Raw genomic sequence first — 72,089 nt, 5'->3', positions numbered from 1 at the left:
GCAGAGGGATTGAGTTTTGGAGCCATGAGGTCATGTTGCAGCTGTACAAAACTCTGGTGCGGCCGCATTTGGAGTATTGCATGCAGTTCTGGTCACCGCCTTAAAGGAAGGATTTGGCAGCATTGGAAAGGGTGCAGAGGAGATTTACCAGGATGTTGCCTGGTATGGAGGGACGATCTTATGAGGAAAGGCTGAGGGACCTGAGGCTGTTTTCATTAGAGAGAAGAAGGTTAAGAGGTGACTTAATAGAGGCATACAAGATGATCAGGGGATTAGATAGGGTGAATAGTGAGAGCCTTTTTCCTCGGATGGTGATGGCTAGCACGAGAGGACATAGCTTTAAATTGAGGGGAGATAGATATAGGACAGATGTCAGAGGTAGGTTCTTTACTCAGAGAGTAGTAGGGGCGTGGAATGCCCTGCCTGCAACAGGAGTGGACTCGCCAACATTAAGGGCATTTAAATGGTCTTGGATAAACATATGGATGATAATGGAATAGTGTAGATGGGCTTTAGATTGGTTTCACAGGTCGGCGCAACATCGAGGGCCAAAGGGCCTGTACTGCGCTGTAATGTTCTATGTCTATCTGGCCCTTTGACCCTGCTCCTCCATTCAATGAGATCATGGCTGATCTTTTTTGGACTCAGCTCCACTTTCCCGCCCGAACACCATAACCCTTAATCCCTTTATTCTTCAAAAAACTATCTATCTTTATCTTGAAAACATTTAATCAAGGAGCCTCAACTGCTTCACTGAGCAAGGAATCCCATAGATTCACAACTCTTTGGGTGAAGAAGTTCCTCCTAAACTCAGTCCTAAATCTACTTCCTCTTATTTTGAGGCTATGCCCCCTAGTTCTGCTCTCACCCGCCAGTGGAAACAACCTGCCCGCATCTATCCTATCTATTCCCTTCATAATCTTATCTGTTTCTATAAGATCCCTCGCATCCTTCTAAGTTTCAACGAGTACAGTCCCAGTCTACTCAATCTCGCCTCGTAATCCAACCCCCTCAACTCTGGGATTAACCTAGTGAATCTCCTTGCACACCCTCCAATACCAGTACATCCTTTCACAGGTAAGGAGGCCAAAACTGAACACGATACTCCAGGTGTGGCCTCACTAACACCTTATACAGTTGCAGCATAACCTCCCTAGTCTTAAACTCCATCCCTCTAGCAATGAAGGACAAAACTCCATTTGCCTTCTTAATCACCTGTTGCACCTGTAAACCAACTTTTTGCGACTCATGCACTAGGACATCCAGGTCCCTCTGCACAGCAGCATGTTTTAATATTTTATCATTTAAATAATAATCCCTTTTGCTGTTATTCCAACAAAATGGATAACCTCACATTTGTCAACATTGTATTTCATCTGCCAGACTCTAGCCCATTCACTTAAACTATCCAAATCCCTCTGCAGACTTCCAGTATCCTCTAGTCGCCACATTCCGGTGCCTGTTCGGGTGCACTGAGGGAGAATTCAGAATGTCCAATTCACCCAACAGCTCATCTTTCGAGACTTGTAGAACAGTTGGACAGCAATGGCAGGAGCTTTGGGGGGTTATTCGGGAGGCACAACAGAAATTCATCCCATGGAGGAGGAAACATGCTAAGGGGAGAGAGAGCCATCCATGGCTGGCGAGGGAAGTTAAGGACAGCATAAAAGCGAAAGAAAAAGCATACAATGTGGCAAGGATTAGTGGGAAGCCAGAAGATTGGGAAGCCTTTAAAAACAATCAGAGGACAACTAAAAAAGCAAGATAGGGGAGAAGATGAAATATGAGTCTAAGCTAGCCAGTTAAATAAAAGAAGATTGCAAGAGTTTTTTGATATATAAGGTAAGAGAGAGGAAAGAATAGACATTGGACCACTGGAAAATGAGGCTGTAGAAGTAGTAATAGGGAACGGCAGAAGAATGGCAGAAGAAATGGCAGAAGAACTGAACAGGTACTTTCATCAGTCTTCACAGTGGACGACACCAGTGTCATCCCAGGGGCGGGGTTCTCTGATCCTGAGACTAAGTGTTGACGCCAACACAGAATTCGTGGACTTTAACAACAGAAAAACTGCCGCCACACCTGGACCGATTCAGTGACTGTGGAGGGGCTAGCACCAGTGCCACGTGGAACACAATCAATTCCAATGAAAAACGGTGCGGGATTCGCCGGGTCCGTGATTGACACTCGGGAGGCTGACAAGCTGCAGCCGCATATAGATAGTACACTGCACTCCCCACACACACTTATCCCAGCCAACAAGGTGGGACTGGTTGTGCTGAACTGCGCCCATACAGCTGATGGGTTGGTTGGTGCCAGAGGGCACCTGGTGGGGGGTGCCCTGGGGGTGGGACCTATAAGACCCATGGCACGAAGTTAAAAGTGGGCTGTTAGCAGTGTGCACAGGTGCATGGCTGCTTTACCGGCTGTGGCAATGATGTTCCGTGCCCTTCCACCCCAACCCCACAGCCCACCTCTTGGCCAACCCCCGCTACTTCCCTAGGCCCTGGCAGAAGCCCAATAAGCAAGTGGCACAACTGTCAGCAACTATGGCGATGTTGGACACTTTCCCCCTCTCTCCCCCTCAGCAGCCGCCATACAGGTTTCACGATTTTAAAAAGCACAAGTGAATCGTGCCGTCGGGAACTCAGCCCATCGGACGCGGAAAATCGTGGAAGCCCCATAGAATACAGGGTCAGGCCCGCTAAGGATATGCAAACAGTGTATACTGTACCTGCGTTCCGGAACACATTGACGCTACTGTCAAGGTGCTGGAGCATTGCAATTTGGCGTCAAATCAGCACCTGCCATGATTTTGGCGTTGGAACCAATTCTCCACCCAATCGCCTTTCCCGATTTCGGAGTTGGCCAACGGAGAATCCAGACCTTTAAGAGAGTCAGAGGGCAGAAGTCAAAGTCATAGAGTAGAAGTTTGCAGCGTGGAAACAGGACCTTCGGCCCAACTTGTCCATGCCGCCCAGTTTTTACATCAAGCTAGTCCCATGTGCTGGCATTTGGCCCATATCCCTCTATACCCATTGTACCAAATAACTGTCTAAATGCTTTTTAAAAGACAAAATTGTACCCGCCTCTACGACTGCGTCTGGCAGCTCGTTCCAGAAACTCTCCAGCCTCTGTGTGAAAAGTTTGCCCCTCTGGATCCTTTTGTATCTATCCCCTCTCACCGTAAAACTATTTTTGTCTAGTTTTGACTCCCCTACCTTTGGGAAAAATCAGTAAGAAGTCTTAATACACCAGGTTAAAGTGCAACAGGTTTGTTTCAAATCAGATTTAATTCTTCGAGACAGAATCTACTCCCATTTGGAAGCAAATGGACGTATTAGCGAGAGGCAGCCCGGATTTGTGAAGGGGAGGTCATGTCTCACTAACTTGATAGTTTTTCGAAGAGGTCACAAAGATGATTGATGCAGGTAGGGCAGTGGATGTTGTCTATATGCACTTCAGTAAGGCCTTTGACAAGGTCCCTCATGGCAGACTGGTACAAAAGGTGAAGTCACACGGGATCAGGGGTGAGCTGGCAAGGTGGATACAGAACTGGCTGGGTCATAGAAGGCAGAGAGTAGCAATGGAAGGATGCTTTTCTCATTGGAGGGCTGTGACTAGTGGTGTTCCGCAGGGATCAGTGCTGGGACCTTTGCTGTTCGTAGTATATATAAATGATTTGGAGGAAAATGTAACTGGTCTGATTAGTAAGTTTGCAGACGACACAAAGGTTGGTGGAATTGTGGATAAGCGACGAGGACTGTCAGAGGATACAGCAGGATTTAGATTGTTTGGAGACTTGGGCGGAGAGATGGCAGATGGAGATTAGATTTGCGGCCTCAACCGGGACCTTGGATTCATGTTGCATTACATTCACCCATCACCATCTGGCCTGGGCTTGCGAAACCCTACCAACTGTCCTGGCTTGAGACAATTCACACCTCTTTAACCTGGGGCTACCCCTCTGGATCTGTAAAGACTTAATTACCTGCAAATTCTCATATTCAAAGTATTGTCTTGCCTCTTTGACTTTGTCTATATAAATGGTTGTTGGTAAGGTTTTAGAGTATTATAAGGATGAGATTGCGGAGTACTTAAATGCTTGATAAAATAGGACTGAGTCAGCACGGATTCGTGAAGGGGAGGTCATGCCTCACAAATCTGTTAGAATTCTTTGAGGAGGTAATGAGAACGTTAGACAAAGGAGAACCAGTGGACATGATCTGTTTGGATTTCGAGAAGGCCTTTGACAAGGTGCCGTACAAAAGGCTGCTAAATAAAATAAGAGCCTATGGTGTTCGGGTAAGGTACTGGCATGGATAGAGGATTGGCTAACTGGCAAAAGGCAGCGAGTGGGGATAAAGGGGTCCTTTTCAGGATGGCAGCCAGTGACTAGTGGTGTTTCATAGGGGTCAGTGGCCTGACCACAGCTATTCATGATATATATTAATGACCTGGAAGAAGGAACTGAGGACATTGTTGCTAAATTTGCAGATTATACAAAGATACGTAGAGGGACATGTTGTGTTGAGGAAGCAGAAGGACCTGGACAGGCTAGGAGAGTGGGTAAAGAAGTGACAGGTGGAATACAATGTAGAAAAGTGTGAGGTTGTGCACTTTGGTAGGAAGAATAGAGACCACGGGTGGGATTCCCCCCTACCCGGCGGGGCGGGCCGCACCGGCGCCGAGGAGTGGCATGAGCCATTCCGGCGTCGGGACGCCCTGAAGGTGCGGAGAATGGCCGACGTTGGCGGGGTTGGCGCCGCACCAGCTGGCGCGGAAGGGCTTGGCGCCGTGGGAACCGGTGCCGAAGGGCCTCCACCGGCCGGGGCGAGTTGGCGCATGCGCGGGACGCCAGTGTGTACTGGCGTCATCCCAGTGCATGCGCAGGGGGGGTTCTTCTCCGCGCCGACCATGGTGGACCGTCACACCGACCAGCGCGGAGAGAAAGAGTGCCCCCACGGCACAGGCCCGCCCGTGGATCGGTGGGCCCCAGTCGCAGGCCAGCATCCGTGGCGTTGCCCCCCAGGGCCAGATCCCCCCACGCCGCCCCCTAGGACACTGCAGGCCGCCCGTAGAGCCAGGTCCCACCAGTACGGACTTGGTTTGATTTATGGCGGCGGGACCAACCAAAAACGGGCAGCCGCTCAGGCCATCGCGGTCCGGAGAATCACCAGGGGGGCCACTGCCAGCGGCCGCTGACCGGCGCAGCGTGATTCCCGCCCCCGCCAAAACCGCGGTGCCGAGAGAATTCGGCAGCCAGCGTCGGGGCGGTGGGGCGGGCTTCACGCCGCCCCCCCGGCGATTCTCCAACGCGGCGGGGGCTCGGAGAATCCCACCCATAGACTATTTTCTAAATGGGAAAAGGCTTTGGATATCCTTAGGAGTCCAAGTTCAGAATTCTCTTAAGGTTAACATGTAGTTTGCAGTTAGGAAAGCAAATGCAATGTTAGCATTCATGTCGAGAGCACTACAATACAAGACCAGGGATGTACTGTTGAGGCTGTATAAGGCTCTGGTCAGACCCCATTTGGTGTATTGCGAGCAGTTTTGGGCCCCGTATCTAAGGAAAGTTGTACGGGCCTTGGAAAGGATCCAGAGCAGGATCATCAGAATGATCCCCAGAATTAAGGACTTGTCATATTAGGAGCGGTTGAGGACTCTAGGTCTGAATTCGATGGAATTTAGAAGGATGAGGGAGGGATCTCATTGAAACTTGCAGGATACTGAGAGGCCTGGATAGAGTGAACGGGAGAGGATGTTTCCACTAGTACCAGAAACTAGAACCCCAGGGCACTTCAGACTGAAGGGACGATCCATTAAAACTGAGATGAGGAGGAATTTCTTCAGCCAGAAGGTGGTGAATTTGCGGAACTCATTGCCGCAGAAGGCTGTGGAGGCCAAGTCACTGAGTGTCTTTAAAACAGAGATAGATAGGTTCTTGATTAATGAGGGGATCAGGGGTTATGGGGAGAAGGCCGATGCTGTGACCGATGAGGGGCTAGCAGTGCGCCACATAAAACGGCTGTCCTCCACAAAATAAATGGCCGGAGAATTGCCGGGTCCTTGGCCACGCATGCGCATGGTGCCGGACGTGTGCGGACCCGACCTACCAGATAGTGTCCCGGCCAGCCCCCACCAGTATCTCCGGCCCTCGCCGAAGACCCCCCCCCCTCCCGGCCCGGTCAGCCGCATGACTCCCGCCCAACTATGGCGGCGGTGGGCACAGTTGGCAGCCGGCAAGCCGGGTTCCTGCAGTCTGGGACCGCATGTTCCCCGTGGGGGCGGAGCATCGGGGGAGGGCCTTCAGGTGATGTCCTGAGGCTGTCCCGATGGCGAGCGCTGCGCGCCGCGTTGATGCCGTTTCGGAGGGGGCGGAGTGTGTGAAAACAGGCGGCGCCACCAATTCCATAGTATAAAGGGATTGTTCACCTGATCGCCTATTACAAAATCGCCATCGGGAAACAGAGAATCTCGCGCCATATTCTTCATATGCTGCCTCTGTGCCAAACCTTCCAATTCCTCCAAATTCCATGTTTGAATTACCACTTTAAATATTATGGTTAAAATTGCATCATGAAGGTACACATCAAGTGCAATGCCATATGTTCAACACCAATTCACAAGTTAAATTATAATGAGCCACATTCATTAAAATGCGGCAGACAGATGTGATGAAATTACTTGTGGATTTTCACTGCTCCCAACATGCCTTGAAGTTAATAATGAGGCTCATGTGTCTACCGGCAATATTAATTACTTTTGGCTAATGTGTTGTTTTTGTGTTTTGTATAATTGTCTTGATGTGCCTGTCTGCATGTACATGTGTGATTTCTGTATTTCTGTGAATATATGTGTCGATATATATAAATATATATGTATGTCCATGTTTGGGTATGTGAGATTGTGTTTGCATTTTGTTATGACCAGGTGCAAAGGGGTAAACCTCCACGTTTGGTCACCTGGGGCATCATTCTCCGACCCCCCAGCGGGTCGGAGAATGGCCGTTGGCCGCCGTGAATCCCGCCCCCGCCGGTTGCCGAAGTCTCCGAAGGGAGAAAAGTCGGCGGGGCATTAATGGCGCCGCTGACGTTGGAGAATGGCACGGGTCTGCGCAAGGCAGCCGATTTTCGGCCTGCCGATATTCTCCCTTCTGGATGGGCCGAAGTCCTGTCGACGTGATGACCGTTCACGTCGACGTAAATCAAACCTCCTTTTCATCGGCGTGAACCTGTGCTCCAGGTTCACGCCGACCAGCGTGGAGGTGGGTGACGGCCTGGGGGGTTGGCCGCTGGGCAGGCGATGGCGTGGCCGCAGTCTGAATGCGTGAGGAGAGGTGTGTCTCGGGTTGTGTGTGTGTGTGTGCGGCGGGGGGGGGGGGGGGTGGTTAGAGTGGGCTGGGCTCCGGGGGAGTGCCGGGAGGGGGGTCCGTGCCGGGGAGGAGGATGGGGGTCCGTGCTGGGGAGGAGGATGGGGGTGGGGGGGGGTCCGTGCCGAGGAGGAGGATGGGGGGGGTCCGTGCCGGGGAGGGGGATGGGGGGGTGCGTGCCGGGGAGGAGGAAGGGGGGTCTGTGCCGGGGAGGAGGATGGGGGTTCCGTGCCGGGGAGGAGGACGGGGCGTGGGGGGGGGGGGGGTCCGTGCCGGGGAGGAGGATGGGGGGGGGGTCCGTGCCGGGGAGGAGGATGGGGGGGTCCATGCCGGGGAGGAGGATGGGGGGGTCCGTGCCGGGGAGGAGGATGGGGGGGTCCGTGCCGGGGAGGAGGATGGGGGGTCCGTGCCGGGGAGGACGATGGGGGGGTCCGTGCCGGGGAGGAGGATGGGGGGTCCGTGCTGGGGAGGAGGATGGGGGGGTCCGTGTCGGGGAGGAGGATGGGGGGGTCCATGACAGGGAGGAGGATGGGGGGCCGTGCCGGGGAGGAGGATGGGGGGGTCCGTGCCGGGGAGGAGGATGGGGGTGTCCGTGCCGGGGAGGAGGATGGGGGGGTCCGTGCCGGGGAGGAGGATGGGGGGTGGGGGTCCATGCCGGGGAGGAGGATGGGGGGTCCGTGCCGGGGAGGAGGATGGGGGGTCCGTGGCGGGGAGGAGGATGGGGGGGTCCGTGCCGGGGAGGAGGATGGGGGGGTCCTTGCCGGGGAGGAGGATGGGGGGGTCCGTGCCGGGGAGGAGGATGGGGGGGTCCGTGCCGGGGAGGAGGATGGGGGGGTCCGTGCCGGGGAGGGGGGGTGCGAGGGAAAGTGAGTTGGTCCACCTGGCCAGGTGCCAGCCTCCAACAGTTGGACCCATGCGGTCCATGCCACCTGGCTGGTGGGAAGGAGGGGATATGGGCAATGATGACATGTCGTCGTTTCTCCCCCCCCCCCCTCCCCAACCAGGCCGTCATGTTTTCCGATCATCCAACGATGTTGGCCGCCCTGGCGGCAGCCGCTAATGTCCATGTTGCCCTGGATGAGGAGGAGGAGGAGGAGGAGGAGGAGGAGCGTGCCAGAGAGGTGGCGCAGGCTGCCGCAGAGGGGCAGGCGGCAGCCGCCCAGGCTGGAGGAACACCTGACCGACAGGACGAGGAGGGGGAGGAGGACGTCGCGGCCCCACGGCAACGGAGGCACCCGAGGGCACCCCGTGTGTACCGGCCCTGGCAGTCATACCAGGTCCTCACGGACCGGGAATGAAGGAGCAGACTCCGGATGAGGCGGGAAACCTTGGCACACATCTGCCACCTGCTGGCACACCTGTCACCGCGTGGCACTGGCGGGGGACACCCTCTCCCCGTGTCCGTCAAGATTACGGTGGCCCTGAACTTTTATGCAACGGGGTCATTCCAGGCACCGAGTGGGGACCTGTCTGGCATATCGCAGACATCGGAGCATCGGTGCATCCGGGCAGTGACAGATGCCCTATTTGCCATGGCGCACCGCAACATCCGCTTCCCCGTGGACCGGGCCAGCCAAGATGCCCGGGCCGTGGGCTTCTCTGCCGTGGCCGGGTTCCCCATTGTCCAGGGCGCGATTGATGGGATGCACGTCGCCGTGCGGCCACCTGCAGATAACAGGGCCGTGTTCACCAATAGGAAGGGGACCTATTCGATGAACGTACAGGTGGTCTGCGACCACCGCATGATGATCCTGCACGTCTGCGCCCGTTACCCAGGCAGTGTACACGACTCATACATGTTGTCGCGGTCATCCATCCCCAGCATGTATGAGGGGCACCATCCCCGGCTGAGGGGCTGGTTGCTGGGCGACAGGGGCTACCCATTGCGATCGTGGCTGTTGGCGCCTATACGGAGGCCACGCAATGAGGCGGAGAACCGCTACAATGATGCCCATGTAGCGACAAGGGGAGTGATAGAGAGGTGCTTTGGCGTGCTGAAGATGCGTTTCAGGTGCCTGGACCTCTCTGGGGGCGCCCTCCAGTATCGGTCAGATAGGGTCGGCCGCATCATTGTGGTGTGCTGCGTCCTGCACAACATAGCCCAGCAGAGGGGCGATGTGCCGCAGGCAGAGGAGGGCGGAGTGGAGGAGCAGCAGGAAGAGGCGCAGTCCTCCCAGATGAGGGGGATGGGTAAATGGTCAGGGCAGACGGGGTAGACACAGGCGGGTGGCTGTCCACCGTTACCGGCTGGCCCAGCAGGCACGGGACAGACTGATAGCCGCCCGCTTCACTGACTAGATGGGCGTGGGAATCGGGTAGTATGGCCACAGACCGCACACCATGGCAACAGCCGACCACCCACACCCCCCACCCAGCACCCTCACCCCCCTCCCCAACCCCACCCACCCCACCCGCATGCACACCACCCGCCCCCATTGCCGATCCACCTGCGGCACAACGGGCCGGGCTCACACAGTTGCGGATGGACGCGTGTCTATTGCAGGCCATGGAGGATGATGACAACCCGCCCTGCGGTGAGCTCCTGGCTCCACATCGTTGGACTATGTCTGACCCATGGCCACAGTACCACCATCCACCCGGACCATCCCTGCATGCAGCTGTGACACTGCAGCGCACGGTCCCGTCCTCTGCCCGGGGGGGATGTTGATGGCGGCCCATGGGGAAGGGGGCAGACTCACCTGGGGCTGAGGTAAGACCACCCCTCACACACACACTTGCGCTCAACGTACATGACACCCCCCGCACGCTTTGGACAGAGCACAAAGGCAGCTTCTGTAGGTGTAACATTGACTTTAATAACCAAACGAGTTCATGCACGTGCCCTAGCCCCTAAAACGCATCTGTGCCCTGCACCCATGCCAACTTACTCAGTGTCTAATTGTTTGGCCTTACGGGCCCTTTGACTACGTCTACGTGGTTCCCCAGACGGTACAGCAGAACTGGAGGTGGACTCCTGTGATTCCTGCCCTCTGACACTGGATCCCTTTGGCGGCCGTTTTCTGGGGCGTCCTGGCCTAGATGGGCCAGGCTGCGGCTCGGGAGACTGGGATGGCGAGCTGCCAGCCTGTCCTGCCCGTTGCCCATCCGATGCACCTGGGACGGAAGGGGGGGAGTCCGAGGTGTCGCGGTGTTCCCGGACCTCCCCTACAGGGGGATCCGGGACGGACCACACCTCCTCCTCCTCCCTCAGGGTGCCCGATGGCCCCCAGGCCTCTACATGGGTGGGGGATGCAAACGGACTGGCCATCCGACGCCCCCCCGACATCTGGCGCTGCCAGTCCTGGAGGCCCGTGCTGGTATCGACAGGGGTCTGCAGGTTTGCAGCCATGGAGCCCAGGGGGTTGGCAAACCCTGTCTGTGACAGTGCGACGCCGGCTCGCACATGGCCACTGGCGCCGATGCCCTCAGCGATGGCCTGCTGAGACTGGGCCATGGCCTGCTGAGACTGGGCCATGGCCTGCAGAACCTGGGCTATGGCCTGCTGAGACTGGGCCATGGTGTTGAGCGCCTCTGCCATCTGGCGCTGGCACTGGCTCATGGCCTCCTGTGAGAGGGCAGCCATGTCCTGGGCCACAGACGCCGCCTGCACGGAAAGCCCCAGGCCTCGCAAACCGTTCCCCATGTCTGACACCGTCGCACCCATTGCCTCCACCGCGGACGCCACCCGTGCGGTGTCGGCCTGGGTGGCACGCATGACCGGCACCACTTCCAGCTCCTGGACGCGGGTGGACTCCTCCACCTGCGACTGCAGCCGCCGCAAGCCGGCCGTCACCCTCTTCGTTCGTCTCCGGGTCGGTGGTTGCATCGGATCTAAGTGTGGGTGTGGAAACTCCAGGAACCCGGGATCCATCTGGGCGGCAGATGTTCGCTTGCGCTGGGCTGCCCTCCGACCGCCCGGCCCCTCTGCTGCTCCTACCTCCACCTGCTGTACCGGGACGGCTGTGTTGTGCGCACCAGTGAGTGTACCAGACGCCTCATCACTAAAGTGCCCAACCGAGGTGAGTGTTTCTGCGATGGTGGAGGGTGTTGGTGACAGCAGTGGCGTTGTGTCGTGCTCTTCGTCCCACTCTGAGTCCATGGCACTTTGGGGTGGGGGTTCGTCTCCAACCATCCACTCTGAGTCACTGTCTGGTATTTCGTCTTCCTGGGTAGGGGTGTCCTGGGTAGTGCTGTCCCGGGTAGGGGTGTCCTGGGCAATGCTGTCCCGGGTAGTGGTGTCCTGGATAGTGGTGTCCTGGGTAGTGGTGTCCTGGGTAGTGGTGTCCTGGGTAGTGATGTCCTGGTTCGGATGTGACGGGGGCCTGTGGCTGCTCCCCTTGTCGCTGGGTGGTCGCTCTTGCACGTGACGGGGGTGTCGTCTCCCTGTTGCTCCAGGTCTCTCCGTCTCCCGTGGCCTCCGAGGGGCATCCTGCGGGTGTCGCATGCCGGAGGGTCCGGGTCTCTCTGTCTCCCGTGGTGTGCGAGGGGCATCCTGCGGGCGTCGCATGCCGGAGGGTCCGGGTCTCTCTGTCTCCCGTGGTGTGCGAGGGGCATCCTGCGGGCGTCGCATGCCGGAGGGACCGGGTCTCACCGTCTCCCGTGGCCTCCGAGGGGCATCCTGCAGGCGGTCTGCATCTGCGGGGATGGGTGCCTGGACGTTTGGTCCTGCGATACACAATGAAGCATGCATGGTTAGACACGCAGGCAGTGATCAAGTGATATGGGGGAGGGGGGATATGGGGATGGGCTGTCGGTGGCTCACTTGCTAGTACGCCCCCGACCTCTGCATCAGCAACCTCCCGGTCCTCAGGTCCGTCAGCCAGTTCCAGGGCTCTTTCCTCGTGTTCGGTCAGTGGCCTCTCATCAGCGGGGCCTCCTTCAGTCCTCACATGCTTCCTATTGTTGTGTGCGCGCTTCTCCTGTAGCAGGGGGGGGGGTGGTGGCAGGGGTAAAAGGCAACAGTGTTAGGCAGGTATATGAATGCACGCCATCGGTTGCGCGTGTACTGCAGAGGTTAAGGTTAGGGCTGGATTCACTTGGGGATATGGGGGAGGGGGGGATATGGGGGAGGGGGATATGGGGGAGGGGGGATATGGGGGAGGGGGGATATGGGGGAGGGGGGATATGGGGAGGAGGGATATGGGGGAGGGGGGATATGGGGAGGGGGGTATGGGGAGGGGGGATATGGGGGAGGGGGGATATGGGGAAGGGGGGATATGGGGAAGGGGGGATATGGGGGAGTGGGGATAAGGGGAGGGGGATATGGGGAGGGGGATATGGGGAAGGGGGGATATGGGGGATATGGGGGAGGGGGGATATGTGGGAGGGGGGATATGGGGGAGGGGGGATATGGGGGATATGGGGGAGGGGGGATATGGGGGAGGGGGATATGGGGGATATGGGGGAGGGGGGATATGGGGAGGGGGAATATGGGGGAGGTGGGGATATGGGGAGGGGGATATGTGGAGGGGGGATATGGGGGAGGGGGGGATATGGCAGAGGGGGGGATATGGGGGAGGCTCACCCTGCCTGCTCTGACGAGGTTGTTCACCTTCTTGTGGCACTGGGTGCCTGTCCGTGGTGTCAGGGCCACAGCGGTGACGACCTCTGCCACCTCCCTCCACAGACGCCGGCTGTGGCGTGGGGCAACTCTGCGGCCGTGCCCGGGATACAGGGCATCCCTCCTCTGCTCCACAGCGTCCAGGAGCGCCTCCACATCCCGTGACTGGAACCTCGGGCCTGAGCGGCGGCCAGCCATCCAGGCGGGTGTTCCGGTCGGGTGTTCCGGTCGGGTGGGGGGGAGCAGCGTGGCCTTATGAGCCGTCACGCCGTGCGGCGTGTATGACGCTGCACGGCGTGAACCACGTGCGCAAGCGCGGATCCCGTTACGTCGCTGCTAGCCCATTTCGGGCCGGAGACTTTTGACCCATTTTTCCGGCGTGACGCAAGTCGTTTTGCGCCGTTTTTTGCGCCGATCGGCGGACTTTGCGCCGATAACGGAGAATTTTGCCCCTGATCTTTTTCATGAAGATATGTCTTTATCAAATCAGAATGTATTTAACTGTTGATGCAGTGAGCAATAAGGAGCCAATCAAATCAAAGAAAGTGCAAGTTTATTAACCTGTAAACCTGAGGGGAAAATAATAAAAACACGTTACACACACCCATGCATCAGAAATGAGGAAAGTTAGAGTCCAATAAAAAAGGTTAAAGAATATACGGTTAAGTTTCCTTTGATTGTGCCAGCCTGAGGTGTAGAAATGAGGTGCATAGGCAGCACGGTAGCATAGTGGTTAGCACCATGGCTTCACAGTGCCAGGATCCCAGGTTCGATTCCAGGCTTGGGTCACTGTCTGTGTGGAGTCTGCACGTTCTCCCCGTGTCTGCGTGGGCTTCCTCCTGGTGCTCCCGTTTCCTCCCACAAGTCCCGAAAGACGTGCTATTAGGTAATTTGGACATTCCGAATTCTCCCTCTGTGTACCCGAACAGTAACTTCCTTGCAGTGTTAATGTAAGCCTACTTGTGACAATAAAGATTATTATTATTAAATTCAAATTTTGCGGCTGATTTAGTTTAGCTAGTTTTGTGGATGCGATATCATGGAGAAGACAGTGCAATTATTATAAGGAGCGGGATTCTCCGCAATTGGCGCGATGTCCGCCGACCGGCGCCAAAAACGGCGCGAATCAGTCCAGCATCGCGCCGCCCCAAAGGTGCGGAATCCTCCGCATCTTGAGGGGCCGAGCCCTCACCTTGAGGGGCTAGGCCCGCGCCGGACTGATTTCCACCCCGCCAGCTGGCGGGAAAGGCCTTTGGTGCCCCGCCAGCTGGCGCGAAACTGACTTTGCCGTGCGGCGCATGCGCGGGAGCGTCAGCGGCCGCTCACGGCATCTCCACGCATGCGCAGTGGAGGGGGTCTCTTCCACCTCCGCCATAGTGGAGACCACGGCGAAGGCGGAAGGAAAAGAGTGCCCCCACGGCATCGGCCCACCCACCGATCGGTGGGCCCCGATCACGGGCCAGGCCACCGTGGGAGCACCCCCCGGGAACAGATCGCCCCGTGCCCCCCCCAGGACCCCGGAGCCCGCCCGCGCCGCCTTGTCCCACCGGTAAGAGAGGTGGTTTGATTCTCGCCGGCGGGACAGGAATTCCAGCAGCGGGACTTTGGCCCATCGCGGGCTGGAGAATCGCCGGGGGGGGTCGCCAACCGGCGCGGCGCGATTCCCACCCCCGCCGAATATCCGGTGACGGAGAATTCGGCAACCGGCGGGGGCGGGATTCATGCCAGCCCCCGGCGATTCTCCGACCCGGCGGGGGGTCGGTGAATCCCGCCCAAGATCTCAGTTTGCTGGTAGATTTTTAGTAAAGTTAGCGTGCAAACTGGGTAATACACTTGCTCCAAAGGAGAGAGATGGAGAGAGCCCAGCTTTCAGCTTATTTTCTCTGCTGAAAACTATCTTGCAACCTCTCTATGTAGTGGTTGGCAGAGTTGCCCTGAAATACTTCATCCATTGTCTATTTCCAAGGGGTTTTGGGATGGTCTGTCTGTTTCAATTTTTTCAATATCCGCACTTTGCATTTTAATCTTCCTTCCTTTGACAGTGACAAGTTTTGATGAGTCTCTGAATTATAGGAAATGCCTCTCTCTTCACGCTCCTCATGAGGGTGATTTGTTTGTTTTTCACCTTCACCTTGGAAGATGGCCTTGCTTTTTTAATTAGTTTGCTCTGTCTCCTTTCAAATTTGAATGGTTCCTTTCAGTTAAAAGTTGAAAAGAATGGGGCATAGCCTTGTGCCAACGGGCCTGCCTGTGTCTGTATGTATGCGAGTCTGTGTGGCTCTGTATGTCTGGAAGTTTGTATGTGTCTGTGCATATGTCTGAGTGTATGTGAATCTCTGTATATATGTATTTATATATATGTGATCATGGATATGTGTATATCTGCCTCTGTGTTTGTGTGTGTACGTGTCTATGTGCATGCATGTCTCTGTTTTTTGTGTGTGGCTTTGTCTGTGTGCCTATATACTTATGCACTCATGCACTTGGGCTCCTTTTCTGTTTTTTTAATGGTAGTCAAATGGCAGTACATCAATTTTCCACTGCGATCTTGGCTATGTTTTGTTTTTACATCATGGTCTAGTGGCTGTGCGCATGTATAATTCCCTGATGATCCACTAATGGTTCAGTTCTCGAATGGTCTATTATCAGTCATATGTATAATTGCCCAGTGGTATTGTGAAAGGCATGTATTTGATTTCCTGACAGTGCAGTGGTTAGAATCTGCCAATCTAATGGCAATTTGATTTACTAATGATCTAATGGAATATTTGCCTGGTTCTCCAGAGGCTCTTGGTCAGTGTGTGTTTGACTCCATTGGGCTTTAATGATCTGTTTTTTTATGGTTTAATTGTCGCAACAATGTTCAACTAATTATCCTGCAGTCTCACAATTACCTTAGTCTGGCAATTATATGAACTAAATGATCATTTCCTCACATTATTGTTTACAATTTAGATTTAGATTTTATGAATGCTAAATATTCAGAAAATGAATTGTACTGAATGCATATTCCTTTATTTTTATTAATGTTGTGATCAAGGCTGACCCTTTTCCTCCTATATCAACTGAGGAACAAAACTAAGACAGACACAAAAAAGCCCACCATATGAAGATGAGGCATTGGACTGCAAAAGCAATGAACCATGGGTTTTTCATTAACGGAAGCTTCAGGTATATCCTTGTTCGATCACTTTTATTGTAAGCGGAAATTACGTAAAGGACACAAAAATGCAGTTGGATGGTGAATTTAGGATGTGGATGTGGAAGTGCACAGTCAATTCCAACCCCACTGGTCCCCGCTTCACAACACAAGTGAATTAACTAATAATTCTTATAAAGTTACCCGAAGTCTTTGATCCTTAGCTGCCCAATAATTACAGTCAGTAGGTGTGCAAGTTTAAACACAATTACTGTTTATTTATAACAAGAACTATAATGGAATATTCAGTAAAGACAATTGGTTAACTATTAACTAATTCCAAACTCCCACTTTAACTTACCCCCACCCTCTAAACACACACACAAACATGACAAACACAAAGGGGAAGAAAGGGGTAAAAATCATAAGTGAAAGGATAAAGAATCTTTGTTTCAGATTATCATTTTCCGGGTGGCATGGTAGCACAGTGGTTAGCACTGTTGCTTCACAGCGCCAGGGACCCGGGTTCAATTCCCAACTTGGTCACCGTCTATGCGGAGTCTGCATGTTCTCCCTGTGTCTGCGTGGGTTTCCTCCGGGTGCTCCGGTTTCCTCCCACAAGTCCCAAAAGACATGCTTGTTAGGTGAATTGGACATTCTGAATTCTCCCTCCGTGTACCCGAACAGGCGCCAGAATGTGGCGACTAGGGGATTTTTCACAGTAACTTCATTGCAGTGTTAACGTAAGCCTACTTGTGACACTAATTAAGATTATTATTATTTCAGCACACCTTCCTTCACAGTAAGCTTTTGGTCTTTGTTTTGCAGCCTGTAATGGTTTCTCTGCAAGTTCAAGAATACAGCGTTCACAGCAGCTTTCCGGGAGAGGCACCTTTTTCCTCTTTATACATTGCTTTCAGTTCATGGTTTGTATTCAGGTCTCTGTAATTCCAGTAATACACCACTCACAGCAGGCTTTCTTGAGAGCGAGATAGTCGGTTCTGCCTGTCTTTCTGGAGTGAGAGGTAGCACTTACAGCTAGGGAGAATTTGCAGGTTCTTACCCCCGGGCCGTCAGAATCAAAACTGAAACTCCTTGGTACATTCCACTGGGTATAATCCAATCACCACCTGTTACCAGGCAGAGAATGGCCTTTTGGGCCAATTCATTGACCACCAGCCATTCAATCAAACAGAGCCCCAATCCTTCTCTCTCATTGGTGCTGACATGTCTGTGGTCTTCTGCTTAGACCTATATCCTGTAATTTCTGGATTCTTCTGCTTGAATTAAAGATACAGGCTTCTTGCCTAAAAGAGACATGCCCCTTAATCACCAATGGATCAAAATAAGAATGGCAAAATAAAAGAAAGGGGAAATAAGGGAATAAAGAGGAAGGGCCCTTAGAGAAAGGAAACATAACTCATGAGGAGGAAGGACAGATAGAGAGAAAATATTCACGCTCATAAAAGGATCGAGAATGAACAGGCACAGATTTAAAGTGTTTTGCAAAAGAAGCAAATGTGATGTGAGGAAAACTTCTTCACATGAGTGGTTCATGTCTGGAATGCACTACCTAGTGATGGTCCATATCAAGTGTGGTGGGGACAGGTTCAAGCGAGGCATTCAAGAGGACATTAGATGATTATTTGAATGGAAACAATGTGCAGGGTTATGGGGAAAAGACAGGGGCATAGCACTAAGTCATGATGCTCATTGGGAGAGCTGATGCAGACATGATGGGCCAAAAGGCCTCTTTCTGCACCATAACAATTCACGATTCAGTGATTCTGTGTTGAAGGCACAAGATTTATTTTCTCAGTGGACCTAGGGCCTCGCCAGAAAATTTTGATTTTGTCACTTTTTTGGTTTAATTTCTGACATTTTGGAGCCCAACAACTCCTGTTTTTAAAGCCAAAAATAATTTATCCTGGAAAGACTGCAGATATTTTAAATATGAAAATAAACATAGTTGTCAAGTCTTCAAAACAACTTTTATAGGAACCAGTAAATCTGACCCTGGATAGTTCATGTTAATTTGTGAATTGAAATCTTTACAACATGTTTACAATTATTCCCTCCACCAGAGCAGCGCAGAGGCCGGCTTGTGATTACAGAAACCGAGGGGTGGTCTGATTTAGTCATTTTTACTTCTCAGTAACTTCGAGTAGATGTCAATGCAACAAAATCGAGTCAAGATCATTGAAATAAAATCATGTTCTGAGGAAATATCACGCCCAAACATGAAGCTTCCTTATCCTGCTGTGGATGCTGTTCAATCTGCTGTTCACTTCAAATATTTCCTCACATGCACATGAAGAGTACCGTTGGTAATAATACATCTGTACGATGTTGTTTGTTCGCTATTTTTAAACAGAGGGTTAATCTGTTTTAATCTGATTGAAGTCTTCCATTAAAACAAAAGGCTGAGGATATTCATGCAAATCGGCTGAGAATTTTCACAAACACTAACGTCTGGAATATATTGCTTCTTTGACTGTGGAAAAATGTTTATTTTCTTGTACTAGGATTAAAAATCATTGTGCATTGCAGTCATAGAACATAGAACAATGCAGCACAGTACAGGCCCTTCGGCCCACGATGTTGCACCGAAACAAAAAGCCATCTAACCTACAATATACCATTATCATCCATATGTTTATCCAATAAACTTTTAAATGCCCTCAATGTTGGCGAGTTCACTACTGTAGCAGGTAGGGCATTCCACGGCCTCACTACTCTTTGCGTAAAGAACCTACCTCTGACCTCTGTCCTATATCTATTACCCCTCAGTTTAAAGTTATGTCCCCTCGTGCCAGCCATTTCCATCCGCGGGAGAAGGCTCTCACTGTCCACCCTATCCAACCCCCTGATCATTTTGTATGCCTCTATTAAGTCTCCTCTTAACCTTCTTCTCTCCAACGAAAACAACCTCAAGTCCATCAGCCTTTCCTCATAAGATTTTCCCTTCATACCAGGCAACATCCTGGTAAATCTCCTCTGCACCCGCTCCAAAGCCTCCACGTCCTTCCTATAATGCGGTGACCAGAACTGTACGCAATACTCCAAATGCGGCCGTACCAGAGTTCTGTACAGCTGCAGAAGAAAACAACATTGAAGAAAACAACATTGATGCACTAAAACATGATGGTTTGTAGGTATTGGGAACTGTATTTTATGCGCTCAAATGGTTTTGACACTCAACCTCTGGTCTGAGGTATTCAATCGTTTATATCCTTGATTTTTCCTGTTATTCCTCAAATCTCTCTTTGGGAGGTTCCTGTGGTTATATGATGGTAAGGACTCTTTACCTGTTATGAACATCTCAGTGAAATTCCTTAAATTAAGTTAACTTGTCATCATTTCAAACGCACTCACTATTTTATTTCCAAACTCCCACAATTCTGCAAGTGCAGTGGCAGGAGCATGTTCAAATAAAACCAGTTTCTCCAAAAAGCTTCCACAGTTAATTTTGAAGAAAATAAACCACCAAATTACCCAGGGTATTTTTTGAAAGCCAGCTTTTCGCTTGCACTATTGTGATGATTGGAAGATTTTAGGAAATTAGTTTGTAAATGTAGTGGGATTTTAAAGATTAAAAGCCTGGGGTCAGTGTGGTTTGACAAAGAAAGTCCCTATAGAGTTAATGATTTGCAGGTTGCCTGCAAAGATTCTGGGCGAGATCTACCAGCCGCATTGCGCTTAAACGGGTGTGTGACATGGCCGGTAGCTGCTGGGCGAAGCCTCCCGCAGGCTTCCCAGCAGCCAGACACCTCACTAGATCTGGATCCCACCCTCAATAGGAGTGACCAAGCTGCGCTCGCTTAAGTAGGTCTTAAACCTACTAAGGCCGACTCACCCGAGATCTAGCAGGCCTCCGGCATCTAACAGCCTCTCTAGGGAGTCCCCAGCTGGGCGCCGTTCAGTACAGGTTCTCACAAACGTGAGCCAGGCAGAGTGGCAACCGGTTGGTCTCCCAGGACATCGGAGACCCCTGGGCGGTCAAGGAGAGGACAGGGTGGCTCCATGGCCTACCCCTGGAACGTGGCACTGGCAAACTGGCAGGAGTATTGCCAGGGTGCCAGGATAGTAGTGCAAGGGTGTCTGGGTGCCAGGGTGGCACTGCCAAGGGTCATGCCTGAGGGGTGCCATGCCCATGAAAGCAGAGTGGAGAGGGTGTAAGAAGAGTGGTGGGTAAAGGGCAGGTAAGAAGAGGCCTCTGGGAAATTGGGGGAGGGGTAATGGGTTGGGGTCTTGGAAGGTGGGCCGGCAAGGAGATGTGGTGGAGCCTGAAGACGTCTCCGGGGACCACATAGGGGGATAGAGGGGGTGCACTCACTTGGGGGGAGGGGGAGGGGGTAACACACATATGTGTGAGGGTGACATTGCCCATGGTTGGGGTGTATAGGGAACCCACAAGCTCTCTAAGAGATTGAGCACCCCTTCAAAATGGCAGCCCAATCTCTGAGGAGTTGGTTTGGCCAGCAGTTTCTGCTCCCCAGTGGTGAAATTAATTCTAAGGGTGCAATTTAATGGAAAAGTTTGTAAGTGTGGTAGCAAGCGGGAACTGCCCCGAACTTCCCAATGCTCGAACGGTGAGGCGTAACTGTCATAAAACATCAATTGGACCACTTAACGAGGTCCCACAGTAAATGATGGTCCTGCCAGCTGATTTGTCGGGATCGCGCTCTCCATTCCCCTGCTAACAAGGGAAAGCAGCACTTAAACCGCTCCTGTACAGCTAACCCCACACAGCTCACAGCCATGCCACTGAGGAGGCCAGCTCCACAATTCGGAGGTGCTGACCTGGTCAGACTGTTGGACGCGGCCAAAATCAGATGGAATTCTCTGTTCCCGAAGGGCTCAGAGGGTCAGCCACAGGGCAGCCAGTGCCGCCTGGGAGGAAGTAGCAGCGGCTTTCAGCTCGGGAGCGTCACCAGGAGGACTGGAACCCAGTGCCGTAAGAAGGTTAACGACCTCCACCACGGGTGGATTGGTTACGTTCCTCCCCCTCCACCTCCAGAACATTGCCCTTCTGCTGTCCCATGTTTTGGAAGGCACAGCAGACCACCACAAATCAGGCGACCCTCCGGGGGGTGTACTGCAGTGCACCACCAGAGCGGTAGAGGCATCGGAACCACATTTTAAGGAGTCCGATGCACAGCTCAGTGACAGCCACATGTATCGGATCTATGCATTGGCAGCAGCCTCCGTACTGGCGTCATTAGCCAGGACCTCAGCGAGTACCCCTTATCCCCTAAGAGCCAATCGGCAATCCTGGGCTGGTCCTCGAAGAGGCCAGGGATGTCTGACTGTGGCAGGATGTAACTCCCTGGGAAGCGTGCACACACGTGCATGATCTTCTTGTGGTGGTCGCACACGAGCTGGATGTTCCTGTTGACGTAGGGCACTCCCCGGCAGTCTGATGAAAGCAAGGCGACATGCGTGCTATCTATTACCCCCTGGACCTGGGACATCCCAGCAATAGCAGAGAATCTTGCTACCCGGACATCTTGTTGGGCCTGGTCCATATCAAAGCTTATCTAGTTCGCTGCCCAGGCAAACGGCATCCGTGATCTCACGGATGCACTTGTGGCTGTAGCTTGTGAGATGCCGCACAAGTCCCTGCCCAAGCCCTGGAGTGATCCCTAAGTGTAAAAGTTCATGACTGCAGTGGCCTTGACAGCCACTGGACGCGGGTATCCTCCTCTTCTACATGGTGACAAGTCCATGAGGACATGGCGCAGGTGCCACACTGACCCCTTGTTGAGCGGAGCCTTCTGCAGCACACGCTGTCCGTCATCTGTTTGAAAGACCAGCGATGCCTGTACACCTTGGGCCGTCGCCAGCCTCCCTCTCTGGGTCCCACCTTGGCCTGATGGGCAGCCAGATCCTCAGGATGTGGGGTGGGGCTCTGCACATGGGCTGCTGCCTCGAGCCTCTGTCGACGCTGCTGCCGCCACCTACTCCGGCGTCTGCACACAAGGGCAGCTTCCGCGGGGTCCAAGATATCGTCCATACCGATTAATATCTGTAAGGAATTGGAGAGGGTGTGAGGCTGACAACTGGTGAGTCTTCCACCCCAGGACCCACCATTCCCCCATTGCTCTCCACTGACACCCACAACCCATGCCAGCCGACACGTGCAGCCATGCACGCCTGGGCGCAGTGGGGCCCCTGCTGCACGGGCCCTACACCCTTTAGCCAAGACACCCACACCTGGATGGGTGCTGGTCCCTTCCCCAGTGCACACACCACCCTCTGGTCACCAAAATGCCCCCGGTGCTGGGGCCCAGCCCCTGGATACAGGCTGTTGCGTCTGTGGTGTTGCCTCCTGCAGTGTTCAGGCACAGTGTCCAGGCATCACAGTCTGATTGGGATTCTAGGCAATAATTCCCACATGCCACATGGCACGCCTACCCATGAGAATCCACTTGGGAGCTGTGAAGTGCTTACTTAACCATAAATACCAATTTTCTATTAGCAATAGCCTTCAACCATGCGGCCAGAGGCCTCCGCGGCCAGTGAAGTTATGGGTGGTTGATGGGGCAGACAGGCAGTGGCTGGGGTTGCCCCAGGAACACACGATCCAGGGGGTGGCATGGTGACCAGCTGGTGCTGAGACAGCCATCTCCACCACTCCCCCACCACACACCAATGGCGGGCCACTCCGACCGAAACCAGCACCCGGTGGCTCCCCACCAACCAACCCCACCCTCTCCGAGCACTGGGGCAGCAACCCCCGTGCCTCCGGGCTCGAAGATGGCTACTAACCTCCTCGGATCACCAAAGCGCCCTTCCGCCAGCTTCACGTTTTTAAAAAAGGTGTACTAATCAGCGCCTGCGTACACGTTTGCTGGGGAGGCGGTTAGATCACAGGAAGCCTTTAGATAGCAGGTCACTCCTATTAATTTTATGGGCTTAAGTGGTGATTATTAGTTTCTCGCCATGCTATGGTGGGTTCCTGATTTCGTCAACGGGAGCGGGCTGGTTAGATTGGAAATCGATTGTGACCGGTACTGTTCTCGTCTTTGGCCTCTCTCGTGATGTAACGGTCTTGTCGTGCTCTCACTTAAGCGCAATTCAGCCATTATATCGCGCTCTAAGTGTAAGCTAAACAGTGAGAAATTGCCCAGGTGCACAAAAGTGACTAAGTGTGATTAGATAGCGGTGGGGAACTCGCCGGCAGAGAAAGCAGGAAACTCCCAGCAAAACCCGCCACAGAAGCGTGCCCATTAGATAGCGCTTTCTGTATTTTTATCCTGAGGACATGAGGTAAGTGCTGGGGGGAGCTAAGAAAGGCACAGAGCCATTTAAAAAAGCAGTCAAAGGTTAGTATGCTGGTGGAAAACTGAAAAGGCCGTAGCTCTGACCTGGCAAGCCTTGTGTGATCACAAGAAAGGCAGGTTTCTATCCCAGTCCGATAGTTTTTAAAGTGATTGGATGCTTTCAAAAGGCCACACTGCACCTGAAAAGCAGCTCGCTGCGGCGCAGCATGGCTGGTCAGTGCCAGGAGACACCCCCCCTCCCAGAGCTACCCAGCTCGTGACGCCTCGAGAGGTCTAACGCAATCTCGTAAGACGTTACGATGTGAAACCCGGCCATTGTTTCACTTTAACACGCACATTCCCAAGTTACCCGAGGTGTGGGAACTATCTCCTTCACCTCAGAAACCATGGGTGAGTTCCCCACCGCTATCTGATCACATTTAGTCACTTTTTTGTGGACCCTGGGACCAGATGGCACTCGTGCGGGTCTCAGGGAATCGGAGGACCGCAGGTGCATGCCCTTTGAGCAGGGTGCCACTGTTTGTGCCACCCAGGCACCCTGGCAATGCCAGCCTGGTGCACTGGCAGTGCTACCTGGGTGCCAACTGAGCTCTGCTGAGGTGCCCAGGTGGCACTGGTAGGGTCCCTGTTAGGGTGCCATGTTGGCACTCCAAGGTGCCGAGGTTGCTCTGCGTGGGGCTAGACTGAGGAGCTCCTCAGTGTCTAAAAGTAGCAATTTGCAGCCTCAGATGCTTTCCCCGTTGAAGCCCCTAATCAAACACGAGTCGCGTTTTATAGTCTTGTGTTTCTCGGCACTGCGAACGCCCGGAAACACACGGCTAAATGCACTTACTTTGGGATATAATATTTAAAACACAGATGCAGCCTTGTTTCGAGACAAGGAAAAGACTGAAACAACTTAGTGAAGTAGCCATTTGTATTTTTTCAGCTAAAGTGTGAAGTGGTTCTCATAGGCCAGAATCTGCTTTGTAATGCAAGTATCAATTTCGGGCTTGCTCGTTAAGCTGGAATGAGAACTCTATTTGTATTTTCTTCTTGTTTAATGGGAAATTGAATAGTAGCATTAAGGTGTACAAGTAAGCGGTTCTTTTCGGGTTCGGAGTTAAAAAGTTTAATAGTGTAGTGCACGGTAGCACAGTGGGTAGCACTGTTGCTTCACAGCTCCAGGGTCCCAGGTTCGCTTCCCGGCTTGGGTCACTGTCTGTGCAGGGCCTGCACGTTCTCCCCGTGTCTGCGTTGGTTTCTACCGGGTGCTCCGGTTTCCACCCACAAGTCCTGAAAGACGTGCTGTTAGGTAATTTGGACATTCTGAATTCTCCCTCTGTGACCCGAACAGGCACCGGAATGTGGCAACGAGGGGATTTTCACAGTAACGTCATTGCAGTGTTAATGTAAGCCTACTTGTGACAATAATAAAGATTATTATTATAATAAAGTTTTGTTTTAAAATATCCAAGCCCTATTTCTTCATGCAATCGCTCCTGGAGCTTAAGAAATAAAATACTGGGGTTTCGATCCAGTAACCCAGCCACTGTTGGGGCCCAGTTTGGCATCGTAATAACTATAGCTTACGAAGACAAACCCCGTGTACTACTTACATGAGTTTTGTGTTGATATAAGCAAATAATACCCTTCTTTCATATGGCTACAATCTATTTGAAAGTCTATGTTCACATTCTCCTGGATTTAACATCCAGTTTTTCCTTTTATGTAACACAAAAAGGAATGTGAGGAAAAACATTTTCATCCAGAGGGTGGTGGGAATCTGGAACTCACTGCCTGAAAGGCTGGTGGCAGAAGAGACCCTCTGACCATTTAAGAAGTATTTAGATGTGCACTTGTGATGCCAAGGCATACAAGGCTATGGACCAAGTACTGGAAGAATGGAATATCAAACAATGGATGGTATAACCAGTAATTCATAGGGCTGAATTTTCCAGAAGAACCAGGAAAATAAGGGCAAGCCATCCCCCATCTCCAGGATCTTTTCCCACTCCACAACAGGAGGCCAATTAGGACAAAAAGGCCCCACTTAATTTTTGTGACAAACTGGTATTTACTCAGCATCGGAGTGGCCATCCCACCAAGGGCAGAGGTCATCAGCTCATTGGAGGAGGTTTCCTGGTAGCAGGCAGGGTTGTCATCGGAGGCACCAGACCCACCCCCCAGGGATGAAAGGCTGCAACTGTGTCTGAAAACAATCCTGTGGGACAGTTTCCTCTCTATCTCAACAGTACTATGGGCTTTGGGCCTTTCTATTTGAGGTCTTCATTTTGAGGGACCCTCATGCTCGCTTAGCTAACTCAGCAGCACCTCCCTCTCCCAGTGGGGCTGCTGTTCTGACATTGCTGCTGCCCAGTGATTGAACTCCCAGCTTTGGGGGCCGGCTGCCACCTGCCACATAGGAGCCTGTCTCTGAAAGATTGAGCAGATCATGAGTGCTGAAATCATGAGTGGGCTTGGGTTCCACATCTGGGCCTGATATAGGGTCCCTATGTCTGCCAGAAAATCTAACCCACAGTATCAGGATCAGATCCTCAATTCTGAATAATCGATGATAACCGTCTAATGGGGGTGAAACTGGCCTTGGCTAGAAGTGCAAATGGGTGATAGTGAATTGGCAGCTTGTTTCATGTCTTGTCAAATTTTCTTTCCTATTGATGTCAATGGAAATGAATGGCAGAGTGTTATAATAAGCAGCTAATTCTTAAGCACTCATTTTTCACCATTGCCAAGGCCAACTTTAACCCCAACATTTTTCTTCCATTGTAAATTTTGTGACATATTTCCAGTTGGCTGAAATAGTAAACAAATCTCTTTGCAATGGATTTACCTGGTCTCCAAAAGAAGACTAAATTAATTAGGCCTACCCTGGCGTAGCATTGTTATATTTCTTATCTTAACTATTTTCTGCCTGTACAAGACTCACGTAGAATGGGAAATTTAGGATTTTTAATGAACAATTCACTAAGGAAAGTTAAAGGTCAAATATTTGTCCAATAATTTGTGAGGGTGTGGTGGGTACAAGGAATTAAAATTATTTGACTTCTGGGTAAGGTATATGATTCACCTTGCCAGATTATCACACGGGAGGAATGGTAGCACAATGGTTAGCATTGTTGCTTCACAGCACCAGGGACCCGGGTTCGATTCCTGGCTTGGGTCACTGTCTGTGCGGAGTCTGCACGTTCTCGTCGTGTCTGCATGGGTTTCCTCCGGGAGCTGCGGTTTACTCCACCAGTCCAAAGATGTGCAGGTTAGGTGATTGGTAACGCTAAATTGCCCTGTAGTTCAAGAGTTAGGTGGGGTTGCTGGGTTACAGGTGATATGATGGGGGCATGGGCTTAGGTAGGGTGCTCTTTCAGGAGCCAGCGTAGACTCGATGGGCCTAATGGCCTCCTTCTGAACTGTAAAGCGTATGATTCTATCTCCATGATTGCAAGAGAACATCTGTGTACCACCACCTCAACAAAGATACAAATGAGATGAGATGAGTGACTGCCCTTCATATCAAGACAATATTTGATCAAACGTGGCATTTAGGAGCACTAGCAAATTGAAGTAAATGGGAATCAGGAGAAAATCTCCACTGGTTGGAGTCATACCAAGCACAAAGAAAGATGGTTATAGTTGTTTGAGGTCAATGATCTTAGTCCCATGACATCCTGCAGGAGTTCTACAATGTCCTAGGTACAACCACCTTCAGCTGATTCATCAATGATCTCCCATCCATCATATGATGTCAAAATGTTCAGCATGATTCACAACCCTTCGGATACTGAAATAGTCCATGCCTCTCTGCAGAAATGATGTGGAGATGCCGGCGTTGGACTGGGGTGAGCACAGTACAAAGTCTTACTCTCTGCAGGAAGACAGGGACAACATTCAAGCTTGGTCTGAAGTAACATTTACACCAGACAAATGCCAGGCAATGACCATCTCCACCTAGAGAGAATCTAACCACCAGTCCCTTGACACTCAATTACATCACCATTCCTGAATCCCTCAATCTTAACATCCTGGGGGTTACCATTGACCAAAAACTGAACTGGACTAGCCATATATATACTGTGCCTACAAGACTGGATCAGAGGCTGGGAATTTGTGGTGATTAACTCACCTCCTGACTCCCCAAAATCTATTCACCATCTACAAGGCAGAAGCTCAACACCATCCATGGCAAAGCAGCCTGCTTTTTGGCAGCTCGTCCACTACCTTAAACATTTACTCTCTTCACCAATGACATACAGCAGTGTGTACCATCTACAAGATGCACTGCAGCAACTCGCCAAGGATCCTTCCTAACTCACAATCTCTACCACCAGAAGGACAAAGGTAACAGATTCTTTTTTAAAAAAATCCATGTATGGGATGTTGGCGTCATTAATTAGGCCAGCCCCAGTTGCCCTTAAGAAGGGAGCAGTGAGCCACTTTCTTGTAACGCTGCAGTCCTTGAGGTGTACATATACCCACAATGCTGTTGGGGAAGGAATTCCAGGATTTTACCCCAGTGACAGTGAAGGAACGGCGATATATTTCCAAGTCAGGCTGGTGAGTGACTGGTCGTGGGTTTGGAAGGTGCTGTTGAAGGAACCTTGGTGAGTTACTGCAGTGCATCTTGTAGATGGTATACATGGCTGCCACTGTTCGTCGGTGGTGGAGGCATTGAATGTTTGTAGAAAGGGGAGCAATCAAGCAGGCTGCTTTGTCCTGGATGGTGTTGAGCTTATTGAGTGTTGTTGGAGCTGCACTCATCCAGGCATGTGGAGGGTATTCCATTACACTCCTGACTTGTACCTTGTAGATGGTAAACACACTTTGGGGGAGTCAGGAGGTGAGTTGCTCACCGTTGTATTCCTAGTCTTTGACCTGCCCTGGTAGCCACAGTATTAATGTGGCTAGTCAAGTTCAGTTTCTGATCAATAGTGACCCCCCCAGGGTGTTGATTGTGGGGGGTTCAGTGGTGGTAATGCCATTGAAAGTCAAGGGGTGATGGTTAGATCCTCCCTTGTAGGAGATGGTCATTGCCTGGCACTTGTAAAGTAACTTGCCACTTGTCAGTTCAAACCTACATTATCTGAGGAGTTGTGCATGGTGCTGAACATTGTGTAGTCACCTGCGAACTTCCCCATTTCTGACCTTATGATCGAAGTGAGGTCATTGATGAAGCAGTTGAAGATGGTTGGGCCTAAAACACTACCCTCGGGAACTCCTGCAGTGATGTCCTAGTGCTGAGATGGTTGACCTCCAACCACCACAACCATCTTCCCTTGTGTCAGGTATGACTCCAACCAATTGAGAGTTTTCCCCCTGATTTACATTGCGATGCATAGGAACACCATGACCTGAAGTTCCCCTCCAAGTCACACATCCTGATTTGGAAAATATTGACGTTCCTTCGCTATCACTGGGTCAAAGTCTTGGAGTTCCCTCCATAACAGCACTGTGGGTGTAGTTACATTAGATGGACTTCAGCGGCTCAAGAAGGCGGCTCACCGTCACCTTCTCAAGGACAATGTAAATGCTGACCCAGCCAATGACATTCACATACCATGAAAAAATAAAAAAGGCAAATGAAAATAGTGAATGACAAAATTCAATTATGACACACAAAACATCAATCTTGCGATTCTTTTATATATTGATTACTCACTCTGAGTGTTCATCATTTTCTTGTTTTAACTGAATTATAACTGATCGGGCGGCATGGTAGTACAGTGGTTAGTACTGCTGCATCACAGCGCCAGGGACCTGGGTTCGATTCCCGGTTTGGGTACTGTCTGTGTGGAGTCTGCACATTCTCCACTTGTCTGCGTGGGTTTCCTCCGAGTGTTCCTCCCACAAGTCCTGAAAAATGTGATTTTAGGTGAATTGGACATTCTGAATTCTCCCTCAGTACCCGAACAGGCGCTGGAGTAGGCAACTAAGGAATTTTCACAGTAACTTCATTGCAGTGTTAATGTAAGCCTACTTGTGACATTGATAAAGATTATTATTATAATTATTTAGAAATCGAATCTTTGTAACTAAATTTTAGAGATTAGTAAAAGTACTACTATTTATGATTTTAATTTGCTTCAGATGTTTCATGAAATTAATTCCTTGGATAAATAGCCTTTAACAGCTACAGTGACTTGAAAAAGTTTGAGCAATGCCTGCGCTAAACACTAAAATGTTAAATCTGAGAATCAGTTCATCACTTTCCCCAAGACAATTGAAAGAGTGCAGTTTCATGGAGCCAATTTAGAGAACATATGTGGGTTGAAAACTGTCCGTATAATTGATTAGCCAAAAGGGATTTAGGAGCAAAATGCACATTTCTCAGTATGGGGTTTGTTGTGCAAAATCCTTTTGTTTCAATCATACGAGATAAAACCGGTTGGGAATGATTTTTATGTCCTTACTTGCCCTTTTGCTCTAATAAATGGAACAGTTGTGGGACTTAAATTGTGACTGGAATTGAAATGCCATCTCACTGCTGGCTGTCTTCCTATTTCAATTCCTTGGTTGAACTCAATGTAAGTGACCAGAGCTCCTTCTATTTGTGTGAATATTGGTCTATGCTTATCTCTCTATATAATAGTCCTTGTGGCAATTCCACTCTGGCAAGAGTAAAAAGAGGATGAAGAGTAGTGGAAGGAGGAAGAAACAATTAAGAGCTGCAGAATGAAAATGGAATGCACGGTAGCATTGTGGATAGCACAATTGCTTCACAGCTCCTGGGTCCCAGGTTCGATTCCGGCTTGGGTCCCTGTCTGTGCGGAGTCTTCACATCCTCCCCGTGTGTGCATGGGTTTCCTCCGGGTACCCCGGTTTCCTCCCACAGTCCAAAGATGTGCAGGTTAGGTGGATTGCCATGATAAATTGCCCCTAGTGTCCAAAATTGCCCTTAGTGTTGGGTGGGGTTACTGGGTTATGGGGATCGGGTGGAGGTGTTGACCTTGGGTAGGGTGCTCTTTCCAAGAGCCGGTGCAGTCTCGATGGGTCGAATGGCCTCCTTCTGCACTGTAAATTCTATGTTAATCTATGTTAATCCTGCTGTTGCCTCATCTTCAATGCTGCAGCTCTCTCTCTCTCTGCTAATAGAGTGGCCTCTTTCTTTGGTGGGAGAGTTTTTATTACAAGATTTCCTCTTCAGCTCATACTCTCATGCCTCCAAGGGGTGCAATAGGTAAATATATGCCTTGATGAAGTACTTTCAAGATATAAGTGGTACCTTGTACTTCATAACAGGAAGATACAGAAAGTGTAGCCAAGAAAGTAAAGCAATTGTGAGAGCAATGGAAGAGTTTAGGGCATATGTGTAGACATGCAGACGTTGTAAACTGTCGGCTAGAGCATATCTGGGGCGTAATTCTCCCCAAAAGGCGCGATGTCCGCCGACTGGCGCCCAAAACGGCGCCAATCAGACGGGCATCGCGCTGCCCCAAAGGTGCGGAATGCTCCGCATCTTTGGGGGCCAAGCCCCAACATTGAGGGGTTAGGCCAACGCCGGAGGGATTTCCGCCCCGCCAGCTGGCGGAAACGGCCTTTGTTGCCCCGCCAGCTGGCGCGGAAATGACATGTCAGGGCGGCGCATGCGCGGGAGCGTCAGCAGCCGCTGACAGTTTCCCGCGCATGCGCAGTGGGGAGAGTCTCTTCCGCCTCCGCCATGGTGGAGACCGTGGCGGAGGCGGAAGGGAAAGAGTGCCCCCACGGCACAGGCCCGCCCGTGGATCGGTGGGCCCCGATCGCGGGCCAGGCCACCGTGGGGGCACCCCCCGGGGCCAGATCGCCCCGCGCCCCCCCCCCCCCCCCAGGACCCCGGAGCCCGCTCACGCCGCCTTGTCCCACCGGTAAATAGGTACTCTAATTTACCCCGGCAGGACAGGCAATTTATCGGCGGGACTTCGGCCCATCCGGGCCAGAGAATCCAGCGGGGGGGCCCACCAACCGGCGCGGCCCGATTCCCGCCCCCGCCGAATATCCGGTACCGGAGACTTCGGCAACCGGCAGGGGCGGGATTCACGGCGGCCAACGGCCATTCTCCGACCCGCTGGGGGGTCGGAGAATGATGCCCCTCACATCAGTTCAATAAAACCGTCATGTTAATAAAGATACTAAGAAGTACTGCTATCTCTGAACATGAAACATGGTGTCAGAAGTGGAGAAAAATAGATTTCTGATACTCTGAAAATGCTACAGAGAAGCCACGGCTCAGAAAGGCACACTGAAATGTTCAAGTCTGTTAAAAGCTGCTGGAGAAGTACAAAAGAAAGCAAACACAAACCAAAGGCTGCAAATAAATAATGGGTGAGTGAACATGGCTGTAAACTTTCTTCCCTCTACTTTAATAGAAATGATGTGGGTTAATAGAAATGAAAAGCAATGTGTGGTAGAACTGGCAGTTTTTCCATTTGCAATGGCAAAACTACTAACTTGCAATAGGTTTAATTAACAAACTGGAGCTGATACGAGCAGTCACATTTCTAACACTGCTGGGGAGGGACTGCTACAAAAAAATGTGTGCCACTCTAAATCAAACTAACAAAGAAAAGAGACAGCAGAGATTTTGATAGACTTGAACACACATTTTTAACTCCTAGTGAGTGTTACATATGAACGCTATCTATTCAACACTAGAGCTCAAGGTGAAAATGAATACATTGATCTGCATGTGACTGTAGTACACAGCTTACAGAATCATACAAATTTGAGCAACTAAAACATGATAAGATAAAAGCTGAAATTCTCTTAGGCATATGAGACCCCTCAGTGAGAGCAGGTCTACTGAAAGAGAAAGAACATACGCTCAAGAAAAAGATAGACGTATGTAGAAATGCAGAGGTTATAAAACGTCAGCTAGAGCATATGGCAGATATTTTACATCGGTTCCATAAAGACCCCACATTAAGAAAGACACTAGTAAGCACTGCTGTATTTGAACACAAAACAGTATAAATGCATCAGAAAGTGGTTCTGATTAAGTGTTGTGTGCTGAGTTAAAGAGTAATATGAGATGAGGGAGGAAGAACTGAGATGTCAAGGCCTAAGGCCTGTTCAAGGAGAGTGATATTGTCCGTTCGCGGCAACAGGATTCCCTGTCCACCTGGCATCGCACCCCTGCAGGTTTAACATGGCAACATGACCAGATTGTAAAACATTTCTTGCGCAACAGCCAAAGGTTCTGGACAATACTCGTGATATTTACATGCTCCACCAACTCTCCCGACACCAGTTGCCTAATTGTTCTCAGGACCATCACCAATCAGAGGAAAAAAGGAATTCCGCCATGCTGCTCACATACTGAGTACCTCTGTCTCTGCCTCTGAATATCTAGCAGCCCTGAATGAAGCCATGCTGTTTTTGCTCCAAAATATCACAATCAGCTGAGCACCAATGAAGAAAAGCACCTCCTTCTTAATGTGTGGCAGGCTGACTTTAAGTAGAGTGCCACCCCAACAGATTTCCTGCCCTCTCAATCAGTGAGCTATTCGAAGGGTGTGCAACTAGCAACTCACGGATTTAATCTAAATTAGGACAAGGTACAAAAACAGCACAGGCATCTTCGGTATTCCAACGGGTGGGGAAAATGCATGCCCTGTTCGATGCACTTAATGAATGCCATCTATAAAAATCATCCCCATTAACTCACCGTCTCTTGTATGCCTCTTTTAAAAGAAAAAACACCAAACCAGAGCTCATGAGTTCCGGTAGCTGCAGCTCTGTGGATCCCATAAAAACAAAGCATTTTTCCAATGGATATAAAGGAAAGGGAAATTAGGTTCTCTGTAAGAAGTGAATAGTATTTGTATGTTTCATGACTGCTAAGTAGAGTTGGATAGCGATGCTTTCCAAACATTGCTAAGAAACGGCTGTGAACGATTGGAATCAAGTGCCGCTTTCTCTTTCTCAAAACTCAAAACAACAGTCTCCTGTTCTTCAAGGCCCTGGGAGAATAATGGAATTGATTGAACATGCTGCAGTAGTCTCTAACAGAATAATGCAGATGCCAGCAGGAAAGCAGCAGGAGATACCATAGATGTCAGTGTATAAGTCGACCTTTGAAGCCTAGAAAAATACCTCTGAGATTCATGACTTTTACGCCATGTATATAAATGAACCACCAGCATGTGTGTGGGTGGTGACCATTTTTGACTTACGCCACAAGGGGTCTGTTCTCTGTGGGGTTTTCTTAAACCCCAATGGATCACAACCTGTAATAGCTGTTTGATCCCTTGCACCCAGTTATAAGGATATTAGTAAAATATCCATTTGTGGGGTGGAAAATTGAGGTTGACTACAAATACCAGTGTAGCCATCTGGGATGGCCATGTCCCGATTACAAAATGGACACTTGCAAAGAATGCAGGGAAAATTGGACAATACCAAAAAAGCAAGCAGGTGCAAAGTTTGTCTGTTGATTAGAGCTGTAGCTCTCAAACAGGACCGGTACTGCAGAACCATCTACATACTAATGAGCCATCCCCGGGAACAAAAGGCAACATTTAGGTAAACAATGCGAAGACTGACATCCCAGCGCCAGAGGAGACTAAAACAAAGCAGACCAACGGCCACCTAGGACACGCCCAGCAACCAGGGAACCCACTCCTTTATTGGAGGAAAATCGATAGGAACGATCGGGATATGGCCCAATTAATTGGGGCCAAGTTCAAGGCCCGCCCAAAAGCACGCGAAGCCCTTTTGAGTATAAAAAGGATTCCCCAAGAGAGAATCGCTCTCTTGGCCTTAGCTCTCAGCGAGGTGAGACCCGCAAAGCTGCTCCAGACCAAATAAGTTCCAAGTCAATGCACGCGATGAGATAGACGCTCCTAGTTGCTACCCTGTAAACAGCTCAACCCAGCAGCCTCAGAACCGAGCAACGGCCATTGTTCCTCTAACTGAGTGGGCACCCGAAGCTAAGTATAGGCTTTTAGTAATAGTGATAGTTGAGGTTGGAGAGTTTTATGCATGAGTAGATTTGACTGTGTGTAAATAAATGAGCATTGCTTTTGAACTTACTAACTGGTGTATCGAGTCTTTGATCAGTATTCGGTTTTGAACCGATCGAAAGATACCTGGCGACTCTTGAGCAAACGTAATTAAACAGAGCCAAATTAAGAAACAACATCAATGAGCAACATTTACTGGCGACATCTGATGGGACTCGACTTAGAAGTGGCCTAACCACTCTGAGAGAACCCAAATTTGAATTGAGAATCCAATTGGAAACAGAAAAACCACAAGCGTAAGAACAGTACGGATCAAGCCTCTGAGATTCGGAAGTGTGTTAATGCATGCGTACTAACAGGGATATAAAGTAAACCTGAGAGATTTTGTTGCGTATAACTGTTGGGAGTTTTGTAGGCCGGAAATTAGCGTATCCGTGTTTACATCACCACTTTATCACGCCTTGTTCCAAATTCAGTAGACAACATAAATAGAGAAAATGGCAATGGCATGCCTTATGAACCCCCAGGAGTTTGAGGTCGCAACAGCCAGTAGAGTAGGACAGTGTCCCGTTTGGGAAGATGAGATCAGGAAATATCTCAAAGGGAAAGGATGGCCCCTTTGGAGTGAATTCTGCGCCAATGACGAAACAGGTCCCGGGAGTATAGGACATACTTGGTGGGAGAACCTGTCAGAGATCCACAAGAAGAGCTTAAGGAAAGCTTGCAAGCATATGGCAATCATGTCCTGTTTGTCACAATTGCGAGGCACAGAAGAGGTCATTAGGACGCTCTGTAGAGAGATAGAGGAGAGAGACAGAAGTAGTGAGGTAGACGTGAGCGAAGTAGAGAAGGAGAATAGAGATTTGAGAGAGCAGTTAGCAGCTAGGGACAGAGAGGCGGATGATGCCAAGAGGGCACACCAGTCTTGTCTCGTGCATTTAAGTAGTTTCCAAACGCAATACGATAAGGCCTACCAGGACACGCAACGTGCGGTCTTGGTAAGACAAGAGACCGAGCAACAAGTTGAGAAATTGCAGAAACAGTGCAATGATTTGAAAGCAGCCCTACGAGCACTCCATACTTCCATGACGGAACAAAGGCAGAGCTTCGTAGACCACGCAAAGTGCCGGAAGCAAATTGCGGAATTGCAATCTCTGCTTTCCGTTTAAAATGGGTTTCAAAGCACATTCGGACCCCAGTTAGATCAGGAAAACGGCCCCGATTGGCAGGAATTGAACGAGACTGCCCATAGATATGTACATGGGACATGTACGCAAGATAAACCCCAGAAAAGGAGAACACCCCAACCCCCAACCAAACAGGCAGAACACACCCCCATGAACCCTGTAAGACACACCGCAGGGCCGCAGCAGAGGGAGATGCAGATTTCCTTTATACAGCCACGTTAACTGTGACCCAATTACGGGACGCGTGTGGAAAAATTACACCGTTCCTTCCCACATCAGACCCCCACAAATTTTCCGCGAAAGTCAAACAGCAGGCTACCATGTACGGCCTGGACAAAAAGGAGCAAGTGAAGCTCACAGTTTTAAGCCTCGACCCTTCAGTCGTGGCAGCCCTTCCCAACCCACAGAATGTAGGAGGAAGCACACTCCAAGAGATGCACACAGCGATCCTTGATGTGATTGGCTATAACAGAGGAGACCCCGTAGAAGGCCTAAACAAGTGTAGGCAAAAGAAAACAGAGCACCCCACAGCATTTGCTGGACGCTTGTGGATACATTTCACAGCAGTATTTGGAGAGTTATCCCACGCCCATTTGTCCACGGATAATATGGCCAAATGGACTCGAATCCTAGTCTCTCATGTGACAGATGCAGGACAGAGAGCTTGCGCAAATTACAACCCCTCAGACGAGGCCCACAACAAGAAATGGGTTTTGAAAAGATAGCACTTGGGAACAATCCGGCCAAGGCAAAACCAGATTTTCAAAACCAGAGGAAGAACAGGTAGACATGAATCCAGTCAGGACGCACCAGAACCCCGCATGGGTAAATGAGGGCGGGAACAGCCCACCGCAGCCTAAATCCCAGGAATGTTATAATTGCGGCCAATTCAGACATTACGCACGAGAATGCTGAGCCTCCCTGAAACAGCAACGGAATCAGCCCACCAGTGCCCCCCGAACCAGCGATGACACCAACAGCCCCAACCCCCCACCCAGGAAACCATACCCAAGGGAGCAATACCCCACAGACCGCAGCCCACAGATACGTGCGCACCCCTGAAGATTTTTGTGGATGGCTCCTCCACAGTGTTAATGGAAAGAGAATCACCGGTTGCGGTATTTACATAGAGGACGCGCAGGGACGCGCCCTAGATAAGATTGCATTAAAGTTGCCAGGACACTTAGGCTCGCAGACAGCAGAACTGGCAGCGATCGCTTATATTGTAGACCACCCCGACTCGTTCCCAACCCCAGCAAACATCTATTCGGGCAGCTTGTATGTCTGTAACAGTTTGACGGAATTCCGACCCCTGTGGGAAACGAGAGGATTTGTTTCCACAGACGGTAAACCCCAGCCCCATTACTCCGTCATATCTTAGAGACAGCGAAGGATAGAATATACGGAATAATTAATGTTCGCAGTCATCACCGTTCTTCCCCCCCGGTAACGTTAAAGCAGACGCCCTAGCGAAGGCAGGCTCCAGGCCTGGTTATTTTTTGAACCCCCCCCCCGAAAGCACCCCAGTACACGCAGTTCAGGTCTCACAGACCAATATTCAGGATCTAGCGAAAGCACAGAAAGAGGATGAGAAACTCAGGGAAGTTTTAAAGGGTACCTTCCCAGCCCCATATGATAAATACAAGAATGCAATAACCAGCCATGACGGTGTGATTCTAAAGGATGGCATTTATATAGTTCCCAGCCAGGACAGGAACCAGATCATTTGTCAGTTCCATGACAATCATGGACACCAAGGTATTGAACCCACCCTAGCCCACCTCAGACCACTCTGCTGGTGGCCTGATTTAAAAGCCGATGTTACCCACTACATAGAGATTTGCTTGATCTGTGCCCAGAACAATCCGGACAGATATGCGAAAAAGGCTCAACTTAATCATACCCGGCCCGTTAATGGACCCTGGAAAATCTACAGATAGACTACATAGGACCCCTACCCCCCTGCAGAAATGGTTATAAGTATGTGTTGGTGGTCATCGACACCTTCACAAAACGGATGGAAGCATTTCCATCGCAAACTAATACGGCCAAGGCGATGGCTAAAATATTAACACATCACATCTTTGCAAGATGGTGACTCCCCCACAGTACAGAATCTGATCAAAGCTCCCATTTCACAGGACGTGTAATGAAAAACGTCCTCACGATTTTCGGCATTCGACAAAAGTTTCACATAACATACCACCCCCAGTCAAGTGGTATTGTAGAGAGGATGAACAGGACATTAAAAGCCACCCTCAGGAAAATGGTTCAGCAGAATAACAGCGCCTGGGATGCAGTTCTCCCATTTGCTTTAATGTTTATAAGGAACACAGTATCCACGTCCACAGGATACACCCCCCACACTCTCATGATCGGACGCCCCATGAAAGGGACAGAGTAGTTATTAGGACTGGATTTGGCCAGCCCCACAGTCACAGCCCTCAGACATGAAAATGCGGTCCAACAATTGATACAGAACATAAAAGCGGCCCAACTCGCAGCAGCTGTGAGCCTTGGGACCAGGAGTAAACAGAGCAAGGCTTGTTTCGATAAAACAGTACATGCCATTGAGTTTGCAGTAGGGCAGCAAGTGATGCTTTCCTTATACATCCCCAGTTCATTCCTTTCCCCTAAATTCTTCGGACCGTACTCCATTTCGGACAAAGTCAGCCCCTCAGTATACAGAATTACATATCCCAATGGTAAGTCTGCGTGGTTTCACATAAACCAGCTCAAGGCTTACAGCTCGCAGCAAAGCCACACACACCACACCCTGCTCGCAGCAGCAGACGAGCACGTCCCGCCCACAGATGATTGTTTCCTACCCTCTCCCAACCAGGCCAGCCCGTCCTCAGACACGACTTCAACTTCACCCCCAGAGGCACGACTCCGCCTCTCCCTTCCTTCAACCAACAGCGACAGCGATCACAATGACGATAGCCACGCACATCACGCTATGATTATCCCCCTGTACCAGGCCCCACTCCCAGCAATTCCGAGCATGATTCCACTGACCCCTTCGAGATTACATATATCAAAGCCCCTGATCCAGACCCACTGCCCGACGATTACGGATTGAAACCTAGTAGCTCCAACCTCGACACACGATTCTGGAACCTGCACCATGTTTGTTGTATGTTTGTTCGTTAGTGTTAATGTTAAGTGTTGTTCGTAAACTGAAACTTTTTCACGCCCCCACGTCACCACTCCTTTGACGCCAATGCCTGTTAATGGAACAAGTTTGTCCCCAGACAACCGTTCAGACAGACACTACTCATAGCTAATCTCCTGATTCAATCACGAGAGGCAGCCCCCACAACGACCACATTCTTACCCATTCTTGCCGGTTGCTCAGGCAGTGGAGAAACGGCACTGGTCCCCGCCTTGCCTGAGGACCCCCCTCTGGTCAGCTATGCTTGGGTAGAGCACAAACGGCATTGATCACCGTCCTACCCAGGGATTCCACCCATTTCTTACCTGCCGCGGCCCATACGCACCATATTTTGGCACTTTCAGATTGAAATTCTTTTGTTTGGTTTTGGCAACCCTTAGGTTGCTTCCGTATGCTATTTACATCCTAAAACACTAGGATGGTAGATCGCACAGGCTGCGAGACAGCTCACACTATGTCAGTATTTTTCTCGGATGTCTTGTCCCAAATTTTTGTTTTTTTAAAAAATGAGGGAGTCACAGATGGTGACCAATTATGAAGGGAAATTGGCAACAAAGGGAAGACAGACAGGCGTACGAGGTCTTAAGCAAGATAATCACAGATATTATGCTTGCGTTCACAGAATTCCGGAACCTCAGGAACCCCAGAGGAAGACAAAGAAGAAGACAGAAAGACGAAAAGATGAAGACGACCTCCATCTTGTTCACCTGGATCATAGCGGGATCCCTTCAGTTGCACGCGGACGCTACCCCCTGACCCCTACCACACAAGCCGTGAATGATTCCCCCCCCCCCCCCCAATACACAGAACCCCAAGATAGCTAGCCCCGCAACAGCTAACAATATCCCGACCTGGTGTGATAAGTTTATCACCTGGTACTCACTATCGTATGTTGTAGAAGCCCTCTTAGTACTGGCGATACTTTGCAGTGTCGTGCAGACACTTAGAGTCAGGAAATGGCGAAAGAGTGCCTACCGCTCTCGCACCCCGATATACAGGATTAGTTCCCCTATTTTCGGATATCACCAAACCCCCGAACCCCTTGACATGAATTAAAGTGCATCCGTTTTTTTTCAATGTATTTGGTTAAATAAAGAAATGTAAACCTCTGTGCCTGACTGCCAGGCCAGAGAAATTTGTGTGCTGCTATTTTGTACAGTTTAAGGTGTTATAGATTATTTTTGGGATTGTTGAGTGAGGATAGTTTATTGAGGATAGTTAGAGGTTCCAGTTTTTTTATTTTTCTGTAATGCATGCATTAATGTCATAGCGCCCCGTAGAGTTTTATAATAATGTATGTATTTAAAATGATTTAGGTAAAATTGTGTTTCATAGGATAGGGCAGAGTAGAGCCTGATTATGGGTGCCCCATTTAGTCAGAGGACGAAGACGACGCAGTAATGTGATCCTTCACGCTTCGCATTGAGGATCACAAGGAGGCAGTGTAGCCATCTGGGATGGCCACGTCCCGATTACAAAATGGACACTTGCAAAGAATGCAGGGAAAATTGGACAATACCGAAAAAGCAAGCAGGTGCAAGGTCTGTCTGTTGATTAGAGCTGTAGCTCTCAGACAGGACCAGTACTGCAGAACCATTTACATACTAATGAGCCAACCCCGGGAACAAAAGGCAACGTTTAGGTAAACAATGCTAAGACAGACATCCCGGCACCAGAGGAGACTAAAACAAAGCAGACCAACGGCCACCTAGGACATGCCCATCAACCAGGGAATCCACCCCTCTATTGGAGGAAAATCGATAGGAACGATTGGGAAACGGTCCAATTAATTGGGGCCAGTTCAAGGCCCGCCCAAAAGCACGCGATATAAAAAGGATTCCCCAAGAGAGAATTGCTCTCCTGGCCTTGGCTCTCAGCGAGGAGAGACCCGCCAAAGCTGCTCCAGACCAAGTAAGTTCCAAGTCAACGCACGCTACGAGATAGACGCTCTTAGTTGCTACCCTGTAAACAGCTCAACCCAGCAGCCTCAGAACCGAGCAAAGGCCATTGTTCCTCTGACTGAGTGGGCACCCGAAGCTAAGTATAGGCGTTTAGTAATTGTGATAGTTTAGGTTGTAGAGTTTTATGCATGAGTAGATTTGACTGTGTGTAAATAAATGAGCATTGCTTTTGAACTTACTAACTGGTGTATCGAGTCTTTGATCAGTTTTCAGTTTTGAACCTTGTGGCGGTATCGAAAGATACCTGGCGACTCTTGAGGAAAGGTAATTAAACAGAGCCAAATTAAGAAACAACAGCAACGAACAACACCAGTATAGCATGTCAAGGCTATATGCCGAGTATATGCAAAAGCATAACTTTTGGGTCTGATAAAATGGGATGGTCTTATACACCGGGTGGTCTTATAAATCACAATTTACAATAGGTCCCAGAAAGGTAAAGGTGTTGCAGAAACTGTTGCAGAAAATGCTCAGCATTCCCTGCTTGACAGGGAGCTAGACAACCCCGGATTGAAACTGAGGTGGGAATGGTGAATACCATAATTATCATGTCTCCTAATCTATCTGGAGGATTCCAGATGGCTTCTGCTTACACCCAATATTGTAGATATTGAGGTAATGGGCGGATAAGACAGATGGGACGTTTACCTGTAGAATTCATGAATCTGAGGAAGTTCTAAGTTATAGGGGTGAATTGTAACAATTCGATGCATGACTGATAGAGCATGCAAATGTGTTGTCAGTTAGTGCCTACAGCTGGTCATGATCTAATTTGCGTACTAGACCTCTGCTTAAACTAGGTGGCGTGTGAATGACACAAACTCTGCACAATTATGTCCCAATATGGCAATTGGAATCTTTTGTTTATCATGGCACCCTAATTTGCACAGGAAATAGGGAATGTACTAGCTATATTAGGGGCTCTCTAGCTATTTAACAGTCAGTGGCATCAGCCAGCTCAGGTGCAGTAAGCTTCTCCCCATTATTTTAAGGGCTAATTCATTGTTTCCACCCAGTAGTACCAGTAAAAGTCTCCACGGAAGCTAGTACAGCTTGTCTACATTTGGAAAGCTTTAAAGTTCGATATAAAAAGTGAGTTATTTTGTTCAATTTCCCTTTAGAAGGGATTATGAATCAAATATGTAGTTCCAAACGTCAATGTTATGGTGATGTTAAAAAACTGAAGGACAATTGTTGCATCTTGAAAGACTGATGAGATGACCATCAAGTAGATTAACAAATAAATGGTTTATTAAGGCAAATAACTACAGAGAGTGAGATAAAGGTTACCATACTCCACGACTCCAAACTCCTAACCAACGATAAAACACATACTCAGCCCCAGGATTCACACGCTCCAACCCAATTGACCCTCCAAGAGTTTATCCCCTTAAAAGGGCACGCAACCACATCCCTCCCCCATTAAGTCCCTGATTAATAAATTACAACAACAATGGAACTATTTACAATATTATCTCAATACAGTCCCTTATAAGGTAAGTCGATCTGGTGACTTCCTGATCCTTTGGGGAGCATCACAATTCACTCGCACTTGGTCCCACAGTAGAGGTAACTTCGGTTTGAACCACAATAAGTGGAATTTCTTTTGAAGGTGCACCTATGCAGATAATTTCCCCAGTTCGCCCCTGGAACATTACGGGACTCTTCCTCAGGGTGGCTTGCTTCAGCATTACTTTCATCCGTTACAATATCACTAACAGGCATACTAGGGATGGGCTGCCCCACTGGTTTGGTGTGTGAAACTCTCCTTTTCAAAGGGGGAGGCAGTGACATAGTGGTACTGTTGCTGGACTAGTGATCCAGAGACCCAGGGTAATGTTCTGGAATCCTAGGTTTGAATCCCACCAGGGCAGATGGTGGAATTTGAATTTGCTAAAAAATCTGGAATTACAACTCTCAATTGTCATAAAGTCCCATCTGGTTCACTAATGTCCTTATCTGGTCTGGCCTACATGTGACCCACAGCTATATGGTTGACTCTTAAATGCCCTCAGGGATGGGAAATATATGCTGGCGCAGCCAGGGACGCACATATTCCATAAACAAATAAAAGAAAAACAATATTTCCAAGCGCTTCTTCACCTTTTTTCCTTACACATCTATCTCATAAAACTCTGAAGCTGTTCTGGCCTCAACCGTTGCAGGGGTTCAATTGGGACCTGCGCCAAAATTCATTCCCTATACCAAGTCGTCCACTTCATATGATCTCTCAGGTTTTCTGGAGTCGTGGTGTTTATTTTGTGCGTTCTGTTTTACGTCCATCCACCAAATTTGGAAGTAACAGATCAAATTGTGATTTGCGGTCAGTAACTACAATGAAATGTCATTCAAAGGCTAGTCCCTCTTTTTCGATTTGCGAGTAAGCTTGTTCAGTATCGGACAGAATCCTCAAGGTATAGGCGATAGGCCTTTCTGCACCATCTTCCATCTTCTGCACTAAAACTGCTCTGATTCTGGACAACTTGGAGTGAGCAAGAACATGGAGTGCATGAGTGGACCTGCAAACCTACGTCTAATCGCACCTACAGGTCACAGGTAAGAATTGTCTATTTTTGAGGGGTCAAAATGAACCAAGAGACTGGATGACTGCAAAGCTATTTTGATTGTTCAAAGGCTTCTTTCTGATGCTATCTCCGCTACCACCTCTGATGCTTCTTGAGCAGTGTGTGAAGGGGTGCCAGCATTAAAGAAAGATCAGGAACAAATTTGCCATAATAATTCACCATTCCTAAAACGGATTAAAATTCTGATGTATTTTGGGGGCTGGTGCTTCCATAATTTATTTTATCTTCTCCTCCATAGGATGCAGTCCTTAAGCTTCTACGATAAATCCTAAGAACGTCACTTCATGAGCTTGGAACGTACATTTATCTCGTCTTATTTTCTTAAAATTTAGAGTATACAAATATTTTTTTCCAAATAAGAAGCAATTTAGGGCGGCCAACCCACCTTCCCTGTACATCTTTTTGGGTTGTGGAGGTGGGACCTGTGGTGATATACATCACTGTAAGTACACAAAGGGTTAATGTACATACACTACACCTAGCTAGACACTAGAGGGAACACCAGAGACATGACACACAGGCAGTCAACCAATAGTTCAGTAAGGTAGGACACGACCAATGGGCAGTCACTATACACACAGAGGTGACACTACCACAGGAGGGCATTACACCAACCCATATAAAAGGACACATCACACATGCTCAGTCTCTTTCCAGTGGAGACACTCAGTGAGTGCACAGGGCTGATTGAAACACATCACTCCCACTGTAGCAGACTGGTTCGTCAGTCTGAGTAGCTATAGCAGGATTAACAGTAGCGTCAAATCCAAGTAGGAGAATTGTTAATAGTTTAATAAACGTGTTAAAGCTATCTCCAAGTCTGAACATTCCTTTGTCAGAGTGAACATCAAGGAAGCAGCTTATGCTAAGTCAAGAGCATAAAACAAGACCCAGGCAGACACAGAGAGAATGTGCAAACTCCACACAGACAGTGACCCGGGATCAAACACGCGCCGTGAGGCAGCAGTGCTAACCACTGCAACATTTTCTCTACTTAGCCTTCTTCAGTCTTCTCAAATCTTTTGAAACATCTGAGATTTTCTTGGTCCCCCTCTTCAGAAGCTCCTTTTATCAGTACATCGACTAAATACAAAACCACCTTGGGTAGGTCCTGTAGTAAGCTTTCCATTATGCATTAGAAAATTGCACATGCCAATAAGACCCTGAAGGGTAGCCTGGCAGGAGCTCCCTTGGCACCCAGGCACCTTGGCACTTCCAGCCTGACACCTTGACACCTTTGTATAAAAGGTCGGCTAGTAAGGCACCGACAAGAACAGAAGTTCGGTAGGGATCTATTGGGCAGTGTATATATCGTGTTGTAAATAAGACTATGTTTTTGTATTTTACTCGGTGTGAACTCCCCTTGTCCTTATTACATTTTCCTTGGAGCAGAGTAGATTGAGGCGGGGACATGATTGAAATGTATAAAATTATGAGGAGCACTAATAGAGTAGACAGGAAGAAACCTTTCTCCTTGGTGGAGGAATCAATGTCCAGATTTAAGTTAAGGGGCAGAAGGTTTAGAGAGGATGTGAGGAAAAACTTTTTCACTGAGAGGGTGGTGGGCTGGGCGTCTGGAGCTCGCTGCCTGAAAAGGTGGCGGAGGCAGAGACCCTCGTAACATTTAAGAAGTATTTAGATGTACACTTGTGATGCCAGGGCATCCAAGACAATGGGCCAAGTGCTGGAAAATGAAACTAGAATAGTTAGGTGGATGTTTTTGACTGGCCCATTCACAATGGGCCAAAGGGCCTTTTCTGTTCTATATTCCCCTATGACTCGATGACAACTGAGAATTTCTGCTGGTCACTGTCTAAAAAACTCAACAATGCAGATTTTAGTGATCAAACAAAAGAAATAATATGAAGCAGGATACGAACTCTGCAAATCCTTTGCCATCCAAAGAAAATCAAATTGCAAAATGGTCCAACTTCAGATACAGCTAAGTGGACTTGAACTAAAATTCAGGTGGTGTTCTAAATCTGGTTTGCCACTCTTCCATCGTTGATATCCCATTGCTCCCGATTGTACGCACTTCAGTTTATCCCTTACTTTTGAAATGAACACCTGAGAATAATGGTTACCATCAGTAATTTGTACTCTTGCCAAGTTATTGTTCTTGAGTTTGAATAATAATTCTGGATGCTATCATAGCATTTTTCTAAATCAAGGAATTACAGCATTATAATCATAGCATGTGAATAGATTTGTTTTCAACTCACTTCTTATTTCACAGCTGAATAGATAATCACTATAGCGCTCAGTAAACCTTATACTGTTATCAATCATGCGTTCACGTTGTAAACTGGTATGCTCAAATCATGGTTGATAACACTGCATTTTTGTTTTCTACTAGTGCTAATTGTCTCATTACTACTCAGTGAAATTATCGTTCCGTCTATCAAAATAAATTAATGGATTAAAAGTCAAATAAAGGGATAGAAGCAATATTACAATCTAATGTGGTGTTATTTCCTTTAGAGAACTTTGTTCATGATCCATTCTGCAGAAATAAAGTAAGTCAGCAGTGATATCTGCTTCCTCCACAAGTCCCTAAAGACGTGCTGTTAGGTAATTTGGACATTCTGAATTCTCCCTCTATGTACCCGAACAGGTGCCGGAATGTGGCGACTAGGGGCTTGTCAAAGTATCTTCATTGCAGTGTTAATGTAAGCCTACTTATGACAATAATAAAGATTATTATAAATGTGGAAACAAAACATTTTTATTTAATCTGTTAAGCATTTATTAATAAAATTAATGTCAGATTTATATGAAAAATTGAGCAAACATGAAAGATTCTGGCCTCTTGACCATCCCTTGCAGTGCAGGCAAAGCCTTTTGCCATATAATAATAATAATAATAATAATCGCTTAGTGTCACAAGTATGCTTCAATGAAGTTGCTGTGAAAAGCCCCTAGTCGCCACATTCCGGCGCCTGTTCGGGGAGGCTAGTACGGGAAGCCCTACTCTCACTAAACCCTTTGTTGTGAAATTCAGACTTAGCTGGTCAGAGAGCACAAGGCTGGGAACTCCCAAGACCTGACAGATCTCGGCGATTTTGTGCAGGCGCTGACTGGGAGCAGGCTGCACATGTGCCATTCAGCATTTTAAGTTGCTCGGGCCAAGGATGGGCCCAGCTTACCTGCGCAGAAAGGGGAATTAGCATGAAAATGCATGTCATGTGACCGAGGTTGGAATGCCATTGCAGTAAAACCACAGCATCACTTCTCCAGCTAATCCAATGATGCAGTTGAAAAGCAAGGTTTGAAAACAATTGTCAAGGATGATCTGCCAGGTCTATGGGGAGGAATCGACTAGAGGGCCAATTGAGGGAGTATCTTATTCATTTCTGCATTTACAAATGGCGAATGTGACACCTTAACTCATTTTGCACATTTTTGCTAGAGTATAAATCCAATTGGGGCCTTTGTAGAATTGGCTCCCTCTCGTGGGAAATCCTGAGTGTCAGAAGGAAACAACTGAAAAGGGGCAATGGGCCAAAATGATGCCTAATCACCTTAAGAACTCTAAATCCTGCAGCTGGCAGGCTCAGGATTTCAATGCCTTCCCACCTTCACATCCTGCAACACCCCCCTGCCCGCCACCTCCAACCTATTCTCATAACATGAGTGCAAGTTGGGGCTGCTGCTTAATCCAAAGGATACAGGCTGGCAATGCCCTGACTGAGGCTTCTCTCACCTGGCAGAACTCAGTCAGATCCATGTCCCTGTGTCAAAGATCTACCATGCCTTTTGCATTTGGAGGTGGGAGGGAGTTTGGGGGGGGGGGGGGCTGCCCTACCGTTGATCCAGAAGGCAGAACTAGTGCTTTAAGGGATGATTTGGGGATGTAATGTCTCGGATGAAAGCAATTCATGGGCTTCAGAATGACTCCCTAGTTCGCAACTGGAAGGTGATCATCATAGGTTTATGTTCATTTATGTTTCTGTCCAATGTTTCTGCCGAGATGCCTCATGGATGGAGCAGACAAAGTTCATCCTGGCAATCAAGCAACTGAGAAAAAGGGCCTGTCACCACCAAGCTGGGCAAAGGGAAGAGCCTCACCCTGATGAACAAGCCCGAAGCGGAGGCAGACAGACCCATTGAATGAAGGCGCCTGGCAAGAGTGAGCATATACAGAAACACCTCTCATACTGTCAGATGAGAGACAGTGCCATTGACGTCTTTTTATGTCTAGGTATGTGGTAGCTCACATCTGCCACATTCTCCAGGAGGTGCTGATGCCGCAGGGACTAGGAAGCCATCCATTGCCAGTGGCACTCAAAGTGACCTCCGCTCTGAGTTTCTTTGTGAGTAACTTTTTTCAGGCCTCCAATGGGGGTCTCTGTAGGTTTTCCCAAGCATCTGTTCACAAATGCATTGAAGAGGTTTTGGATTAGCAATTGACACAATTATACCGAGTTCTCCCTGGGTTGACAGAGCAGTGGGACTTGCAGCAAAAGCTAGATTCCCACAGGTGCAGCATGCCAGCAACCACATTCATGTGGCTTTAAGAGCTCCTTGAAGCAGCTGCTTCAATTCATCAGCACGTGGGGATTCCATTCTCTCAATGTGGAGCTGGTCTTCAACCACCAGAAGCAGGTTATGCAGGTATGTAAAAGATACTCAGGAAGCTCCCACTTGTACATTCAGTCACTCACATGTGCCACAGATCTTAGAGGGCCCTCAGCACATCCAGGGTTGGCTCAACAGTGACAAAGTCTACTCACAAAAGACATGGATGATGACACCCATTTGGTAGCGACAAAATGCCTCAGAGGAGAGTTAAAATGTTGCTCATTCTGCAACATGCTCATTGATTGAACAGGCAATTGGCATTCTGAAGATAGGTTTTCAATGTTTACATAGCACATACAGTGCAGAAGGAGGCCATTCGGCCCATCGAGTCTGCACCGACCCACTTTAGCCCTCACTTCCACCCTATCCCCCTAACCCAATAACTCTCCTAACTTTTTTGGACACTAAGGGCAATTTATCATGGCTAATCCACCTAACCTGCATGTCTTTGGACTGTGGGAGGAAACCGGAGCACCCGGAGGAAACCCACGCAGACACGGGGAGAACATGCAGACTCTGCACAGACAGTGACCCAGCAAGGAATCGAACCTGGGACCCTGGCGCTGTGAAGCCACAGTGCTAACCACTATGCGACCGTGCTACCCAATGTTTGGACAGGTCAGGTGGCACTCTCCAGCAGTCTTCCCAAAGGGTCTCCCACTTCATCATAGTTTGCTGTGCTCTACACAACCTGGTACTGCAAAGGGTTGATGTCTTGCCAGAACAAGAGTTGGAGGAGCTGCAAGTCTCCTCTGATGATGAGGATGTTGAGGGGACTGAGTTTGATGAGGGCATGGAAGTGGAGGCTCTAGTAGATGAGACAAGATGGACCAGATAGGGCAGGGGCATGCATATGACATGCTGATAACCATCATATTCCTGGAGGATGAGGACAACTAATTCATTCGAGCCTCTTCCACCAGTGCTCTCCTTGCTGGGTCCACCTTAACCCCTTCATTGCAAAGCTATTCATCTCAACAGACAATCTCTGAATGGGTTCTTACACTCTTGTGTCACAATGTCCTCATCGCTTGGAAGGCGCAGCAGCCTCGGGAGCATGTGACTTTCCCATTATGGGATAATAACTGCAACATGGAATTTTGTGCACAAAGTTATGATGCCTCTTCAAACACCTCACCAAAATTCCGCTGTCTAGAGCAGCCTTCAAGAGGCAGGAGCAGCACTGCAATTCTCAGTGCACTTGTGGTAGTATGCCTGCAGTCTGACCTGGTGCCTCAAAGAGGACAATCATCACCCATTGGTTCTCACCTTCATATATGAGGTCGATTTTGAATTTGCACTGTAGTGTCTCTGCACAGGCAATCGTTCAGGCAAGACAAGTGTTCAGGCCACATCATCATTCTCAGTGCCCAGGGTTAGAAGTATCGATAGGACAGTCAGCTGTCACTCTCAGTAATGGATGCGAGGCTGCACTTCAGCTCATAGATCAGTGGACCCTGGAAGCTTCAGGAGCAGCAAAGTCTGATATCTGTCAAATACCATGACCGTTTGGAGTCTCTAAGTTCCTGTGCAGCCCAGCCTTGGCATATGTGAGCCCGAAAATGCTGACAATCTATTTAGGCCTTAAGGACTCAAATCCTTGACAATAAAGAGCACACATTAGATGCATTAGAGATTTGCTCTGATTCCCTTTGTGGCCTCCATATTTTCATTCTTACAGTATGACATATGCATACAGAAACCAGTCACACCGATGCACATAACAGAACACAACCGGAAACCCTGGATAAACAGGGATATCCACTGCTTGCTGAAGCCTAGGTCTGAGGCGTTCAAGTCAGGCGACCCTGACCTGTACAAAAAAGCCAGAAATGATCTAAGGAAATCCATCAAAGATGCCAAAAGACAGTACCGGACCAAGCTCGAGTCCCAGGCTGGCCACACGGTCCCTCGGCGACTATGGCAAAGTCTGCAAGACATAACGGGCTACAAGATGAAGGTATGTAAAATCGCCGGCTCCAACCCCTCCCTGATGAGCTCAACGCGTTCTATGCCCGCTTTGAGCAAGAGGTCAGCGAGAGCATACCCTCCACCCCAGAAGCCTTGGATGAACTTGTATCTGAGATCACTATTGCAGATATGACATGCTGATAACCAGTTGCAGTGATCATAATATGGTAGAATTCAATCTCCAATTTGAAAGAAAAAAGGTAGAATCAGATGTAAAGGTGTTACAGTTAAATAAAGGTAACTACAGGGGCATGAGGGAGGAACTGACGAAAATCGACTGGGAGCAGAGCCTAGTGGGAAAGACAGTAGAACAGCAATGGCAGGAGTTTCTGGGAGTAATTGAGGACACAGTACAGAGGTTCATCCCAAAGAAAAGAAAGGTTATCAGAGGGGGGATTAGGCAGCCATGGCTGGCAAAGGAAGTTAGGGAATGCATCAAAGCAAAAGAGAAAGCCTATGATGTGGCAAAGAGTAGTGGGAAGTCAGAAGATTGGGAAGGCTACAAAAACAAACAGAGGATAACAAAAAGAGAAATAAGGAAAGAGAGGATCAATAATGAAGGTAGGCTAGCCAGTAACATTAGGAATGATAGTAAAAGTTTATTTAAATACATTAAAAACAAACGGGGGGCAAAAGGAGACATTGGGCCGCTCCAAAATGACGCTGGTAATCTAGTGATGGGAGACAAGGAAATAGCTGAGGAACTAAATAAGTACTTTGCGTCAGTCTTCACAGTAGAAGACATGAGTAATATCCCAACAATTCAGGAGAGTCAGGGGGCAGAGTTGAATATGGTAGCCATCACAAAGGAGAAAGTGTTAGAGAAACTAAGAGGTCTAAAAATTGATAAATCTCTGGGCCCAGATGGGCTACATCCTAGAGTTCTAAAGGAGATAGCTGAAGAAATAGTGGAGGCGTTAGATATGATCTTTCAAAAGTCATTGGAGTCAGGGAAAGTCCCAGAGGTTTGGAAAATCGCTGTTGTAACCCCCCTGTTCAAGAAGGGAACAAGGAAAAAGATGGAAAATTATAGGCCAATTAGCCTAACCTCGGTTGTTGGCAAGATTATAGAATCCATTGTTAAGGATGAGATTTCTAAATTCTTGGAAGTGCAGGGTGGGATTAGGACAAGTCAGCATGGATTTAGTAAGGGGAGGTCATGCCTGACAAACCTGTTAGAGTTCTTTGAAGAGATAACAAATAGGTTAGACCAAGGAGAGCCAATGGATGTTATCTATCTTGACTTCCAAAAGGCCTTTGATAAGGTGCCTCACGGGAGACTGCTGAGTAAAATAAGGGCCCATGGTATTCGAGGCAAGGTACTAACATGGATTGACGATTGGCTGTCAGGCAGAAGGCAGAGAGTTGGGATAAAAGGTTCTTTTTCGGAATGGCAACCAGTGACGAGTGGTGTCCCGCAGGGTTCAGTGTTGGGGCCACAGCTGTTCTCTTTATATATTAACGATCTAGATGACGGGACTGGGGGCATTCTGGCTAAGTTTGCCGATGATACAAAGATAGGTGGAGGGGCAGGTAGTATGGAGGAGGTGGGGAGGCTGCAGAAAGATTTAGACAGTTTAGGAGAGTGGTCCAAGAAATGGCTGATGAAATTCAACGTGGGCAAGTGCGAGGTCTTGCACTTTGGAAAAAAGAATAGAGGCATGGACTATTTTCTAAACGGTGACAAAATTCATAATGCTGAAGTGCAAAGGGACTTGGGAGTCCTAGTCCAGGATTCTCTAAAGGTAAACTTGCAGGTTGAGTCCGTAATTAAGAAAGCAAATGCAATGTTGTCATTTATCTCAAGAGGCTTGGAATATAAAAGCAGGGATGTACTCTGAAGCTTTATAAAGCATTAGTTAAGCCCCATTTAGAATACTGTGAGCAATTTTGGGCCCCACACCTCGGGAAGGACATACTGGCACTGGAGCGGGTCCAGCGGAGATTCACATGGATGATCCCAGGAATGGTAGGCCTAACATACGATGAACGTCTGAGGATCCTGGGATTATATTCATTGGAGTTTAGGAGGTTGAGGGGAGATCTAATAGAAACTTACAAGATAATGAACGGCTTAGATAGGGTGGACGTAGGGAAGTTGTTTCCATTAGCAGGGGAGACTAGGACCCGGGGGCACAGCCCTAGAATAAAAGGGAGTCACTTTAGAACAGAGATGAGGAGAAATGTCTTCAGCCAGAGCGTGGTGGGTCTGTGAAATTCATTGCCACAGAGGGCGGTGGAGGCCGGGACATTGAGTGTCTTTAAGACAGAAGTTGATAAATTCTTGATTTCTCGAGGAATTAAGGGCTATGGAGAGAGAGTGGGTAAATGGAGTTGAAATCAGCCATGATTGAATGGTGGAATGGACTCGATGGGCCGAATGGCCTTACTTCCGCTCCTATATCTTATGGTCTTATGTCAGAGCAGCCTTCTCGAAGGTCAACCCATGGAAAGCCACTGGCCCGGATGGGGTACCCGGACGAGCACAAAGGTCTTGCGCGGATCAGCTGGAGGGGGTATTCGCAGACATCTTCAACATCTCTTTACAACAATCTGAGGTCCCTATCTGCTTCAAGAAGACGACCATCATCCCTGTACCAAAATAAAGCCAAGCAGCGTGCCTCAATTACTATTGTCCAGTGGCTCTGACATCCATCATCATGAAGTGCATCGAAGGTTTAGTCATGGCACAAATCAACTCCAGCCTCCCGGATTGCCTTGATCCACTACAGTTCGCCTACCGCTGTAACAGGTCCACAGCAGACGCCATCTCCCAGGCCCTGCACTCAACACTGGAACACCTAGATAACAAAGACACCTATGTCAGGCTCCTGTTTATTGACTACAGCTCAGCCTTCAACATTATTATTCCTACGAAACTCATCTCCAAACTCCGTAGCTTGGGCCTGGGCTCCTCCCTCTGCGTCTGGATCCTGAACTTCCTAACTCACAGACTACAATCAGTAGGATAGGCAACAACACCTCCTCCACACCGGTGTCCCACAAGGCTGTGTCCTCAGCCCCCTACTTTACGCCTTATACACCTATGACTGTGTGGCTAAATTCCCCTCCAACTCGATTTTCAAATTTGCTGATGACACCACAGTAGTGGGTCGGATTTCAAACAATGACGAGACAGAGTACAGGAATGAGATAGAGAATCTGGTGAACTGGTGCAATGACAATAATCTCTCCCTCAATGTCAACAAAATGAAGGAGATTGTCATCGGCTTCAGGAAGTGTAGTGGAGAACATGCCCCTGTCTACATCAATGGGAACGAAGTAGAAAGGGTTGAGAGCTTCAAGTTTTTAGGTGTCCAGATCACCAACATCCTGTCCTGGTCCCCCCATGCCGACACTATAGTTAAGAAAGTCCACCAACGACTCTACTTTCTCAGAAGACTAAGGAAATTTGGCATGTCAGCTACGACTCTCACCAACTTTTACAGATGCACCATTGAAAGCATTCTTTCTGGTTGTATCACAGCTTGGTATGGTTCTTGCTCTGCCCAAGACCGCAGGAAACTACAAAAGGTCATGAATGTAGCCCAGTCCATTGCGCAAACCAGCCTCCCATCCATTGACTCTGTCTATAATTCCCGCTGCCTCGGAAAAGCAACCAGCATAATTAAGGACCCCACGCACCCCGGACATACTCTCTTCCACCTTCTTCCGTCAGGAAAAAGATACCAAAGTTTGAGGTCACATACCAACCGACTCAAGAACAGTTTCTTCCCTGCTGCCATCAAATCTTTGAATGGACCTACCTCGTAATAAGTTGATATTTTCTCTACTTATGACTGTAACATTACATTCTGTAGTCTCTCCTTCCTTCCCTATGTACGGTATGCATTGTATGTATAGCATGCAAGAAACAATACTTTTCACTGTATACTAATACATGTGACAATAATAAATCAAATCAAAATGTGCCTGACAATCTAAAAACTGGCAGAGGCTTTATGTCACCAAAGGCTAGCCAGGCATTTGATTCCAAAGCTGTATCCTCCTATGTGCAAGTCAGGAATCTGGGGCTTCTGCAGGCAGCTCCCATGACACACAGTTTTAACCACCTACCAGGAATTAAAAGGCTCAATATGTGTCAGCGAGTTCCATAGCTCTAAATGTTGGGATGATGTTTAGGTATACATGAGAACATGAGATAATGCAGCAGGCAGACAGGAGTGTGAAAGAGCTCTGAGTTTGGATACAGATGCAAGACACATTCAAGAGTTATAGGAAGTGCATGGAGGCCACGGAAAGATGCCCTGGCTCCACGTGCATCACTATTCAATCTTAAGATCCACACTGAGACCTCTACAATGCAGATCATCGGGGGACTAAAGCAGCCTCCAGGTTCAAAACATATGAGGCAACTCTATATGAACTTATATCGCAAGTCTCATAAATGTCTTGGCCAACCATCATGTTCTTAGATTCAGAGTCATTGACAACATGAGAAGTGGAATGAATCAAAATCTATTTACATCTGTGAAATCAATATACAGATTGTGGACATCTCTGCTCCATTTGTGCTCCTAGTATTTCACAATGTTTCTTACCCTACTGTTATGTCTAGGTTCATCCTCGGCATCCACAGCAGAGGTGGAGGCAGCCTGCTGACTACAATGCCCCATTGTCTGTGATGACCTTGACGGGTGTCATCTGGAAGGCCAAGGCCTGGCAGGCCCTGGCCTGATTTAGGTGCGCTGTTGTGGGGCAGGTGTGCCCTTCACAGACTGTGGAGCTGCAGCTGAGGTGGTCACAGGTAGAGGGATTGGACGCAGCTGGATGTTCTTAGTCACCTTGGTAAATGGCCCCAGAAAGTCCAGCTGACAGTCCTCCTCCCTATGGCTGCCTGAGGGTCATTCTCTGTCACCTTAAGATGAAGAGACACCTGGAGTAAAGTTGAGTGCTCCCAGCCGCCTCTTGCTTAGCTACTGGTGGATGCCATTTATGCCTAGAATGATGGATTGCAAATCCTGGCGAATATCGCTTGCAATGTCCTGGACAATGGTCCCCATGGAGGTCACTATCTTACCAGCATTGACCAGCATGTCGGCGCAATGACATCAGACTGAATGCAGATGGATTCCTCCATTGTCCATTGTAATCTGGTGACGGTATCTGACAACCCTGCCTGATGTTCCCGTGTCTCTTTTTGTAGATTCAACATCTGTGTTAGGGCTGAATCCACAGGCTCATCTTCTGCAAGAGCCTGACATCCCACAGTCCTTTGAGTGGCAGTATTCCAGGATGTCCTTGCCTCTGCTGCAGACCCAAATCTGTGCTATGCTTCACCAGATTGTAACCCCGAGCCTGCTTCACACTGGGATCCACTGATGTGTGTGTCTCTGTGCTGGTAGAGGATATGGGTGAGCACTATGATGGGTTTACATCTAGTGGGTCCTCACGATCCTCATCCGAGGTGGTGTGGGGGCTGGGGCTGGGGCTGATGGACTCGTTGCCACAGGGCCTCTTCCTTTTGCTGCTCATGTCTGTCAAGAGGAGATCATTTGTGATGGCTGCATCGTCAGCAACATTACAAAGCACTCAGCTTGGTTGGGTTAATTATGAGCTGGTGATGGGTCCTCACTGGCTTGGGAAATGCCAGTCTCAGCCTCGGTGCTGGCACAGGCCCTGTCCTCACTGGCCAGCTCTGCCACCTACTCTTCGTAGATGGTGAGCAGCCTGAACTCTGACATCTCACCTCTGGTTGGGATCTCACCTCTTTGCTGTGGGAAATCTTGTCCTACATAAAGATAGATGGATAGAATGAGAGCAAGATGGATGCCAGGGTGGATGATAAGGATGCCGGCCTTCTGTGTGTGCTGAATGGATTTGTGTAAGGGTTGAGAATATGAGCTGTATAGGGTGTGAACATAGGGGAAGATATCAAAGTGTGTATGAGAAAGCAGTGGGAGTCACCTCTTTATGGCAGTGTGTGTGAGATCCCTCTGGACTGTAACCCCTTGTGATGGCAATGTGTGAGATTCCTGAGGATTGTAACCACTTGTGATAGCAGTATGAGATCCCGGTGGACTGTAACCCTTTGCGATGGCAGGGTGTGAGATCGCTGTGGACTGTAACGCCATGTTATGGAAGTGTGCGAGATCCCTGTGGACTGTAACGTCATGTTATGGCAGTGTGTGAGACCCCTTTGGACTGTAACCCTTTGTGATGGCAGTGTGTGAGATTGCTGAGAACTGCAACCCCTCTGATTGCAGTGTGCGAGATCCCTGAGGACTGTAAACCCTTGTGATTGCAGTGTGTGAAATTCCTGTAGACTGTAACCCCTTGTCATGGCAGGGTGTGAGATCCTGTGCTCTGTAAATCCTTTGTAATGGCAATGATGAGATTTCTGTGGACTGTAACCCGTTGAATGCCTGAGAGGCTTGAGAAAGTGTGAGATGAGAGTGAGAAAATGGTTGACTTACCCTGCTGGAATGGAAGAGATCCTCTTCCTGCACAGGATGGCAGTCCTCTTCTGAGGAGCATTGGCGCTGACAACCTGCTCCCAAGCCTGTGTGGTGGGGTTGATGATCTCCTGCTGCCATCACGGGGTTAAAGTATTTCCTAGTATTCCTCAACAGAGTCAAGGTATGACCCCAGTGCGTTGTCACTGAATTTAGGGGCAGTATCCTTCTCCCAGCATGGGGCCATCACTCGCCACAACCAGTTCTGGGCTACAGACAGTGAATGATATGCGTGGGTGTGGTTTAAACAAGGCATCTGGAAAGATGACCCACTGAGGTTATAGCGATGTGAACGAATCCCAGCACACAGTGTCGCGAGACATGTTGTGCTTCATGTGCATGCATGAATAATGAACTGACCTGGTGTGGAAACCAGCCATACCAGCCGGTGGGAAAGGCGTCGCTTATCCTGCCTACCAAAGCAGTTAGTTTCAGGAGCTTAAAATTCCACTCAAAGTGACAGTTCCAACACAGTTAGAAGAATCAAAGTCTTGGCTGACTGTTTATATTCTATACTTTGCTCAGTACTTGTACAGCTGATTAGGATCATGGGTTTATGCAAGCATTTATAAAACATAACTGATACATTGTTAACTTCAAAATTTCTTATTAATAGAGTCATGAATGTTATTCTTTCTAGTCCTGTTGTCTGTCTCCCAACTTCAGCATTTGCCTTTGGGTAATGGCATACTTACAATATATTGTAAAGGATTTGACCTTTTCGGAAGTTCTTTTAAGCAAAACAACATTTTTATAGGAGTTAATCTGCAATGCTATAAGGTTCATCATGAGAGAAAAATGGCAGAATAAAAAAGCAAGATATAAAAATAAGCTTCAGGTAACAGATGTCCAAAGGTGCCCTTTGAACAGAAAAGCACTGAGAGTTTATAGTATCAACTAGTCATATCTCAAAAATGACTATTGGCTATTCTCAAAACGTAGAAATTGTATTGTGTACGATGTAAAGGGCAGAAGAGTTTTAAGTATCATGTTGCCTAAAGTATCAAGAATATCTGTCATAAAAGTGATTGGCAGTTCCATAATATTTATATTCCTGTCTTTCATCACATCTGACAGGGGGGGGGTCCAGCTTTAAAACTGATGGCGACCTTTCGAAAGAGAAACCTCCATTCCTCTCTTTAGAATAAAGCTTCTAATTCACATGAAAATTAGAAAACAATCTATAAACCTATCAAATCTCATTAAAAGGTAAATAGCAATTTAAGGTGTGACATTAAGCAAAAATGGCATCTCATTCCAAAGTAATTCAATCGTCATTTTAATATTGAAAAATTAGTTTAATTAACAACTTCTAAAACTGTTATCTAAAATATTGCTACAATATTTACAGGCCAATGTTCCAGCCAGTATTAATTAGAAAGGTTTAGCCAAAATGAAGCCTTTGGTTGCCAAGTTGTTGTTCATTATTTATTCTTCCCATGTTTGTACAGGGGAGATAAACTGCTAATGAAAAAAGTCACATTGTGATTTTCACTAGATAAAAATTGATGAAAATGATAGCAAGCGAAAATAAGGCTTCCATTTGCAGACATCCTTTATTGGGGATTTAAGATAGCATCTTATTTTCTGTACAGCCGAATTCTCTCCAGTGTTTACTTATTTTGAATATTCATGATGACACAACATATGACTTTCACTATCCAGTTTAAAAAAATATTTTTGTGCCTCCAAATGTACTTGTCAAACAATTAGATTTATTCAAAAGTGTCAAGATTAAGATCTTCCTGTCCCACAGGCAGATTTGGAGCAGTGTTATCCAGATTTTTGGGACCATGCTTCCAAAATATTTTAGGAACTGAGTTATCTGGAAGATGTTGAGAAAAGTTAGGAAATGACAAGAACATAAAAAGTATTGGGCCAAGTGTTGCTGCAACAGGGCGTCGAACAGCATCTGCTGTTCGATAGACGTGTCCTTAGGGGACACCAGAAATGATTTGGTTGCATGGCAACTTGCTGAAAGTGCGAGCTGTCAATTGCACAGTGAGAGAAAAGGCATCTGGAACTTGAGTGAACAGGACAGGCATCTGTGTATTTCCTCAAGAAATCTGATTTAAGGATTGTCAAATTCATAGAACAAAGACTGAAAAGGAAGCATAAATTAGAGTGGGTGAGTTCAATGCCAATCAGCTAATGAAAGAGAAAAGTCATAGGCACGCAAAACTGGATGAAGAATGAGGGAGAAAAAGTGAAGAGGTTAAGCTTAAAAAAAATTGACAATTTACACTTTCGTAACCTCCAGCAACAATTAGACTTGAAGGAATGAGACAGTATACCTGGAACAGTTAATTGCGTTGGAGGTTGTTTGACAATAATTGGCACTTATCGCATTGTTTGTTGACTGCAGCAAACAATGCAGTGGTTCCTGGGTGAGTTCAGTTTGTATCTCCTGTGCAAATGCTGGTCATGAGGCAGACAGGTGCCATTTTTATGAGGCAAATGTTGTTTTCCCATTTTTCTGTACATCTTCTGCCGCAGCTTTGGAGGACAAATGGGTAAAGTCTCATAGCAACAGTACAGTACAAATGTGTTAGCAATCTCGAGTCAAACTGGTGATTTGGCATTCTGAAAAATTTCACAAGCATGGCTGGCCAGAGAATTGAAATAAAGTTCACTCTGGTACAGTGAGGTTAACCTTTCAAGGATAGCGTTAAGGCATGCGGTTGCGTTAGAGCATAGGGAACTTAATACCAACTTTGACTGCCAAGATTTTGGGGAAAAACTGTTCTGTTTCTCCTTTTACTATTAAGCAATGAAATGTTATTGTTAATAATAGGTACGTGTAGCCGATGGTTTTACTCCGTCAACATAGAAACATATTTGTGCGGCATTTTATCATCTAAACCTATTTTGTAATCTGGAGGAAAATACTTCATATTTATTTCTTTTCCCCCGATCTGCTTCTGATTTGTTTTGCAGTGTATCACCAAGGAGGAGCTGGAGGCTGAATATGTGGTCAGATCTGTGTAAAGGCCATCTCCAAAACACAACACTGTTCTTCAATGCAGCCTCAGTACTTCGTTAGAATTTGTTTTCTTAAACCAATGAACCAGCGTGTCAGAAATATAATTAAAGGGGATAGATAGATAAATATTTATTTGGCAGCACATAATCTAATAGAATGAACAAAAGAGTGCCAGCCTTGTCTCAGAAACTTGGGGCAGAATATGGAGGAGGGTGGACAGTTCCATCCCCCCTTCGCCACCCGCCCCCCCCCCCCCCCCCCCACCCCGCCCCCCCCCCCCCCCCCCCCAAACTCACGAAGCAAAGTCAGCGTGGAACCGACCCGCTACAGACCGGCCTGCCCCGCAGTGATAAGGCACTAAAAGGACACCCCATGGCGAGGAAGTCCTGCTCTTGAGAGCTGCCAGCCATTTCGATTGGCCGGCAGCTTCATCGGGCCCACCAGTGCCGAGAGTGCGTTGGCGTGTGTTGCCGGGATGGCACCAAGGAATGGGAGGAAGGCCCAGGTAAGTCTGAAGTCTTCAGCAGGGAGGTTTTGGGAGGTGAAGGAGGCAAGGCAGGGAATTCGGGTTGGTGGGTTTAAGGCAGCAGGCAGGAAGACAGAAAGGGTTCTATCTTAGGGAGGTGGGAGCCTACCCTGATCCCAATGACCGAGCCCTTCCCCGCTTCCTTCCTACCCATTGAAGAATTTGCTTAAGTAATTGGGCAGCCCACTTCTACACATCTGCCCATGCCAAACATTTTATGGTGTGGGTGGCATATCACCGGGGCCAATCAACTTGGTAACAAGCCTGGATTATTTATTTCAACATGGCAGATAGGCTACCCATTTCATATTATGGAGGTGAGCTCGGGGGGCGCGAAGGTGGTCGGTTGGTTGGCCACCTGCCCTATTTTATGTGCCCTCCTGTCTAAAACATGCCCGGCGGTGGCACACAAGATGCAGCTCTGTGCTGTATGTGACCAATACAGTCAATAATAATAATCGCTTGTTGTCACAAGTAGGCTTCAATGAAAAGCCCCTAGTCACCTCATTCCGGCGTCTATTCGGGGAGGCTGGGACAGGAATTGAACCCGCGCTGCTGCCTTGTTCTGCATTACAAGCCAGCTTGTGTTGGCCACACTGCGCTAAACCAGCCCCATGTGCGCTAAGTAGGAACTTTGGCCGGAATTTAGCTTTTAGCAACAGGATCACAGAATTGGAAGATGGTGGTGAAGGCTCTCCTTCTCTGGCCTCTGTTCTAGTGCTGGCTGGCAGGCAGGGTGACAAATGAATATCCATCCAGGAGTCAGTGTGAAGTGGCGGCTGGTCATCATGTGTTTGTTATCATCATTGTGGGTCTTAGCTGGCATTGTTTGTTGTCTGCATTTACAGATATTGCTGAAGGAAAGGCTGTTGGTAAACTCTACCTTTTATTGAACAGAATGCTAATTATGTATAATACAGACTTAGCACAAGGCTGTACATGGAACAATCTCTCACCACGCTCTGTTGATGTGTTATCGTATGTCAATGATGCTGCAGACTATATAGTTACATATTCAATATTAACCCTTTGTGGTGGCTGGTAGAATCTTCAAAGGGCCACCATCTCCTGAGGCCCTGATGCAGATGTTTCCAGGAGGAAGCTTTGAGTGAGAGAGAAGCCGTTACCTGCATGATAACCACATCAGACACCAGAGACCACCACTCATCTGCCTGGAATCACTCCCTCTTCAGTTTGGGACTATACCCTTACTTGCCAGCTGCCTGGCTTCACCTTCCTCACAATGAACAAAAAGGTATCAATCTATCCTCAGGAAATAGGGGCAGAATGTTACAAGGGGAAGGGATGGGCTTTTCACATCCCCTCCCCTCCCACCGCCCCTCCACAAAGCAAAGCCACGTTGAGCTATTCTGCCTAACACTAACTAACCCCCATCAGCCTTAGAAAAGCAGCTGCCACTGATCCAGCCAATCAGAAAGTCTGTGAAATTCCATAGAACCCCTCCAATACAGAAGGAGGCCATTTGGCCCATCGAATCTGCACCAACCATCTGAAAGACTACTCTACCTAGGCACACTTCCCCATCCTATCGTCTTAATCCGACTCAATCTGTAAATCTTTGGACACTAAGGGGCAATTTTAGCATGGCCAATCCACCTAACCTGCACATCTTTTGGACTATGGGAGGAAATTGGAGCACCCGGAGGAAACCCATGCAGATACAGGGAGAATGTGCAAACTCCACCCACAAAGCCGAAATTGGGGCATTGAGTGTAAGAATTGGCAAGTCATGTTGCAGCTGTATAGAACCTTAGTTAGGCCACACTTGGAGTATAGTGTACAATTCTGGTCGCCACACTACCAGAAGGATGTGGAGGCTTTAGAGAGGCTGCAGAAGAGATTTACCAAGATGTTGCCTAGTATGGAGGGCATTATCTAAGAGGAGAGGTTGAATAAACTTGGTTTGTTCTCACTGGAACGACGGAGGTTGAGGTCTACAAAATTATGAGGGGCATAGACAGGGTGGATAGTTAGAGACTTTTTCCCAGGGTAGAGGGGTCAATTACTAGGGGGCATAGGTTTAAGGTGAGAGGGGCAAGGTTTAGAGGAGATGTATGAGGCACGTTTTTTACACCGAGGGTGCCTGGAACTCGCTGCAGGAAGAGGTGGTGGAAGCAGGGACGATAGTGACATTTAAGGGGCATTTGACAAGTACATGAATAAGATGGGAATAGAGGGATATGGACCACGGAAGTGTATAAGATTTTAGTTTAGACGGGCAGCATGGTCTTCGCAGTCTTGGAGGGCCGAAGGGCCTGTTCCTGTGCTGTACTTTTCTTTGTTCTTTGTTCTTTGAACCCGGGCCCTGGCACTGTGAGGTAACAGTGCTAAGCACTGTGCTGCCATGCCGCCCGTTTGTTAGCATGGCAGAAGCAAGGATCTGAATGACCCATTAGTTTAGTGATGACTCCATCATGTCCTTCTTCAGGCTGCTCAGGCAGGAGGAGGACACCTCCCAGCAAACCAAACGTGCCCAGATGGGGGTTGCAGAGGAGGCCAGTAGCTGTGGATCATCTGGACAACTTGGCTACAGTGTCACATGTGGGTCAATGACCTTCTCTTCTCTGCCTGGATAAGTAACAGTCTCCTTTGAGCGTGCCTAAATGAGCAATAGTGAGCAATCATAATGCTGAGCAGGGAGAGTCCATAAATGTTTTTGGTTATAGGTGGAGATAACACCATCTTCTATGGAAGGAATGGTTGCAGTCGGGATGATCGTTGTTTTGATCATTACACCCTGGCTAGTGCGCGGTCAATTTCAGCCCCACAGATCCTAGAGACCCAACACAAATGAATTAACCATTAATTCATATAACGTTTGCAGAATATCTTGCCCCGTGACTGCTCACTAAGTTATAGCCACCAGGTTTGTAAATAGAACACAATAACTGTTAATTTAAAAGAAACTAAGTTGAAATATGCAATAATTACAACAGAATAATGGCCAACTAATCTCCTACTCCTCCCTTTTACCCTTTCACCCTCTACCCAAACACACACAAGACAGTCACACACAGAGGTAGGGGAAGGGGTAAAATAATAGGAACTAAAATAGAAGAGAGATGAGTGTCCTTGCTTCTGATGTCCATGTCGTTGCAGAAAGCTGTCCTCCAAAGGTGCTTAGGGATCAAAGCCACTGGTGGGCTGCTAGTGGAGATCCTCAGTCAGGAAAATTCAGTCAGAACTCCCAGGCTGTAGGATTCCCTCTGGGGAGACACTTTAACTTTTATTAACCTAGGCCTTCACTCAAATGATCCACCTCAGGCCTGTTTAATTATTACTTGTTTCCAACTCCACCAGAATGACCAACAACCTTACTGAGATAAGTGTATGAGATTTTAAAAGGGTTTTTAAAAAACTGACCCTGCCTTCAGCTGGTGGCTGGACTGAATTTCCAGGCAGTTCAATCTGGCAGTGAAGAGAGGAAGGTCTTTCTTTGGATCTTCAGAAAGAATCCATTAGATGAGAGATCGGTGCTGTGACTGTCCAGCTTCTGACCAAAACTAAAGTAAAAGAAAACTCAAGTCACACAGAGAAAGGAACATTCCAGAGAAAACCCTGATCAATGGGCAGATCCGAAATATAAACAGCTGTTTGTAACCAGTCTTGCCTAAGGTCATAAGTCAATTCACAGTTTACCAGACACCCAAAGGTGTAGTCCATCTTAACTGCATTGGCATTTTAATTATCCCGGTACAAAAAATGAAATAGCAGAATAACAGAAATTAAAAGGAAAAAACTGGGGACAGACAAGGATTAACAGGAGGACCTTTACATTTGATGTGAAAGGTCTTGTAGACATGGCTCCTTATCTAACAAGACTGTCATATTGGCACCTGAATCTAATTTACAATATGTTAGATGACCATTTCCAAGGATGACAGCATTCCAAAATGAAGGATTGCACTCTTTGATCTGACTCAAGAAGCATGGCTGTGTATCTTCTGAGTTTTTGGTCTTGGCCTAATGGATGGCCCTTGGGCTATCAGTGCATTGCCAGGGCTTTGATTTGCACAGTTTACTAAATTCTCCCTGCCTGTGGAAACATTGGGCTGTATTCGCAGAACATTGATCTTTCCTAAGACGACGCTTAACACCGCAGCCCTGGCAAAGCCGCTGTGCTGGGGGGTTTAGGTATTGCTTTCACTGACCCTGCATCTTTGTGACTTGATAAGCTGAACTTGGGGTTGACTTCTGCCCCCCATGTTGTATTGTTTCTCCCTCGGATTGTCCTATGTTGTGCACAGAGCTCAAAGAGACTAACGAGCTGCATTTCCTTGTCTAGGATAAGATGACCTCAAGCTTGCAGGTCGACAAATGTTTAGCTTCAGTCTGGAGCAATGCTGTCCACTAAAAGTATTTTGCTCTGAAGACTCAAATTTTGTGAGTGGCCTGGGATTTGGTGAGTCCCCGTGGTGTTAGAAATGTGGAGTTGTGACCCATGTTGAAGATTTTAAAAGTTAGGTACAGCTATAAGAGCTTACAGGGTTTCAAGATAGCATCGCCATTCACTGTGGATCAAAGGATTTCCTGTGTTTGCGGGTTTTGGTAGGGTTTGCAAAAGGGCAGTGGTGTGTTCCAGGAAGAAGAATTCATGGATTGGCTGTCTGCCAACTTAATTTAATCGGTGACATTGGCTTGCATTGAAATTAGCTGCCGGCTTTCTTATTAAGGATTTGGATGGTCAAAGGGCTCCAGAGAGTAGAATAATTTTTTTTTCTGTTCAATGTGAAGCCCGTGTATTGAGGCTGTGAATCAGGGATCGGGGTTAGTGACGGGTTTCATTCATTCAAATAGCACTTCGAATTGAATGGTAAATAGGACTTCTCAGGACTGGGCATTAAAAGCATTTACCTCACCTTAGCAGGCGATGGACTCAGTACACTGAAGCTGGACTTCCAAGGGAGATTGTGTGGAGACGTCTGCTGCAGTAAAACTTCTTCCCTTAGCTTCTATGCTCTTCTCTCTGGAGTTGTTTCTGGTGAATTTTCTCAACATCTGTAGCTTCAATTGGGAGCCACTTACAGTACAGAATCCGTTGAAGATATAATTTTTCTTTGTCTTTCAGCATTTCTGTGAGGATGAGGGTTTTTAACCAGGAGCTGCCACCAAGCTGGGATTGTGTTGGTTCCGGAGCACGTCCATTGAAGAAGCCGTCATGTGTTAACAGCAAGTCTTTATTAACTACTTGTAGCTGTATACAAATATACAGTAAAGAATGAGGGCAAGGAGCTATCTCCATCTTAGGTCTTATCATGGCTCTGGTCACCACCACACTGAGCCTAGGTCTGGGTCATGTGCCTTCTTGTGCACAGCAGAGTCACCGCTCCATCACAGATGGTGAAGCTGAAGTGCAATCAGATAAAAGATGAATCACTTTAGAAACATTAATTGGGTAACATTAGATGGGAATGAGTAATGGCTGTCCGTCTAAATAACTGACGTATTTGAGCTGCGGCTGTCTTTGTGGGCTCCTGGCCAGAAGGCCAAGTGGGCCAGATCATTCTGTTTTCTCATACAGATCAATCACTGAATTTGAGAACTGCTATTTCCCAGGGGACATCCACCCATATCCAAGAAGGAAGAAGGGACCTCAGAGGTTGTAGGGTATCATTTTCTCCCCACCCTGCACCAGATGTCCTCTTGGTGGATGTGCCTTTGTGAGTCGGTTGGGGCTCACAAACTGATGGGAATACCATAATCACAGAACCTTAGTTAGGCCACACTTGGAGTATAGTGTTCAATTCTGGTCGCCACACTACCAGAAGGATGTGGAGGCTTTAGAGAGGGTGCAGAAGAGATTTACCAGAATGTTGCCTGGTATGGAGGGCATTAGCTATGAGGAGCGATTGAATAAACTCGGTTTGTTCTCACTGGAACGAAGGAGGTTGAGGGGAGACCTGATAGAGGTATATAAAATTATGAGGGGCATAGACAGAGTGGATAGTCAGAGGCTTTTCCCCAGGGTAGAGGGGTCAATTACTAGGGGGCATAGGTTTAAGGTGAGAGGGGCAAGGTTTAGAGTAGATGTACGAGGCAAGTTTTTTACGCAGAGGGTAGTGGGTGCCTGGAACTCGCTACCGGAGGAGGTAGTGGAAGCAGGGACGATAGGGACATTTAAGGGGCATCTTGACAAATATATGAATAGGATGGGAATAGAAGGATACGGACCCAGGAAGTGTAGAAGATTGTAGTTTAGTCGGGCAGCATGGTCGGCACGGGCTTGGAGGGCCGAAGGGTCTGTTCCTGTGCTGTACATTTCTTTGTTCTTTGTTCTTTGTACACCTGACCAGCTGCCAGAGGCTGTGACAGCCGAGGCCACTGGCAGTCCAAGGACCAGGACCATGTCGATCCCCGGGATAGGCCTCTGGAATCATTCAAAAGGTGAAAGATGCTAGAAGGTTGATGTGAAATATGTGGTATCTGATGGAGCTTCCAGATGGTGCCATGTCCTGACTTGAATGTGTTCAAACAGGCCATGAGCGCTGCTCTCTTGCTCTTGTCTGTGCGCATGAAGAGTCAGATCCAACAGACCAGTCAATGCCGGAGATGTGTGCAGACCGCAATGCCATCCTCTTGTCCCTAAGCTGAAGGCAGCAGTGGCAAAGTGAGAGAGGCCGAGATGCCTAGAGACCACCAAATCCTCATACTTCTCAGATTAGCAGGGAGGTACAAGTGGCCCTTACATGGGAGGAATAGTGGCTGTTTTCTGCATCTGGTGTTTCCTTTCAGGCACAGCGGGTTCTCAACCTCTCTGCCAGCGATACCAGCACTACAAGCAGCCACAACAACAGAAAGGTTCCTGCAGCAATAGAGGAGTCTCGCAGCAAGCAGGGGCCTCAGCCAGTCAAAGAACAGCTGACATGGTCATCCCAGAAACATATGGAAAGATATTCAGCTGCCTTCCTCCACTGCAGTTGGCAGCAAGGTGGATGAACCACATAGAAGCACTCACAAGAAATCATTCCAGATTAACTTGGGAACCACGGTGCATGCTATAGTAAAGATTATCCACCAGTGTGCAACTATTAATGTAATAAATGTTGAACCTTGTTTTTCACTATCTCAGTGGAGTGTTGGTAGCCATCTGGCAGTACAAAGTGCTGACCCAGGGGTTGGCTATGGTATGTTTGCTCATCATTTGCACATTGCAGAAACAGGGGCTAGTGGAAAAGGGAGTCTGGACTTTCATCAGAAGTGAGTGGCTCTCCTGTACTTGGAGTGTGGCACTTTATTTGTCTGAATGGCTGAAATGGTAAAGCACAGGAAAAATGAGTGTGTATATGTGCCTCCATTGCACCTAGACCTTGGTGCCTGCCAAGAGGCCCTCATGCCTCTGTTGCCTCTGCTCCTCTTCAGCTCCTTGCTGCCTTGTGCTCCACTATATCTGCGGCAGCTAGGGCCTCCCCCCCTACAGTGCCAAGTTGTGTAAAGTGCACCAGACCACAATGATTCTGGAGGCCCTTGTTGGGGCTTATTAAAATGCATGACTTGTTGGATCCAGGCACCTGAATCCTTTTTATGGAATCTAATGGTCTACTCATGGATTGCTCTGGTCACCACATGGCTCTTGTTATAGCATTCCTCTGCCTCAAACCTTGGGTCCCTATTATTGTTATCAGCCATCTCTTCAATCTGTATTACTTGTTGGCAAGTTTCCAATCTTTTCGGCATGCAGGGGTGAATGAAAAGCACCTGAGAGTTTTGGAGCATGGAAGCAGAGTATGTATGTCATCCAATGTCTTTACACCCTGACCACTGGGTAAACCAATATCTGTACTGATCTCTGTGCCCGCCCCCCTCTGTGACGTTCTGCTGTTACTTCAATCACAAAGTTATTCCTGCAGGTGGTGAGGCAGTTGCTGATGTCCCTGTTTCCATTTGTCTGCTCCTCCCTCCTTCTCATGTTCTCCTCCTTGCTAGAGGAACCGTCTGTAGAATACACGATCATCATGCCTTCTGGGCAATGCTGCTTTAAGTGGATTACCCTTTCCATTGTTGCAAAAAGGCCTACCCCTTATTTGGCCCATTTCGCCTCTGCCAGCTGGGACCAACTGCTCGAGGGGCCTCAAGACAAGGCAAATGGTTGCCCTTCCCCTTCCCCACCATGAAATCCAAAAGCTTTCTTGAATGTCTGCCAGGTACAGGAGACTCCCTGTTGCCACCCTTCAAATGCTGGCCTGGTACCGGATCCTTGTGTCATGATGCGGTGCTCGTAAAATTCTGGGATCCTTGCTAGATGTCTGTCAATTGCAATCCTCAAATGGCGAGTGAAGTCCCCACTCAACTTGCTGTCCGCCCTTCTTCTAATGTGATGACACATCTGGGCCTGACCAGATACCATGATTTTACATACCCCCTGCCTCCATCACCTTCATTTTGAAGAAGTAAAATCCCAGCTATTGTTAAACTATTAAGAAAATTTAAAGTAAAAATGCAAATACTATTGGTGACTATGAGTTCAATGTTAGGGATCCGAAAAATCTCTTGAATCTAGATTATTCACAGCAGTTATTCTTATCTCGGGCCATATTAGTATTTCTAAGATTCTAAATAAAAATAAAATAATAATTTGAGCGTTTATGGACTTGGTTTTCTTGAGCAGCAAGGGGTACTGTAAAGATACAAGTCAGTAGTGAAAAGGCTGCTTCACATAGCAGAGCAATTGGGTGTTAAGATTGACTGTGGGAAATATAAGCCTCTGGTCAAAACTGACTGCTCATTATGAGTTAGATCTTTGTGTTTTAGCATGTTTGGTAACCCTTCACTTAACAATCTGAAGATGTGGCTTTGTTAGTAAGCAGCCTTGAATTCCAAAGCTTGCCAGAAAGCCATCGGACTTCTATTTAAGCCAGGAAATGGGCTGGAGAGATGCCAAACTAATAATGGCAGGGTTTGGCGGTGTACACTAGTTGCTGAGAGTTAAATATTGACCACTGGAGCCGAAGTACAGAAATAATTATCAACAGGAGCAGGGCTGGGTAAGAAGTGTCCCTTTGGGACAACTAAAACCAAAACAAATTGGTGAAAAGACAGAAATGAATTTGAGTGAGTGTTTTGGAATTCTTTAAATTAGTCGGCCCATGGAATCTAAAAACCTGCAGAGTTATGCTAGATTTTATCGATGAAAGCTGTACTGTCCCAATGATAGTGCAGAGAAATTCAAAGCTGCCATTAAAGAATGATAATGTACTTGCCTTTAAATAGCACTTTTCACAACTAAGATGATTCCCAGTTAATGAAGCAATTTAATTTGTACAATATTGTGGTGAATGTATTATACCAATAATCCACCACTGTATCAGTACCATGCTTTGCCTTTGTATTTGCATCTATGCTATGTTGTTGCCCTTGTGGGCTCCATCTATGGGCCATTGTATAGCATCATCCATAGGGGAAAATGTTGGGATATGTATGGGCTCTGCCCATGGCTCCTCCCCTTGAGGGGGGTATAAAGAGCAGTCGACCTGTAGGCGGCGCACAGTATTGTGTCAGTCGCAGGCAGGCACTGTTCTAAGTTGATGAAAGCCACGGTTTACTTTTACTCTTGTCTCGAGTGAATTGATGGTCGCATCAAATATAAAATCTAAAAAGAAAGGATAATAAAGCATGAAGAATAGACAAAACTTATGGTTATATGGAGAGTTATTCATCTTTGGAGCATGTGCATAACAATGGATAGGGTGGGGATAGAAATGAGCTCAATTCCGGGCCCTGGCTTGCAAATGTGGAGGCAGCATATAGCCAAAGCAAGAGGCCTGAGGGTGAATGGAAATTGCTTATCTAGCCTCATCTGTGTAAATGCAGTCACACCTTCGCAAGGAACCCGTTCAGTGGGAGAAGCCAGCATGTGCCGTCTGCCTCACCATGAGCTGCCCTCAGGCAAAGTGGGGTTGGAGGACACGGGGTTGGTGGGTGGGCAGGGAAGGTGGTGAAGCCTTGCTTAGAGCATTGGTAATTTCTGCTGCTTCCTCCAGACAGGAAATTATTTTTTGAAAACAAAGTTGTAGGTCGGGATTCTCCGTCGGCCAACACCAGAATCGGGAAAGACGGGTGGGCAGAGATCTCAGTCGTAAGACCTAAATCGCAGCCGGCGCGGGCGCCCGACAGGGGATCAGAGGGCAGCCGATGAGGATGGAGAGCCAGCCACCCAACAGGCCGAGGAGGAGGTGGGAAGGAGGCGCCGTGTCAGGCCTCATGTGTACTGGCAGCGTTAGTGGTGCCAGCATTAGATTTTCAAATCAAAGAGAAAGAGAAGCAATGTCAGTCCTGTGCAAAACAGAGAAACAGTCCATCACTGCAACTATTATATCCGTGGGAATGGCAGACACAGCCATGGCAGAGAATACACATCGACCACACTGGTCCACTTTAGGGACACATACTCCGAGTGATTGTAGGTACACACTCTAAATGGCTGGAAGTAGTAATTGCTAAATCCATGATGACAGAACAAACTATTTAGAAGTTGGATGAAATATTTATTTGGTAGACCAGAGCAGGTCGTAAGAGATAATGGAACTCAGTTCACTTCTAAGGAGTTTGAAAACTACTGAAAAGGAAATGATATGCAGCACATAAGTCAGCTCCATATCATCCTGCAACAAATGGATTGGCCAAGCGATTCATACAGGCACAGACATCAAAGAACCAAGGTACTTGTCAAGACAAGAGAATAACTTCTTGATATCATACCGAAGCACTGCACAAGCAATATCAGAGTTCACAGCAATGCTGCTTTTCAAAAGGAAGCTAAGAACAAATTTTTTTTGGGGGGGAAATCTTTTTATTGGCATTTTTCATATTTATAAACAATTGCATATATACATCACATTTTTCTTACCCGTGTTAATTTACTTTATTGTACAGAGAGGTTTATTTTGTCTTTCATTTAATTGACCTTATATACATTTTGCCGCCCTCTGGATCGGTCTATAGGCCCTCCACCCTCCCCCCCTTTGGTTTCAGCTATGTTTTGCTTTTATTTTCAGGGGAAACTCTCTCCCCTTCTCTTCTTTTGTGGTTTCCCCATCTCCCTTCCATCTCCCCCCCCCCCCCCTGCCCCGCCCTGGGTTGCGCACTCCTTTGATTCCTCAGCCATCTTGGATTTTTATTCTTAACTTACTCCTCGTTGCTGGCCTCAAACAGGTTTTGGAACAGGCCGACAAACTGCCCCCAAGTATCCAGGAAGTCTTCCTCCAACCCTCGGATGGCGTCCTTAATCTTCTCCAGGTGGGGGCAGCACGGTGGCACAGTGGTTAGCATTGCTACCTCACGCCGCCAAGGTCCCAGGTTCGATCAATGTCAATGTCCGTGTGGAGTTTGCACATTTTCCCTGTGTTTGCATGGGTTTCGCCCCCACAACCCAAAGATGTGCAGACTAGGGTGGATTGGTCATGCTAAATTGCTCCATAATTGGAAAAATGAATTGGTTGCACTAAATTTTAAAAAAAAATCTTCACCAGGTGGAGAAATTCCAAGAGGTCAGCGAGCCAGTCTGCAGCTGTGGGTGGTGCTGCTGATCGCCAGCGAGCAGGATTCTCCGGCGTGCGATTAGGGAAGCGAAAGCAAGGGTGTTAGCCCCCTTCTCCATGTGTAGTTCCAGCTGCTCTGATACCCAAAGATTGCCACTATCGGGCATGGCTTCACCCTCACCCCCACAACCTTGGACATTGCCTCAGAGAAGGCTGTCCAGAACCCAGCAAGTTTGGGACAAGCCCAAAACATGTGGGTGTGGTTGGCCGGGCCCCTCTGGCACCGCTCACATTTATCCTCCACCTCCGGGAAGAACCTGCTCATTCGGGTTCTGGTCAGGTGCGCTCTGTGCACCACTTTGAGCTGCATTAGGCTTAGCCATGCGCAGGAGGAGGTGGAGCTAGCCCTGCTCAGTGCTTCGCTCCAGAGTCCCCACCCTATCTCTGTCCCCAATTCGTCCTCCCATTTTCATCTGGTCTTGGCCAGTGGTGTTCAAGCTCTGTCCAATAACTGTCCGTATAGTTTCCCACATTGTAGGTTTGGTAAGGCCAAGCACCCTTAGATTTTCCTTCTTTGCAGTGTCGATTTGGGAATTCTCGGGTTCTTACCCCCCCCCACACAAACGCCATGATTAGATGTCTACATTTTGGAAAAAGGCCTCGGGGATGAAGATTGCTATGGATCTAAACAGGAAGAGGAACCTTGGCAGTACGTTCATCTTGTTCGTCTGCACTCTCCCCGCCAGGGAAAGTGGGAGTGAGGCCCACCTTTGAAGATCCTTTCTTACTTCCTCCACCAGGCTGGTCAGGTTCCACTTGTGGATCTGTGTCCAGTCTCTGGCTACCTGGATCCCCAGGTAA

The sequence above is a fragment of the Scyliorhinus torazame genome, chromosome 4 (assembly GCF_047496885.1).
Source record: "Scyliorhinus torazame isolate Kashiwa2021f chromosome 4, sScyTor2.1, whole genome shotgun sequence".
Taxonomy (NCBI): Eukaryota; Metazoa; Chordata; class Chondrichthyes; order Carcharhiniformes; family Scyliorhinidae; genus Scyliorhinus; species Scyliorhinus torazame.
Note: the sequence above shows the minus strand (reverse complement) of the source record.